The sequence below is a fragment of the Pseudoliparis swirei genome, chromosome 5 (assembly GCF_029220125.1).
Source record: "Pseudoliparis swirei isolate HS2019 ecotype Mariana Trench chromosome 5, NWPU_hadal_v1, whole genome shotgun sequence".
Taxonomy (NCBI): Eukaryota; Metazoa; Chordata; class Actinopteri; order Perciformes; family Liparidae; genus Pseudoliparis; species Pseudoliparis swirei.
Genome location: NC_079392.1, coordinates 20,672,736 through 20,744,824, shown reverse-complemented (window position 1 = coordinate 20,744,824; position 72,089 = coordinate 20,672,736). Strand labels below are relative to the sequence as shown.

The 72,089-nt window shown below is 41.6% G+C and overlaps 2 protein-coding genes across 5 annotated transcripts in view; both read left to right on the top strand.

Moving 5' to 3' along the window:
- The first annotated feature begins 27,282 nt into the window (after nt 1-27,282).
- cep350 (centrosomal protein 350) lies at nt 27,283-60,281 on the top strand. Of its 4 annotated transcripts, none has more exons than XM_056414369.1 (38): nt 27,283-27,598; nt 29,722-29,810; nt 29,968-30,011; nt 30,169-30,277; nt 30,363-30,528; nt 31,347-31,999; nt 32,174-32,287; nt 32,585-32,713; nt 34,113-34,232; nt 35,323-36,041; nt 36,167-36,285; nt 38,174-39,177; nt 39,324-39,483; nt 39,749-39,897; nt 40,106-40,286; nt 41,985-42,175; nt 42,832-42,995; nt 43,453-43,563; nt 43,706-43,846; nt 44,006-44,139; nt 44,235-44,342; nt 44,447-44,664; nt 44,878-45,092; nt 45,288-45,560; nt 45,652-45,801; nt 46,189-46,349; nt 47,938-48,060; nt 49,666-49,910; nt 50,003-50,193; nt 50,563-50,704; nt 51,247-51,407; nt 51,596-51,726; nt 51,803-51,876; nt 51,975-53,818; nt 54,227-54,754; nt 55,364-55,510; nt 55,824-55,946; nt 56,820-60,281. In XM_056414369.1, exons 2-38 carry the CDS (start codon nt 29,735-29,737, stop codon nt 56,988-56,990), a joined length of 9,489 nt encoding a protein of 3,162 aa, XP_056270344.1. In that variant the 5' UTR covers nt 27,283-27,598; nt 29,722-29,734; the 3' UTR covers nt 56,991-60,281. The 4 variants fall into 4 exon arrangements, with proteins under 4 accessions (XP_056270344.1, XP_056270345.1, XP_056270347.1 ...); XM_056414370.1 differs by having other exon boundaries at nt 27,284-27,598; nt 51,821-51,876; XM_056414372.1 differs by lacking the exon at nt 47,938-48,060 and having other exon boundaries at nt 27,284-27,598; nt 51,821-51,876.
- Nucleotides 60,282-61,640: 1,359 nt separating this feature from the next.
- The window catches only part of qsox1 (quiescin Q6 sulfhydryl oxidase 1), a 22,981-nt gene continuing 12,532 nt past the window's right edge, over nt 61,641-72,089 (top strand). The window contains exons 1-8 of the mRNA XM_056414374.1: nt 61,641-62,126; nt 62,973-63,073; nt 64,498-64,546; nt 64,697-64,799; nt 65,733-65,823; nt 66,025-66,170; nt 68,796-68,930; nt 69,005-69,134. Of these exons, the coding sequence (XP_056270349.1) occupies nt 61,835-62,126; nt 62,973-63,073; nt 64,498-64,546; nt 64,697-64,799; nt 65,733-65,823; nt 66,025-66,170; nt 68,796-68,930; nt 69,005-69,134 (1,047 nt within the window). The 5' untranslated portion in view covers nt 61,641-61,834. The remainder of the gene's footprint in view (nt 62,127-62,972; nt 63,074-64,497; nt 64,547-64,696; nt 64,800-65,732; nt 65,824-66,024; nt 66,171-68,795; nt 68,931-69,004; nt 69,135-72,089) is intronic.

The following is a 72,089-nucleotide window of genomic DNA, read 5'->3' as shown; positions in this document are numbered from 1 at the left end:
CACCAGTAAACTAATGTTAATGGAAACTGAAGTCAAAGGGAAGATGAACCACAGTAGACACTGATGGGTATTTAGTGATATGACGAAGGCAGTGATCAATGATGTGTGGCTTCTAACTCATTAGAGCTCCATTATGAGCTTTAAAAATAGAACACATAACAGACAGATTTATGACATCTCCTCATTATAGGTTATGAGAAAATACGTACAACTTGTTCTGTAACGGTCACCTCCAGTTATGAGGGAAAGAACTGCTGGGAGATCACGTTTCACGTGCTTTTTGCTATTTCAATATCAGCTGAGTGTGATAGACATGTGACTTCTGCCACTTAGTCTGTGCAGCAGTGATACCGTTATATTGTTTTCTGCAAAGAGAAGAGAGCGAAGCAGCCACGGCTCTCTTGGCTGAGAGGTGAGGGGTGAATTATGATAATTAGACGTTAGCAACAGGGATGATTAGGGTGGAGGGAACAGGGTTCTTACTGGATAAAAGACAGAAAGCGAGTTGGTGGAGTCTCTTTGTTGTCGTAGATGCTTTGAATTAAAAAAGGATACTTTTTTTTTAAGGATTAAAACTGAAGCCAAATGAAATGTGCAAAAAAAATGTGGGTCTGCAAGGCTCAGATCAACCAATTACTGCAGCTTTGATCAAACCAACGACAAGTTCAAATTGAGCAAGTCTTCATAGAAGTTATAATCGCTGACCAACACTGTACATTCATAAACACACCACATTTTCTTATAATGTGTGATAGACCATTTATTAAATAATATACTGTACTGCTAATCAGTGCTAAATAGGGGGGCTTGAAGTTAAGTGTGACCCAATTTAGATTTCCAGTTAAAAATAAGACTCCAGCAGCTACAAGTGATACTTACAAAGGACAAAGAACATTATTATTATTAACAAGGAACACATATTTCCGACCAAACAGAGGACTCTGAAAAACCGAAAAAGAACATCTTCCTCACGGAGGCAACAGAAAGTCTGACAGGATTTAGGAGCCCCAAAAACATTACTCTGTATTGTGCTGTCTATACTTATATACGAATAAAGGTGGAAACATTTTGACATTATCGATGTGTTGTTAATATTGGTAAATCTTCTCGCCAGAAGAGATGTCTAGCTTGCAAAAAATCTAGCCGAGGAACACAGGGTTACCACGGTTACTTGCTGTGGTGACAGCAGGTTGACGGTCCCTGCTTCGTTAATGGGATTTACACAGGACCGAGGTGAGAACGAAGATTTTAATTCAAAAATAGAACTAGTGAACAGAGAAACCTGGCATGCTCGTGTCTGGAACCCGGTCATTATCAGGCTCTTTGTCTAATCGTCCTGTAACTAAATTAGCTTCTTCACCCCGAGGAAAAGGATAGTCACACTTGTGAATTCACTTGACACTTCTTTGGTTGTCACATGTGAGCATTTGTTGCCAACATATTTCCATCCAACTCATCTTTGCTACAGTGTAGTGTTTACTGTCCACAAAAAAACATGAATAGATTCTCACAGACACAACCACAATGGCCAATTAATTGTTTGTGCACGTTTACTCAACAGGGCTTTACTGGACAAAGTTAGCCTTTTGGGGATTTTGCATTGGCTGGGTTTTGTTTCAGGTTAGTTTGTATGATAAGTCTGGATTTGTGCAACCGAGTGCATTATGGATTTGACACATCTATAAGGTATTGTGCAACTCAGTAATGCTATAAATATCAAAAACTTAGGTTCGTGACTGCCCAGCAAGAACAGTAGCACCACACTTACTGTGTAGTGGACGTAAACATGTTGGAGGTACCGAACATAAAAGAGACATCCAATGAAGGAATATCTGCTCTTACAAAAATCTTTGAACAAATTAAAAATAAACATTATTATCTTTACTTCTTGGGTGACACAATAATGCTCAGTCCAAATTTGAATGGAGCAAAGTCAAAATGAGAGAGAGAGAGAGAGGGAGAGAGAAAGTCTGTCTGAGTAAAAGTTGACAAAACATTTCCATCATTGTGGAGCTCATAGGAGGGACTGGCAACATTTTTAAGAGTTTCATTATTGTTTAAGTGCGCTTCTCTCCCAAGTGTTTTCTTACACTCTCCCTGTTTTAAATAAATGTATTCTAAAAAATAATTACAATTTCAGTCTACATTTCATTTAGTTAGGTGGTTGGAAAACTGTACCAATAATCAATCATCTGTACCAAAGGATTCTGGGTAATGTGGCTTTATTTAGGAATGGTCTTAAATTGGTTAAAAAATCATGTATTTTCAAAAAGGTAAAGGGATTTGTGTGACTTTTTTCCAGGAATGCGACAATATGTTCTATCTGTAACTGTCAGATTAGTCTCTATAGCAACAAGACATCCAAGAAGAGTCGATGTTGTCCAGTCCCCCACTGTTGAGATATGAGCAACAAAGTGAACACATGTGTCTTACCCAATTTTACTGCAACACCTACTCATCAATGCCATGTCATCTGACAAGTCATATATATATATACTTTATATCACATTCAACAGCACAACATATCAAGAGATGTTTTGGTCCCAAATACCTTTGTTGGGGTGTTTTCAGCGTGTCCAAAATTAAGTAAACTTTCATTTTGTTTCGTCTTAACTTTCACAGCCTGGAAGCTCAGCTTAAATATAGTCTCAGGTTCAACCTGTGTGTAATGCGTTATGTGCAATTCTCTGTGTTTCATGGATTTAAGACAGAGTGCGTAAATAACTGTACAGGATAGCTCCAGTTGACTGCTCATTCTGTTGGAAGGACCAATCGCCGTATTAGTGACAAGCTCAATGTTTAAAAAATTCAACTTCAAGTTCCTGAGTAATGACCACAGAGCCCGGTCTGTCCTTGCTCTGTGATTGGTGTTTTAACAGATGTCAGATGTTGTGTTCATTTATAATGAACGACTGTAATGCTCTAGCTCTCTCAATCAGCGCAGGTCTCTGAAGAATATTGGTTGATTGCATTTGTTGGCAGAGACACAGAAAACAGAATGAGAAATGATTATCTGTTGCATTTGCTCTTTATTTGCATGATTAAATACATCCACTAATAAGCCCTGCAAATGCAATGCAAGGCACCCCTTTAGAGCCCAGTGCACTTCCAAGGCAGTGTGTGTGTGTGTGTGTGTGTGTGTGTGTGTGTATTTGTGTGTTAGTCCCTGGCTACACAAAACACCAGAAATGAGCTGCAAAATGTGTGAACACTTTGGCAAATACTGAGCCGTTGTCCGTTTTGCTATTATGCAAAGGCCACGTTCCAATTGACATAGTTCGCAGAAAAGTGGCACACTGACAAATAAAGTCAACATAATCAAAACATGTCAAACAAATAAATGGCAGCAATCTGTAAAGTCAGTAGTGTCGGGAGTGGGTGAGTGAAAATGTGCTGCTTGGGTATTGTCCTGTAAAAAGCAAGAGGAAGGAACCAAAGAGCCACAATGGCCTGATACAGCATGCATGTGGCAACACGAGCCCAGGTGTGTGTCCCATCACTGATTACTTCAAACAGGTCCGCAGCCCCGGAGACAGAAGGCACAAAGCAAACGGGCCCACACACAATTGATTACATTTTCAGAGATGCATCAGCACAAAAACAATCAGTGCAGCTGATGTGTGCTGCTGCTGAACGTATGACGATACAGATATACATACATATGAGTAAAACACAACCACAGTGCATGGTGAGTGTTCCAGTAGAAATGAGCTTGAAGAACAGTCGGACGCCCTCACGGTTTCAGCCACAACTGTTAAGAATTGAAGTTTTGAGAAATGTATTTAAACTCACTTTTACGACGACATTTGATTAAATGTGGGAAATTATGCACCTCCAACAACACCTTCCTAACTGTGTCAGTATGTCAGTATGTGTCACGTGCTGCGTTCTCATTTATGAACTTTTATTCACATCACGTGACCCTCAAATCGTAAAAAAAAGAAAGAAAAGAAAAGTAAACCATAACTTGCTCAAAATAGCCGCAGTGCTGGGTCAGTGTGCCATCGGCCAGACCGCAGAATCCAACATGACACAGAAACGCTCGGGGCAAACCGGAGGACAGACGGACGACAAGCCGGACCTATTGATGTGGCGAGATGAAGGGCCTGAAGGATATATTTAGATTCATTGAAATGATAATGGTTGGAACATGAGAGGACTTTTGTTTGTGCGTGTGCGGAAGTACATGTGTTTGTCTGCGTGTGTCTGGGTGTGTTGATGATGAGCTGCACAATAACCACAATTTGAATTTCTGGGCTTTATATTGATCATAGAAACAGGAATAATTACAATCGTTGTCTCCCCGCAATAACAATGTAATAAGCAGCACTGCTGCTTTCTGTCCTGCCTTGATCCGCGCCCAAAGGAAATGTGATGAAACATATTTACCCTGCGGCACGACTTATCTGCCTGTCTCTCTCACTCTCTTTCTGTCTCTCTCTCTCTCTCTCACCCTTCCTCTATCTATAGCCATCTCTCTCTCTCTCTCTCCCCTGCCTTCCACTGTTGTCTTCCTCCTACTTGTTTCCTAGCAACTGAACTGACATGCCCCTTATTCTCAGCCCTGTACATTTGTCGCCGTAACCCTAGATTTGATGGAATAAGCTATATAAATCATCGTTCCCCAAGGAGGGCTGAGTTATGATCGTTGTCTCCAGGCAAACAACTCTGGCACAAGCATGTTTTAAACTGGTTTGACATATTTTAAGTCTGGAGTGGTCAATGCAACAGTTGGGCAGTGAAAGGTGTGATGCAATCATCAACCAGATAACAAAACAAACATAAACGCTGACATTTATACGGCTGTCTGAGATGCTTTTTCAATTAAGGTGACTTAATTTAGAAAGACATTTTTGTGGGGATTTTACAACATTAGTTGCAGATAGTTGGTCTTTGACCTGTCCATGAACCGAATCTGCTGTGATGAACTTGATGGACTAACAGCACACTGACCATTACATGACTTTGAGGCCCAGGGAGGTTGAGACAGCACATTGTTAATGTAAAGATCAATGCCATAATCATAATTGTAAGGTAGAGAAACATCTGAAATGTTACAAACTCAATATATTATTGATAAATAATATTGTCTTGATTTTGGGACACAATTGTAATATTGTGATAACACTTTTGTTTATATTTGGATCAAATGTACCTTTTAGTACCAGTTTGTTAAGGCTATGTGATACAGAAAACTCTTACGAATGACATTAAACAGTTAATGTGGGAATCTATTGTGCAAAGACAATGGAATGTCATGGCAGGTTGAGAAACAATCTCCATCATAGTCCAGGATGCCATTTCCAGCTAATATTCAATATTTAATAAAAGGCCAATGACGGATTTGTTTATTAGTATGACACGTATGTGTCCTAACAACTGTCACATTATGCATCCTAAATGATGTATAATGCTGCATATTTTCTTGAATAAAGTAAAGGTTGGTGGGAAATACGATTGCTGAGCGATTATCTCCATCTAGTGACAAATAGAGATACTACAATTCCCCAATTTCCATTTGGATATTTGGAGTTCAAAGATGTACATGTGGTTTGACTGATTGAAAAGACATGGCGAGTCTGGCAATTAATTATATTTTATGATAACTTTGGGGTTACTCACCTTTCTAAATGTTCATATAAACTTCCAACAATAGGAGGATATTTATGTTTAATGGCTGCCTAAGTTGTGTTTCATTCACCTCATTCAGCCCCTCATCCCCCGTTTGCCGTCACTTCTCACTTCCCCAGTCCCATGATGCATTTCTCAGGAACTATCCAGACCTGCCTCTCTCCATCCATCCAACAAAAGCCGTCAGAACTTCCCGATTACCCTCCACAGTATTTATACTGAGCCCTGGTCATAATACTTTCGTACAACACAAGCATTTTCTCTGTGGATTCGATTTATTGTACATAACATATCTGAAAGTAGCTTAAAAGAAAGAAAACACGAGTTTGAAGAATAAACCCCATAAAATATGATTTTATTGTTCAATACAAATAATACATTGAGGTGATGTGGGGTATGTTTCTACACAGCATTCATGGTCAGCGGTTTGGAGACCTTCCTTCCTACAAACATTTCAGAAAAGAAAAAAAATCCTGATATACAGAAAGTAATCAGGGGGGTTAATCAACAAACGCCACACATAATGATTTATCAGTGATTGGTGCAGCAGCTATTTACTTTTTATTTTAATTAAACCATCCATCGGTCCATATGTCTATCTGGCTCATAATTATCATGTTAATACTCAAACTGGCAGCCAGGCGGATCAATATCATCACAGGCTGCTGTATATTTATCACAGAGTTGTGCAAGGGCCTGCCAGTCATCAGCAGACGGCCGGTCGGCTGGAGGATATACTTTACTTAGATTACTGCTCTCTCAACAGCTGCAGATTGGGTATGCTTGATTTTTTACTCTGCAGGACAGACTTTCCCCACATCATTACCTAATAGCATCTTAAGTGGCAGCTGCTCTGATCTGGAAAACATACAGTGACAAGCTCGACTGAAGCTGCAGTGAATCACTAAGACCGTGGATTAGGAATGGCCTCTGGTGGGCAAAACAACGCTCATCCAACACACACAGGATCAAATCAAACATTGTTTTAGGATGAATTAAATGGAGGAATGATTCATCAGTTCTTTGTGTGTTTGCAGTCTCGGCCCGTTTCTCTTAATTAACGTTTCAGCCTGTAGGGGGCGTTCACGTGTGCCAATTAAACCCCCAAAAAGCTTTACATATGTGAGTTGCCACTTTTTTTCTTGAGAAGATCTCTTTAAATTATTCCTCATCTCTTGTAAATCCTTCCAGTTGGATGTTGATGCCTCATTTCCCCATTTATTTGAAACAACATCATGAAGGAAACAGATGACTACTTCCCAGGCCAAAATACAGTCCGTTTGTCCTATGAATGCATGAATGAGCCCGTCTGTGCAGCAGGGAGTTCTCAGCAGCTCCACTAGAGGTCACAGACACAACCTTGAAGCAGCAGTTGTGGATATTGATGACAACTCAGTTTGCTTACCCAGCCTCCTTCACCCCATTTGTTATAACTACTCCCCCGTTGAAGAAACTGGTGTCCATATTGGACAACTCTCCACCACCTCACTCCCACCTCCACCTACCACAGAGTCCTTCTCTCACCTCACGCTCTCCTGCCGCAAGAGATATAGGAGGAGAACATTCCTGACGACGGCTATGAGGCAACAGTTCACCTCCTCTTGCCAGATCAACCCTAACCCTTCTATTTTGTTTTGTTTTTTTTTTTTTTTGTGTGCTGCTGACTATTGAAAATTATCCTTGGGGATTAATAAAGTATATATCTATCTATCTATCTATCTATCTTCTGGAGCAACATAAGTCATGCAGCTGCAACATTTGGGCTCCCTCTGGTTTTGGGGGGCTGGGGGGGTGGGGGATGTGATAAATATCTCGCACACACTTCGGGCGTGTCTTTGGCTTGTTTCCCTGCATAAGTCTCTAACAACGGCTAATGTGTCTATCTTGATGCTGGCCACATACTCCACAGCCCACTATTGAATTGTAATCTCATAATAGGGGCCAAAAAAGGCTATTAAATATCGCTACGGTCCCCCTCATAAGCCCATTTGGCTGGAGAGCATCAGTGACTGAAATCCTGTTGCACTACAAAGGTATTATTTGCTCCAATAAGATACCAGCATTGAACTACCAGAGCATAGCGCAATCATCTTTGATATTGAAATCTGATGCTTTGCATAAACGGATGGGAGTGGATTCAAGGTCTATGATGGGGTACACATTCATCCTCTTCAGCGTGTCAGGACTTTAATGTCGACAGAAGCACATGACAGCCTAATCAGTCTGAGCATACGCACACACACAAAAACACGCCACCTTTCCTTACATACACAGCAATGTAAGTAAAGTATTAAAGGTTTGTTCTCAAATGGTGAAATCGGCCTTAATACAGCTCAAATACATTACAAAAAAGCATTACGGAGTGATTATTACATTCAGTGGATATTTTCAATCTAAAACATGAAATACTTAATTCTAAAAACTTTGCCAATACTGTGGAATATGTGATTTGATTGTATTTCTGATTTACACCCTGCCATTTGTAACCTCACAATCAAAGACCAACACCCCTTCCTTCCTCCTGTTGGCTAATAGCCAGTCCCTATTTTAAAAGGGTGGTTAAAGATGTCACTAGCCCAACATCAATACATGAGGCTGTTTTATTTGTCTGTGTGCATGTGTACATGTTGGCAGTTCCCATTGCTTCCTGTTCTAAATGGTTTAATATCACAGGGCAGGTCAACACAAAGTGATGCTTTTCTGAGCAGAAGCCGTGCAGCAAACCAGCTGCTTAGAAACATTCATCTTTCCAGTGATTTATGCTTGCTGTAAGTAAATCAATGTGGATAATGATGTAACATGAATTCATTCTTATTTTCAGCTAAAATAAGATTTTTCTAAGTTTATAAATTATAGAATCAATCATTCTTAATCAAGTCTTCAGATAATTCTGAGTAACATGTATCTAGCTTTATGTTCCTCACGTATCCTATTTTCCAGAATTATAGTTAAGGCCGTTACACTTCTTAGAGCAAATGAGTTATCAGCACATCTATCGTCTGATTAATTATTAACCAGATAATAAATGCAAGAAAAGCCCGCAAACCATATGCAAGTGTGTGTGTGTGCCCATCTGAGTGTGAATGTACAATCGTAAATGAGAGAGCGGGCGGACGTTGCGTGGTGCTAAATGAGAGGACCGGAGCCCATATTTCATAGAGAAGTCCCACATGACTGGTGTTACAAAGCAGGGCAGGAGCCCAGAGATGCTGAGATAAAGATGATCTAGTTCAGTGTCAAATATACCATTTAATGGGAACAAATATTATAATAATATATATTAATGCAAAGAATAGAGAGATGTCGATAGCACATTTTTGTATTTTGAATTTGCTCGTTCACACTCTCGCTCACTGGAGACAGTTTCTAACAAAATAGCTAGCTATCTATTTAGATATTCCCTTTTATTTGCCTCAAGTAAACCTAAATGTAAGCAGGTAACAATCGTTAACAACTACCGATAGCCACATTCTGTAACTACCTGGACTTACAAGTTGACTCCGTACATTATTTACTTTGAGCTAAACTCATTGGCTGTAATCCTGTCTGTCGTTGGGAGAGACGTTACTTGCAGCATCCCCAAGGTCCTAGACCCCGGTCATACATCGTTAAATATGATGATAGGCTATTGGATTGTAATTTGAAATTGTAGAAAACATACAAAGTAGAACACAAGAATATATGTAGCATGTTAGAGTTAAAAATAACGTGTTAATGTGAAAAACAATAGTTACATTTAATAAAATAAAAAAACCTAAAAGATGCCTAACGACGCCCCTGGCCTTTATTGATAGTGACAACAGAGACTGACAGGTACATAGGGGCCGTGAGAGGGAGGGGTGGCATGCAACAAAGGTCCCGAGCCAGAATCGAATTGGGGACATTGTGATAATACAATATGACAATAAAGTATATGGTCACAAAAACTACTTTTAAACACTAATTAATTTCATCAATCTTTACATTAAGAGTTAATCATCAAAACTAAAGATGACAATGACTGCCATAATTAGAGAAATAAAATGTAAATGCTATTAAATCGACAATCAAGCATAATGAAGTCACTAGCACACACAAAACTAATTCTGGAAATAAAATAAAAAAGCGTTTCATTCCACTTTCCTCTATCGGTCTCTCTTTGCTGCACTCCCCAACTCTTTCCCATCCCTCCAATGTCTTCATTCTACAGCCTGGAGCCAAATGTATCACACAGCATCCTCTACTGACACATCACACAGCTTGGTAACTCATGATCTCTCTCCATCACTGTGATGGGCATCAACCCTGTCAGTTTACAGGTTTTCCATCCAAATGCAGGAGGACAGGCAGAGGGAGAGCAAAGAGAGAAACAGGTGCGGGTGGAGGGAGAGTGTGAGACTGAATGCAAGCAGCAGTGTATCATTTTATCACTTAATGAGAAGCGCTCCACCGTAAACCCAGTACACAACAAATACATCCTTGTCGCAAAGCAAATATGCCAGCTTGAATGAGATTAAAACATTATTATAGTGTGCAAATATTACCCCTCTCTCCCCCATATTCTCCCTTAATAACATTGCCTTCTGCATTCAGCATCTTGTTTGACAGACACATGATTTTGTGGCAGTGCAAATGGCTTTTCAGCATGTCATCATTAATAATTCACTTAGGACAAACAGCTCTGACATTTACACTGCGCCGGGTGTCTGTCTGACACTAAGAAGGAGACAATAATGAAGGAGACGGAGACAGATACAAGGAGAGACAGAGATGAAATTAGAAAGGTTCAGGTAGCAGGCCTAATAAAGAGTCAAACCCTGAGTCGTAAAAAAACATTGATAGAAGAAGCAAAGCTGCCTAAGATGACCTTTTTAAAATTCCTCCATTGACCTCAAACTGATCTCACGCGAGTCACGGTAGCTCAAAGCTTCTTTTTTTGTTGCCCCGTCAGCAAATCTTGTACAATTTCCATGAATCAGCGAACAGGTTTTTCATGACATTTAGATTGCATGCCTGGCTCCCCAATCATGCCTCTGTTTGACACATCAATCACACACACCCGCAGGCTTTGAGAGAATACGTGAATGAGCCGATGGCAGGCTTGCCGGCTGAGTAAAGGACCAACTTTGTAAAACCTTGAGTTTTCTCTCCTGAATATCCGTCTGACACGCAGCTCAACAGGTTGACAGGAAACCAAAGCGTGAGGCCCTGCGAGGGCAGCAGAGAGCAGACTCTGTTTCAGAGCGTACGCTTTGTTTCCAGACAAACACTGAGAGAAGCAGGAGGATTCCAACCAGAGGGGGTGACACTGCTTTCCTGGCAAAGTGATTGCTTCTCCACTCTGTAGAGCAGCATCACAAAACACTGAGTTCTATCAACAATGGGTCGACGTCAAAGCAACAAATTGCACAGATATTTCTTTATGTTATTTTTTTAAAGAAAGAAAGAAAAGTTCTGTAAACTGTATTCTGAGGGCTATCAACATAGTTTGATCCTGTAAATCTGGCTGGAAACGTATAACATTAATGCATATTCCAGACATTCATCCAAATAAATTTTTAAGCTCAATATTAGAAAGTATCTACCCAGATTGACAACGAAATAACCCTGACTCCAGTGTTTTTATGAAAGGATGAATATTTTTAGAAAGACTAACATATGTCTGGAGCTAGGTGGTGTTTTGAGCTAAATGACAGATCTTAGCCTGCTAACATCTTCTAGTTAGCATTTAACAAAAAGTACAACTAAGGTTCCTTTAAATGTCATGAGCTATACAAGTATTTGGTCAAAACCAAATTATAATACCTGATGATGCCACTAGATGAAGATTGGATGGATCACCAAATGGATACAGCTTCAATAGAATCTATCAAATGGTTGGCAAGACATTTCATTCAAAAAGGAAATGTAAACCTCATGGTGGCGCTAATGGAACAGCAAGCTTCATCCTTTGAGGAACAATTTAATGTAAAATCGACGAACCTTGCTCTTCATGGAGGCATGCCGCTCGCAAAAAGCAAAGTCATTTGTTATGGCCCTGCCACACTCAGTATGCCTCACGCAGTCTTCAACTGAAACAAGAACCCCGAAACCATGTTCTCTGTACCGGTGGAAAAATAATGAGGCTTGTGCTTGGTGCCTAAAGCATGAAAACATTGACACTGCTGTAAATGGGCAATTTTCCAACTGCAGCTGTGAGCAATGTATTTGACAGATGGAGACTCTTTGTGGATGGCCATAGGCATAGCCAGTGTGCTCCAATCAGCTTGTGATCAGAAGAAATAAGGATCCCATATTGAGTCCAAGTCTGTAAACACAAATGTGCCGAGAATCGAACCTTGCACAGAAAACTACTGATAACACAACGCACATACAGACAGCACACACACACAGTGGCTACAGCAATGATCATGTGCTGGTCAATCTTTCATCTGTAACCAATGAGGCCTGCAGCGTTTGCAGAATACATTGCCTGTGAAGTATCACATTAATCGTTGATTTGACATCCCTCAATATGTCTTCACTGTGCAGTTTGTGTGTGTGTGTGTGTTTGTGTGTGCGTGTGGGGGGGGGGGGGGGGGGATTCTGTTCAGCATAGCAGTTAAGGAACTACAACACACAGACACAGCAGGCTAAGAGAATGAATCTGAAATCCCTGTGTCAGCACAGAGCAATCAGTTTTATGTGGCGTCATATTTTCTTTAAAAAACTAACTGCAGCGCTGGATGTGAAGCAGACAAATCTGACCGGAGATATGAAGCAGTGTATAACTGGTAGGAATCATTTGTTTTTTTTCCTGCTAGTCAAGTCAATTTGATTTATATATCACAATCTAAAATATTAAAAAAATATGCCTCAAGGGGCTTTAAATGGATTCAATAGATCTATCAAATACAAGACAGTTTCTTAAGAAAATGTCTCTTTGGATGTTCATCCTCAAGCTGGCTCCCTCTCACAAAGATAAATAAACTTACAATTAAATAGAAAAAATGCTATCTCATTTCTACCAAGAAGAACTTTTGAATATAAAATATAAATGTACTTTCTCAATGCTTTTAGTCAAACAGATGATTCCAGACGTTTACTCTTCAAAGAAAGTGCCTTCTATTCCTTTCAAAAAATGTTTTTAAAGATGCTTGTCATTTCTGTGCAATTGAATTGTCCACAGACTTTGGAGAGCCACGTCAAAACACTCAGCCACTTCAGTCTCATTCATCCTGCATGGAGTACAGTGAATGTGTGCCCGACAGGGCTGCAGAGAGTGTAAGTGCCCTCAGCCAGAGCAGTTATTCAGTTCAAAAGATGATGAGCACACACTACAGGTGTGACGTTGGACCCAGAACAATGACACACACACAGGTGCAGAGTAAGAGGCTGGACTTACTTCGGGAAAAAGTAAAACATAAAAACTCTGGCTCGAAATCAGCTACAAAAAAAACTAGGAATCACCATCGAACAAGGACTGGGAATGAGACATCAAAACAGAGACACTATGAAACAGAGATGAAGACAAACCGACAGCAGACAAGGGAAAGACTCGCACAATATATAGAGGGAAAAACAACACAGGTGTACGGCATGATACAATCAGGGAGACAGGCGTGGTTGAGGGCAGGTGCAGGGAATGAACAATCAAGGAAACATGAGTGACTGAGGGCAGGTGAAGGGAATGAACAATCAAGGAGACAGAGGAGTGTCTGAGAGCAGGTGAAGGGAATGAACAATCAAGGAGACAGGAGAGGCTGAGGGCAGGTGAAGGGAATGAACAATCAAGACAGACGAGACAGAGGAGAAACAGAGGAGACAGGAGAAATGGAACAGGGCGTTACACACACACACACACACTTGTGCTTAGACGAGATACACTTGTTGCTCTTTCAGAAGGCTGCTCTTATGTTGGTTGTGATTTTTTTGGGAAATTTGTACAAAATAGTCTGCAACACTTATAGGTAAAGTGACCTTTTTTCTCAGAAATACACACATAAGTCAACACAAAAACACACACAGCACCATGGTCAAAGAGAGACCAAAACCATTTCAGTGTCCTCCTCTATGTGTGACCAGCGACTGTTCCCGACGTCATTGAAATGCCCGATTGATTCAGTTTGATGACTATCATTAGAGCCACGCTAAGGCCAAATCTAACTACTGTTAATTCACCAAGCACTTCCGAAAGGATGTTTTTATCCAGACCGCCATGTGTCAAATGCTACAAATGCACATACACACAGACTCACACAACAAAATACAGACACAAACATACAAAGCCCTTTCAGCCCCTGCCAGGAAGAGAACAAAATACCAGAATCTGAGGCTTAATTACTTCATTTAAAAAGCAGCATCTGCTGTTTCAACATGTCTTTCAAGCGGATCTATGCAACAAGCAAATGTTTTCAGAATATCCTCATTGGAGGCACACAACAAAATAAGACTAGAGACAAAGTCAGTGGCTCATAGAGGCTGCACTGCTCATTAACATCCAGGATTGAAAGAGTTGAGAAAGAAACAAGACACTGATGGTTTTCTAATTCGTTATTTCGTTATTCATTATCATTTTAACATAGCAAAAAGGAGGTCTAAAAATGTGCAGTCTGACAAAGTGACACTATAGACAAGGTCATGGAAATGGGTTCTTCCTCTGGGGAGTATGAGTACATTCTGCAAAGTTTAACAGACAACAGAGTATATATATATGTGTGTGTGTGTGTGTGTGTGTGTGTGTGTGTGTGTGTGTGTGTGTGTCTGCAGTATGGAATTAGAAATGTTTATTTTTAAAAGGAGAAGGGTCACAGGGTCATAAAAGTTCATCCTCTGAGAAACATAAATAATTTCATGGAATGCTAGCCAGAGGTTTTTTTCATTGCATTCTGGGAAATTTGTCCCAATGATGAGTCTTGGGAAAACGTCCCGGAATCAATAAGACAATAACAATTTTCTTCAGGGAGTCATGAATGTCCACAGCAATCTTCAGATATTTTGTCATGACTAAAAGAGTGGATTGGGGGAACATTCTAACGTGGTGGTGCTATACGACAATGTAAAGGGAATTTGATATATTCTTAGTTGTATTATCTTTGACACTATGTGAGGGGCTATGTAAATCATCTTCTGTCCTCTAAAGGTTATTAAGTGTATTGCTTACCATCCCCTGTACCTTTTGTCAAAGAAAGAATCACTTGTGGAGACTAATTGATAACAAAGGACAGGATGAAGACTGATAGGTGTTATAATTCCCAGGATCTTTTTCTTTTATACTCATCAAGAGTCCTGATCATTTGATTAATCATCAAAGGACCTGAAGACAAAAGCCTCCTTCGGGATCCTCCTTCTTGTTTCCCTTAAATACATGATGTTCCATTGACTCTTCAGTTCCCCCTCGGCAGACTCCTGAGGGACTCCGTGTAACGGTGACTCTTCTTGCAAGAATAAATGATTTCATAGACAAGTTCCGGTTCATCGATATTCACCGTTTCAGTTTAAAAAGACTCAACCTTGGACAAATGTTGCCGTCACGAAGTATAGTTCATTGGGGAGGACCAACATACATCCATGACTGTATCGCACTCAACCAGCACTTTTAGATATCTTGCTAAAGGCTAAAGTGAAACAAGGAGAAAACTAACATAATGCTCCAGCTTGCTTTGAACACCACTTAATTTCCTTTGAATAACGCAAGCAGGTGCGCACTTTGGCTCAGGTGCAACATCTCATCTTCCATCCTCCTGTCAGGTGAATGTGGGTTTGTTGCTAAGTGGCCCTGAGAGGTGGTTGTTCATGGTCGTTACATATCCTGACTCACTCTGGTCATTGTACTCTCAGTTGATAAAGTGTAGATCTGTCATGTAATATTGTAATAATGATATCAGGCAGGGGAGAGAAGAGTTATATGGTCCATGACTGAGCATCTCAACCCGCCTGCTGATCCAGTAATCAACCACATCAATACCACTGTCACATGTGCTTGAATATCAAATGCGAATGAAAGCAGAAGGGGTTCTTATTCTGCAAAGTATGCCTCTTATTACACATTTCTCCTCCCTCCTCATCTCTTCCTCTGCATTCATTGTATGTCCTCATCCGTCTCCTCTCTACCCCCTGTCTATCCTCCCACTTTGTCTCTGCTGTCATGCTCCTCGAGCCTCTGTCTCTTTGGCCATATACATAACTCAGTATGGGATGTGGCATCCTGTACCTGTGGTGAGGCAGGAGGGTGGAGGGGGAGGAGGGGGGGACAGAAGGGGCCAACACCACGAGAGGTGAAGGCCCAGCTTCAACAGGGTAACAGAGGGGGGGCGTCACTGCTATAATCAGCTAGAAAATCCACAGCGCCGCAGGGCAGGAAACTAGTAAAAACACACACAGCCAGCAGCCAGTTAGCTTAGCTTGACCAACATAGAAGCCAGACACACAGCTGACAAAATCTACCTATCATCGCCCCTAAAACTAAGAAATTGAAACATAAAACGGAATGTTACATTCTTTATTTGGCCCTTTATTGCTTGGCTGGGAACAGCAACAAGTCACTGTCATGTTGTCGTCAAGACAAGACAGTGTTTCCCTGTGTTTCCTCTGTTTCCCTGTCCTTCTGTCTCCTGTGTGTTTACCCTGTCTGTCTAGGGCTCACCAAGAAGGTGTGGCTGTCTCCTCCCTCCCCTGGGCGGTGATTGCCAGAGCAGCTGTGACTGATCATCAATTAGGACGCTGGCTACTTAAACTGCCCTCATACCCCTTTATGTTGTTGGATCGTTTGTTTCTCTCCTGTTGCCAGACTGTGGTTCTGCTCAGTGAACAATTAAAAGAAACCTTTTTATTTTGAAAGAAAGACTCCTTGTGCTGCTTTTGGGTTCCTGCCTTGCTCACGCACAACAGTCACAGACCAAAAGTAGATCCCCAATAAAGAAGCAAAGTGTTATACCTAAAGGTATTAAATGAACTAGATGTGTTTATTAGTGGTGTTCAAATACTGGTGAATTTTGGTACTTTTTGATGGAGCCAGCCCAGCTGTTTCCAGTCGTTATGCTAAGCTAACTGACTGAGTGAAAACATGAGAACGATCTCTCCTACCTGTCAAATGTCCAACTGTTCTTTTACACCTGCACTCATACTCTCTAAACAGTGCTGTGACATACACAAATCCATGCAATGAATATTTATAATATTTGTTATTTGACTTTACAACTGTAACTCCTGTCCAGACCTCACCACTCTTGCATCTTTCTTTTCTAATTGTACACTAAATACACAAATCCAAAGGTAGGAGTGAATATGAAAAAGGGTTTGACTTTTCTCTTCCCGAGCCTAATTATTGTGATTCCAGATGTTGTCCATATCATCCAGCCCTACCTGACCCAAGGCTGAATACTATATCATTTGACTTCACAAAAAAGTATTCTCCACACTGTGTCCGCAACAGAGATGAACCGTATATCCATTTCACGTGCATTACCATAGGTTATCTATTCTGGCAACATGCTGATAATTGAATGTTGTCACACAATGATGTTAATATAATGAAATTGTACAATTAAAAACCAAAGCATCTCGAGTGCAGATTTGACCATATTGAAAAATGGTCAAAGCATTATTGAAAATAGCTGTGTTGCTGTGGTCTGTTGCTACATTACAATATTTAGGATAAAGCTCAGGATAATTTAGCAGGTAAAAGAAAGAAAGACAGAGCCAGGGTTCAGCATCATACTCACTCCCACTCCTTCCGTCGTGCCTGTGGTGTGCTGTGAATCTTATGCGCCTGGTGGGCTTTGACAATGTCCTTCTGCTCTATCAGACCGCCCCGGCGTCGCTTCATCACATTGGGACTGACCGCTGAATCTCCATCCACCCCTAACATTCCTGCTCCAACGTCCAAAGTCGAGGCCACGTCAAGACAGAGGCCGAGCCGGTTCGGATGTAGAAGGGCAGCGTGGCTGGACATGTGTGGGAGGTGGAGGGTGTCATAGCTGGTTGAGAGACTTTGGGGCTCCAGGAAGGAGTGGGACTCAGGCAACAGACTCGACCCTGCGGCCAGTCCTGTGCGATGCTCCTGCCAGTTCTCACAGTCCGTTGGAGACGAGTGAATGATCTGGGGCCCCATGCCCAGACCACCTTCTGAACACTCCTCCCCTGATGGGGCTCTCGGTAACCCCAAAGCATTGTGGTTCCCTGCCAGAGACTGAGGGCTGACCGAACAGGAGCCCAGTTCCAACATGGTGAGAAGGCTTCCCGGGATCTCAGCATAGTGCTGCAGGGAGGAAAGGGATGAGAGGAGAAATGGAATACAAGAATATTAATGTTCACAATTTAATTGACATCAAAGATTCACAAAATAGTTTGTTTGTATCTTCTATTAGACATGAAACAGTAGACAAGAAACTGACAAGCTGAAGTCATGACATGTATAAATGACATGTAATAATAATGTAATAATAAAAAAGTCAGGGACCATGTCAAAAGCAAATGTGAAATGGCCAAAAGACTTTTTTCAATAGCTTTTTGGTTTCCTGATCAACTTCACTATCATCTGGACCTTTTCCACTTGTATGCACAACCACATGCAAAATGGCCCATTGCAATTTTGGCTTGTGGTGATAGATTAAAGCTACATCAGTCAAAAGCCTGAAGATACTCAGCTTCCAGGTGAATATACATTTGTTCAGCTCGGCAGTTTGCCAATGGTCCAATAGCTCTCACTTCCTTCAAGCATATTAGTCCTCTGAGTATAAAAAACAATTAGATAACTGTAATGCAATCCGTAAAACAAATGTTCATATAATATTACTAGTGCGATGCTCAATAGCGCAATTACAAGGAGCTATTATTTTTCAACCCATCTTCTAATTAATTCTGGTTTCAGGTACATGCTCAGCAAGACACACATTCAATACATCTTGTTGGCTGACATGCTGCAAAAGCCTCTGTCTTGCTGCTGCTCCTACTCTAGCTTTATGGAGTCCTCACCAATTCAGTTACCCGAATGCTAGATTTCTGGTTTTACGGTCCCTTGGAGAGAAATGGATCTAAACAACTTGTGCAGTGACCATTTTAAGTCATTAAAAAGAGTATGCTGCGGAGTTGTACGGAGCAAGTGGGATGAAAGGATGAAAGCTGTTTAACTGTCATGAGCATCTACTTAAAATCCATCAGACTGCTTCAGCATGTTGAGAGCAATTCATTGGATGCTGTCAATAAGTGTACACAATGCTATGAATGGGGCACTGATGAACAGAGGCCCTCTTGAGCTGATGTTGGCTTCAATTGTGCAAGAAAGCTTCACCTCCTTGAATTCTGCAGGTCTCCGCTTACACCTCCACAAACTGAAAAAATCTCCTGCTTGATTTGTTAATATCTGTTACTGAAGAGGATGAAGCCCCATGACAACTCGAAGCTTTAAGATGACAAGCAGTAGAACAGAGGTTAATAGGAGATATTTCTTTGAACTGTGTTTATGAGAGCACAAATGAACCAGCAACAATTGAATTTATTATTCATGAGGCAGAAAGTGACGTGAATTTTAGGAGGGCGGGGGGACTCATGAAATAAATGAAAAATGTGGTTAAGAATCTGCAAATGAATCATCAAACATTAATTCTTTCCTGAAGCAAGGGAGGCTGGCTCAGCTCTTTCGAGCTAACGAATGTAATACAAAAATATGCCAACTGGTGGTGACTATACGAAATAAACATAAGCATCTTTTAACCCTCCTTATCTTTACAGATAACGTTAACCCCGTTGTAAGCTAGCAGCTCAGCACCAAGCTGCAGACAACGTTGAGCATTTAGCAGCTAAAGAGACACTTTTCTGCAGGAAAATATCGTACTTTAACTATTTTCTGAGCGTATACATTTTAAACAAGGAGATAGTCAGACAGTGGTTGTTACGACTGTAACAAGAAATCTGTGGAGAACAGAGAGAATGGGACCAGAGGTAAAGTGTCTTTAATTGTAGCCGCTTGATGATAACGAGCTGACAGAAAACTGCTGTCAAATCCGGCCTTTCTTCTTCTCTCCCCAGCTTTACTGAGAGCTGCAAAAGTATGTCCATGAGACTCTGTCAGAGAAGGCCAGTGAAATATATAGATATGAATATATAGGAAAAGAGAAAATATTGTGATGTTGATTATTTTATTTTTTGCAATGCAAAAAACAAAAAAAAATGCATTCATGATTCATTATTCAATCAAAATATTGATTGCAATGCTTTTTTTCTGATTTATATATGATTATATATTACAGCTTAAGAAAAAAAAATATCCTATCTCTAAATATATTAGAATATCGAAAAAGTATACTAGTAGGGTATTAAACAAATCACTGAATTTGTCTAATTAACTCGAAACACCTGCAAGGGTTTCCCTGAGCTTGACAAACACTCAGCTGTTATAAATCTTTTTTTTTATTAAATTTCTGAAAAAATATTTTTTTTTTTTTTTTTTTTTTTAAGCTGTAATCAGCAATAGCAATAAGTAAAAAATTAAAATTTTGCAATATTTCAGTTATTTTTAAAAGAATCCAGAATGCATGATTTTTTTTTTTAATTGCATTACAGAAAATAAAGAACTTCATCACAATATTCTAATTTTCTGAGACAGTCCTGTATGCCCTTCAGATGGCTCCCGTCGGAGGGAACTTTGAGTGAAAAATGGCAAGAGACTTTTCATTGATCCGGGGCTCACTAAATCCAGTTTGCAAATTATGTTTTCAAACTGGCTGCCACTGAACAAGAATGCCAAGACAATTTAGCTATACGGAGGTGTTTAAGTATGAAATAGTCAGATCTGGGTAAAACACTCTCAGAAAAGCACCAGTCACAAGATATTACAACAGAGGAAAAATAAATTGAATCAGACAGGTGCCATGCCCATGATCAATACTAATACAATAGGCTGATAATAACACAAAACCTTTTTTTAGACAAATATGGTTAGTAAAGGGTTGAATAACAAAAGGCCCCTTTTAGAAGATGAAAGCTGCTAAAATGGACACAGACATAGATGTTAGCATGAAAGTCTATACGACAAGAAACATTCATTGAAAATTGCCACACGCACAAGGCTGCTCTTAAAGTCAGTACAGATCTTATCAGCAATTGGGTCCTCTATGGTGCATTAAAGTAAAGGTCATTTAGACTGTGTTTATGTATACATACCATACAGTGTATTCAATACTGACGCGCACTTAAGTGACTTGTTTATGGTCATCTACCATCTGCCAGTGAGATAAAAAAAAAAGAAGACAGATACAAAACAATCCCTATGCGATACAATTTGTCTTCACAGTCTATATTCAGTCTTTTCATTTAACTGTCCGCAAGCCAATAGGCTTATTTACAAATCGTCTCACTATTCCATTAATATTGGCATGGGAAAAAAAGACAAGTGCAAATAATGTTTTGTGACCAGAAATGAGGAGGAGGAAGAAGAAGACATCTTTGTTTTGTCCTCACTTATGCAACAATCGTCCTAACCATTAGTTCAGCCAGACCATCAAAAACAGGCCTTCAACCACACTTCAATGCAACGACTACGGCATCAACACTCAGCTGCTTCCCCTGCACTCCACTGCGGTCGCCCGACACAATTATCAGCACCAAACTGCCAAGAAGGTTGACTGTGGTTTGAAATAATCATCCTAAATAACTTTTAAGAGGTTGGTTGATGATGAGCCTTAGTCACTGAGCTTTTCATACTGCCATTATCCGAAGTCTAATGTTTTACTCACAGCTATACGTGGTGACTTTCCAGTTACTTAGGCCAGCTTCAAGTAGACAAAAGAATGTGAGTTTTTACGGAAACTGAACCACAACATCAGAGGGGCTAAATGTTTTTTTACGCTCTTTGTTTGACAGCCAGGTGTCTACACGGTTACAAATGAGGAGTGAAGGAAAAGGCTCTGGCAGGCGAGGAACCTTCTCACACCTGTCCCCGACGGCACACACGACCGCCTGATTACACATCGTATTTCCACCACATCCTCCCCTCAACCTGGATGTCAACATGGTAAGTGGCCAAACATGTGTCAGGGAGTTTTATGTCACCAGGACCTACTCTAATGGGCATTTGAAGGGAATCTGGCATAAATTTGAGCCAGCCGAAAATAACCATCATGTTTCTAACGAGGTGCAGGAGGTTCAGCCGCAACATTAAGACATCTTGGAGACAGCTTAATGGTCCAAAAGAGGAATTGAGAAATGACATTTCATGCCAGACATCTGATCATTTGAGTTACACAAATTTGCCCGTGCAATGGTTTTTTTCTAGTAACCAATATGATATCACAAATGTAATTCTTCATACAGAAAAAATAGAAGAATATGGCGATAAAATGATGGATTAAAACAGATTAAGGGTTAAATATGAATCTGTTTGTATGCTGGTGTGATGCATAGTGTTTGAATTTGAATAAACTGTTAGACCAACATACACTTTTTTATCCAGCACAATGCAGTAGGAACAGAGGAAAAATATTTTACTCCCACATACGACATACGTCAAAATGAAGTTTCGGTCAAATGCTATGGGGTAATCTTACAGCTTTGTTTGCCTTGTACAAACAGAAGAACAAAGACCGAATAAACTGAGCAGACGGCTAATCCAAGAGTAAGGAACACTGACACATAAAAGAGCATTAGTGAAGAAGCCTATGCACATGCAGTGTATATGAATCCCTTCAATTAAAAGTCTTATATCCTTTAACTCAGCCAACCACTGATTTAGAGCTTGTGGCTCTCTCATAATAAAGCCCCTTTGGACTACTGTTCTGTATTATAAAGAGTCCATAAGTCAGTGCCAACATCTACGTATTCAATTTCCAACTTTCTATTCCACCCTCTGGTGCATTTCAGGGAGCAAACAGAAGCAGAAAACATGCTAATGTCAAAGTCAAAGTATTGGATACATTTCTGACCTCATGAGTCAACCATTTTACACATCAAAGTCTTGGGGGTTACAATTGAATGTGTGAAATAGTATTGTATTACGAGAGAGTCTGAAACATGATCTCCGGTGATGTCACTTGAGTCAGTGTGAGTCGGAGTCGACAATTACAATTTGGGGATGAAACGAAGTGTGCCTGAATCTTCGAGCCAAACTGTCAATGGTCTAGGGGCATTGTGGGTAATAGCGGCCCGAGGAATCAAAAAAGACAATTATCTCTTGCTCTGCTGCTTCAATTTTGATCCTTTAAAAAAAAAAAATGTATTGTGAGTCTGACAATGTGACTGGAGCACAAAGTCGATGGAGTAGACTACTCTTTTTAAGGAGACACCAAAGTTCGAAGAGTTTCTCCTGAGAGGGTATAAATATATGTCCCAAATGTAATGGTGTTTCCATCCAATAGTTGTCGAGACATTTAACTCAATGCCACAACTATAAACCTCATGGTGGCACTGGAGGATGAGTCAGGGGATCACTAAAGTCGTTATGATACATTGTTTAAGAACCATGAATACACAGTTGTTGGATGGCAATCCATTTAATATTTTAGTTGCAAGATTTCTAAAGTTTTCATTCATATATCTTTATTAAATAATCCCACTCCATAACGTGGTGTTCTATGCCATTCAATTCATGCATCTATTTACTCTAATTGTATTTTTGATGACCCTTTCAATATTATTCTCCATTTCTGCAACAACAACAACCCAATTTTGCTGTTGGATTTCTTAAAGTTTAATATTATCATAATGTCAGTGTTGCACCATTAACAATGGATGAACAATCAATTTGTTGGATTAGTTGGAAGCCTGAGTGAGATTTGCAGGGTATCTCAACTTCTGGATCAGTGTTCGGTCTTGTTTCTAACATGTTGCTTTGTATAGACATGTACACATGTATACAAACAACAAATAATATTTTTTAATATTAGCATGTTATTTGGAGTTAAATAGAGCAGAGTTTGAGACGTTTGTCAGCCACTGAGAGAGTTACGCACGGACAAGCTTTGTGCTCATTTTCCTCCATAGTTTACCGGACTAACAACATGACAGACGCCTCTCAAAGGAATCCTACCGCTGTGATGACCTTCCACGAAAGACCATTACACAACATCACTGACACATTAGATGAGTAATGATCTACACAACTAATAGGACCACTACACTGTTGTAGTCCAATCATTGGAAGGGAAAGTAGACTCATGGGAAGGAAACTTATAGGGGGGAAAATGATGCATGTGTCTAACTTGGCAGTTGTTATATCCAAATAAAAAAGACATGTTTAACTGCACATTTTATTGATTTGTGTTGTGTTTGTGTTGTTCAGTTCGAAAGACAGCCCCACTTCGGTGCAAGGTAAACTGAATAATACATTGATATAAATATCGAACAATTAACTCGAATGGGATACTATCACAAACGTAATTGAATTCTGTGGAAAGAAGTTGTCAAAGCATACAACCGTAATAAATAAATAAATATAAAAGAAGGCTTTTGGGGCATTATGTCTGAACAATAACATGACAGCAATCCATCCCATATAGACCATGATATGAGGTAGAATGTCTTGCCCATGGATATTATTGCTACATAACATTGTTTTCCAAAGGGATTATATGCAGCAAGGCTAGTGCCATTTAGATCTTCGCCAATTTCATTCACAAGGCTGTGGGGGAAATGACATTGTGTTGGAAACATGGATACTATTATATACAAAACATATCCATGAAAGACAATTAATTGTACCTGCTCTGATATAAAAGAGATGTATGTACGTATACATATATATATATATATCTATATATATATATATATATATATTAATCTTGGTCATTGCACATATAACTGTGGAAAACAGATGCAAATAACAATCTTTGGCTTTCATTACTCAGATTTAGTGACAGTCTTAACAGGAAGCCACTGTATACTGAAACTACATAACAACATGCACTGGCAGTATTCTGGACAGTGTGCTGTCAGTGCTTTGCGTATTCACCAAGAGTTTAACAGAGGGGCTGCATGTGGCAACTAAACATGAATTAAGTGCAATTAATCATCTTTGTAAATGATGAATCACAATTATTCAGCAGTGTGAATATGCATTGTAGGTGGTACAAGGAACATACAGCTTGTTTCAGTTCAAGAGGTACCGTCAGGTTCCATTTGATTGCTGAACAGAGGCACTAATTTATACACCATGAAAACCAATTTGCAATTTGAGAGACAGGAGTGGTGTTATTTAAGCAGGACAATCTGAGCACTTGACAAGAAAAAGATTAAGAGCGGGATATTGTTGGAGGTTGTATGACTGCAATTGTCAAGCTCCACTTTGGGAAAAGGAAAGATTTGAAGTGACGAAGTCGACTGGCAACAGTGTTTGCCTCCAGCAGCCTGTCATCCAAACAGTGATTATTCAAACTGCCTCTTCCTTTAGTGTCAACCTTCCATGACTTGAGAGAACAGGCTGTTATTGTACTTCTGATGGACTTCTTTATCTTTATTAACGATACATACCATTTGATAAAGTCCTAGGTAATAGTAATACAAGGGCAGAGACAAACAGACAAGATGACAGATGGATTTCATAGGCAGATAGTGGCAGTTTACCTAAAATCTCATCAACGACTTGTCAGGCACACACTTCCTTTGAATTAATTGGAGCAAATAGTCTTGATTTTCTCATCTTTAATTAATTCCTCCTTCCTTGAGGTAACGATTTCTGCCTTCCCAACATCTGAGATTGAACAGGGAAGAGATTTCTTCTGCAGCATTTCGAACGTTTTGTCAAGGCCCACCCAGTAATTTGCAGAGTCTTATTCAAATCTGCCTCAACGTGGTCCTTCAACTGTCACCTGCTCTGCCACTCTGAGCAACACACTGATTATGAAGATGTTATCTTCTTGTATTAGCAGGATTTAAATGACTCAGGCTCCTGTTGCACTGGTAAATGTGAAGAGAGCTTAGTGCTCTGTCACTGTCTTTGCACATTGATGATTTTGGTCATGTTGTGTAGGCGTATACGCATATGGTGTTAAGGGTTGAACACTTAGCCAAAAAAATACTTAAAAGAAAGAAAGTATACCTGCCCTGCACAGTTTCTTAAACACAAAGGATTCTCAAACACATTTAATCTAATAAATAAATAAATAAAAATCACTGTTAAAATGTTGTTGATGATGTTTTCGGTAAACACCTAGAAAACTGCAGACTATTGTGTTTAGTCAGCTTTACAGTCATTTGCATATCTATTTCAATGAACAGTATTATAAATAAAGATTGAAGGAATTCCTCTTTATGGATTGATTTCTGCACCCCGTTTCCCAAGGTGGTATACAAACATAATGTAAAAAGAAAAATCTTAAGTTGTTGTTGTTGATGCATAGTCAGAAGCGCAATACCGTTTTTTAAACAATACCTGTTAAGATATAGTACGCAGAATTTCTTACCTAAAAAGAGAGAACTCCTTTCCATGTCGTTCATCTTTCCATAGGAAATAAAAATGTGCCACCAGATACTGTACGACAACGTCCACCGTACTGCCCCCCTGCCAGTACTGAGAGAGAGAGAGAGAGAGAGAGAGAGAGAGAGAGAGAGAGAGAGAGAGAGAGAGAGAGAGAGAGAGAGAGAGAGAGAGAGAGAGAGAGAGAGAGAGAGAGAGAGAGAGAGAGAGAGAGAGAGAGAGAGAGACCGTGGCCAGGTTATTAGCCAAAGGGAAGCGGGGGGGATTGGAGCAGTCCGTTACAGCACCTCTTATTGAAAAGCCCCCAAAACAAAATTAAACAGCTGTTGTATGACTATGAAATGTTATGTACACATATAGTTCCACATGCATGCAACTTAGTGTGTTATCATAAACAGCAAAGTATACGGGTAACCTACTTGTTGCCTTCTGCGTGCTAAAGCAATTGCTGCCAACTGGGGAATCTGCACATTATGGCTCCATGGTTATGATGGGCTTCACTGCAGTTTATATATTTATGACTCGCCTGTTAAACAGTGCAGGCACAAATCACATCATCAAACTATTTCGACCATTTTTTACAACATGTACTCCATTTGTTGCCATACTGGCCAGTAAAAGAGAACCCGAGCCCTAATGAAAATAAGTCCAATGAAAAAAAATTAAGCAATAATCTTGTGATGAAATATCACTCAAATGAACTGGACTCGGATTTAGTTACTGGGATATGGTAATTCTTGTTTTGTGAATGAGTCAGGTACAAGGCGACTCGATGCGGTAGTGTGCCTCTGCATGTGATGCACACTCAGGCCGCTCGGTGGCACTCGATGCATATACGTTGTACATTGATTTCGTTCTATTATGATGCACTATTATTATTTGTTCAACTATTTTCCCTTTTACCTTATTGTTTAGTTGTTGTGCCTGGTCATTTTACACCGTTCTATTATCCCTTGGCTTCATTAGTTTTCTCCATAACATTTTAATTAGATAAATAGATAAAGTTATTGAGAAAAAAAACAGCCTGTCTTTCTTTACATCTTCACAGCTAGATATGGACAATGTAGTTTTTTCTTATTTTTATCACGTATTTATTTATGGTGATTTTTCTGATTTTGGTCCGCTTTTGTGCGTACGTGTATGTGTGTGATTCTGTATGTGCGTGCGCGCACGCGCACTAGGTGGGGCTTTCTGAGCGTTTTGACATGGTCCAAATCTCGCGATATTTCGGTCACGGTTACCTACCCGTCTTGGATACCCCAGTTTTCACTGTTGAGAAACATCAACATAGTAACCCGGGAAAGCTAACCTCAGAGGCGGGTAGCGACATTTATTTCTAGAAATCTCACAGCAGACCTGGATATTTGGTTGCTCTGACAAACACCGAGGCATCAAATATGGGTACATGTCGGTAGAAAAAGTTGCTAGCTTAGTTGGCACAACTACTAGCTAACATTCGTTTGCTAACGTTAGCCGGCTAACGTTAGCAAACAGACAGCTGGACGAAACTGAGGAAGAAGTCTGGAGACGTAAGGATTTCCTCGTCACTGGGATGTCAGCATGAATGCGGACATCTAGACATCTTGGATTGTTTCCCTAAAGGTATGTGTTACGTCTCTCAAAAGAGGTGGTCAGCTAAATTAATTCATGACTTTCTCGTGATCTCGCATTAACGTCAACTCTTTCTTGAGTTCGCGGCTCCGACTATTCTCTGGACCGAGACGTTTAGGAATAAGTCATCTCGAAGTCAGAATCCTCGAATGAGTTGCAAATACAATTTCTGGACAGTCAATGTGTGTGCTGGATAACAAACAAAATGGTTGTTGTGAAGTTCACGTTGTTTTCATAATAATTACGTGTTTTTTTTAGAAAACAGTAATACCCTGACTGTTAGTTCACCATGGAAAGTAGATTAATGAAGGATCGTGTTTGAGTCTACTGGTGGGTAATTCCTGGATAGGGTGGTTCAATCGTAGCTTTGATATAGATGGCGTGGGGAGCTAGATGGCCATTACTTTCTGTTTAATGTAGTATTGATAAAGGTTATAATATGCAACATAACAGCGCTGTTGTCAACAGCAACATCGTTATTGTACAGGTCCTGATGTATTACCGGTGTGAACCCACTTATATCAGGTTCTCGATGTTTTAACCTCCACAATATTGTAGAAAATATGAAGTTACTAAATGGAAGGTAAAGTTCTCAGCGACCGATCCGCGGACCAAAAGGCGATGCCAGGTGAATACGAATAGTCACCCCAATGACAGCAATGGTGTGATTGCGGTTAAAGTCTATAAAAACCACGTAAAGTCAAAAATGGCACATCAACTCTTCCGCGCCTCGCTAGTCTTTTGCACAGTGAGGACATTAGTGGTCGGAAGCTATATTGTAACAGTGAATGTCCCTACATGTGTGTTTTAATAGCGTAGCGTCCACTCGGAGCCGATACTGCGGAGCAACACTTGAGTCGGTAAGCGAAGAAGAACATGGGGCTATCTTTGACTTCACACGGTTGTCTTCGCTTTAGTGGAAATCACATGCACTCCAGCTGGGGAATTGTTATGTTCCTTATTTAAAGTGCACCTGACATCGTCTGTTCTTATACTGAGAGGTTGCAGATGGGTTCAACTCCCCTTTCGACGACTTGTATATGTCAAAGTACGTTCGTAAACTGTATGAGCAAAGTCGTTAACTTATGTAAAAGGGTCGTCGTAAGTGTCTCGCACAAGTGTTAACTTTAATTCCAAGTCGTTATCCGAGCTTCTAGAGAAGTGTTTCCTGTAAAGCTGGCGTGTGCACTTTTGAGTCACAACCTTTGCCAAAAGTAGGCGAGAGGATGACCTGGAAACGTTAGTTCTATTTCTGAATTTGCTACCGTTTACATATTAAGGGAATATAGTTCAAGCTGTCTGTGGAACATAACATACACAATTACACCTTTTATCACCATCACTGTTAAAAATACAAATCTTTTAGTGTAGATACATCATTCAAGATCTCTTTCTGTTAGCTCCGTCGTGATCACAGGGCTGTGTCACGTGGTTCTTATGAATACAAGGCATGACTTCTGATGAACTCCTTCTGACTCAAATACTGTGCAAAACACCTATGCGCCAAGGAACTAGGCCAGATTTTCTTACTAATCCATGGTACATTCAACTGATTAAATAGGCAAAGTCGTCAGCAAATTGACAGACTGTTGTCTAATGAAGAGTATAATTGTGTTATTGACTTTATGAGAGTACATCGGAGCAGACGCCTGTATTCCAGTTTAACAGGTGTTTTTAAGTAAACATCTTATGGCTGACGTGACACACTTTAGTTACGCTTACCTTCCTACATGGAAATCCTTAGAGGAATGTGCGGTTGTAGAACCGGTTTTAAGACTGCCATTAATCTGCTGACATAATAGTGAAATACTTTGCACTAGGAACTAATTAGGCTCAACACATGTTACTTTGTTCATATGCTTGGCATTGCTTTCAACTAGAATGTGTCTCCAATGCTTATTTTTGTCTAATTTTCTTGTTTGAAAGTGCTTGATGTATTTTGTTTCTACATACTACACGTTGTGTTGGTTTCAGCTCACATTTTTGTTTTATCTGCCTGATTGCCAGCTTTGTTTTCAGGTATACTGTATGCAGTATAAAAGTTGACTTCTGGCACATTTACTTAGCTCAGTATTAGTTTTCATGATTTGCTTCTTGTCTGATCTTTGCTTCAGCTGAGTGAGAGAGATGAGGAGCAGCAGGAGGATTGAGGTGTCTCTGAAAAGCTCTGCTCAGCAGCTTACAGATCACAATAATTGCACAGGTTTGTAAAAGGCTGAAGTTAAGTTGTATTGTTGTTAGTGTTCTCACAAGCACTTTATTTAAAATGCAATATTGAATGTGTCACATGAGTTGTTTACATAGCATGGGGTTCTCTATCACCTATAAACATTGATTTTCATTCTCTTCCTCTTTGTCAGAGCTGACAACTGCATGGACAAGTTTGTCCCAGTCCAAAGCTGCTGTAAGTACACCTGGAACAGTTTTCTGCTGAATTACTTTGTCAGCTCCTCCAAATGTATTTTACATTTCATAAAAGTTATGAAATATATTCTGCAACAGCTAATGATGGTGAAGATAATTCCCTTTCATCATCACTGACACGTGTTCTCCCTTTGTAGTTGCGGCATATCGAAAACCGTCTCGAGGCAGCTCCAGGGACGGGGGTTCTCCTGGACTCGGTCATGGACCCTCCCAAGAAGAAATCCACCAGGACCGTTCGCTGCAGGGGTGAGTTATGTAAAAATGTCACGATAACGAGTTAAATTCTACGCTCGGACAGTAACTATTTTAACATTGCTGTTCTCTATCACAGATGGTCAACAAGCTGATGACCACGGAGGGTCTTCAAAGCGTAGGGGACGATGTCAGCAGAGTCCAGAAAAGAGCAGCTCACGCAGCCCCCTGAGAAATGCCACACAGGACAGCAATGTCCGCAGGAACAACAGCGTGGAGTTCAGGGAACCGCTCGCCTCCTACAGGTACAAACACTGCATCAAAATGCATGTATGAAACATCCTTACCCTCTGCTCTCGAGGTCATTTGCTGTGTTTAGAAAATAAGCTATTCTGTCATACTCTGAACTGGATATATGTGCTTGTTGCTTTCGAGCACCAATCACATTGGTAATTATTTGTAATATAGTTTTTAAAAAACACACAATTTAAACTAAAGCATGAAGCTTTTATTGCATCTTAATTCTAGAAACATGTTCATCACTGTTACTACTTTACATGGTATTTAGATAATCACAATCTAGTCAAATGATATAGGGTGTCTCTAGAGTGACAACAAAATAAGATGGTGTTCATTCGTCAACTGAGCTGTGATGTTTTCATGATTGTGTCACTACATGGTTTCAATTTGTTGCATCAGAAGAGCTTTTTCACCGACATAGTAGTCAGTCCTCCAACGGTCTTTGCTCTTCAAGACTTCCATTCAGACACCATATGTTGTTGACATCTCCTCTCAATAGCTCGTAGTTGAATGTCTCACAGGTACTTCAGTAGCTCAAGGCTCTGCTTTTTACAGTTATACTGCAAAATTGTATGTTTTGTCTCTTATATTTTCACATAATTACTAGATTCCGAATGTGAATATCTTTCCAAGAGTTTGTAGAGACCAAAAGTGGTGGAAGTACCATAATTTAAAAATATAATCTTTTCATTCTGGTTATACATTTTAAATGGTTTCCATCCTTGACCACCCTTACATGAGCTCTTCTGTATACTCAGTGAGTGGTAAATTAAAGTAAATCTTGATTCCCTTCCTGATCCCATGTAATCTGATTTGTGTCCAGAGAGGCCACCCCTCCACCACATCCCCCCTCTCAGCTGGAGGCCTACAGCCTGCAGTCAGTGCCAGGGTCTTCGCACCCATCCTCTCCGCCCTCCTCAGATCCCCTGCTTAGCCAGCTGGTCTACCAGAGAGACACCAGGGACCAACAGACCGACAGGGACCTTGACAGCACACAATCCTCGGCTCTGGAAAACACAGCGGTCCGCTACCTCAATGACCAGCCGGCCCTGGACACCGTGAGGACTATTGGAAACCAGTCCCATCGCAGAGTACCTGCATGGGAGGGTATTGAGGAGGAAAGCACTGCAAAAGCACAACTTGGTATGGATAGCCAAGAGTTAAGCCCATGTCTAGCTCCAGCCCCCGGCTCCACACACAGAAGGGAGAGCACTCCCTCCATCAGCCCTGGTTCAGCTTCCCAGCGGCTGGAGAACCTAAAGCGACATCAGCCTGACGATAAGCTGGAGAAGCTCAAAGAGCGTATTCGAAGGCAGAGGCAACATCTGGAGGAGTCTGCAGAGAGAGAGAAGCTGCTGAGTTATCTGGATCAGCCCGTAATGGCAGTTGTGGGGAGTAACAATGCTGGTACTAGCAACAGACCCACAGCCAAAATACGGAAAGTAACAGCTGCGCCGCCTGCACCAATATACAAAGGTACGATCAGTGTAGAATATATCCCAAACTTAGATTTTCTCATTTTTTTGACATTTTTTTACCAAAAAAAGACAATGATATATAAATAGTGTAATGTTTTATGAAAACAAATTCTAGCTTTACAGTAGGAAACGGAATGCTACAACTTACGTCTTCAATCCTTTATACGCCCAGGTTTCAACAGTACTGAGACAAAGATCCGGACTGCTGATGGCAGAGTTTGGAAGGAGGAGGAGTTCCATAACCTCAGCAGAGAAATATACAGAGACTTGTCACGACAGTTTGCTGGTAAGCATAGGACACAAACACGTTCTTGTTTCTAGCAAGCTAATGATTGCACATGAATGTATGGTATAAAAGTGTATTGATCTCTCAGAAGCACAACAAAAAAGTATGGTTTCAGCTGTTTTCCATAGAAGAGTGTTGCATGAATAAACATGATTGTTCTTGTAGTCTTTGGTTTATCACATCAGAGATTTTTGACCTGGGGCATAGGGCTTGGTTTTCAGCCAACTGACAACTTTTTAGCTGAGAAATTGTTTGTCAGTTTGATGCTTATGCTCTGCTTTTGACTTCTGTGCACAGAGAGCACCAGATCCAGACATCAGCAGCAGAGGGAACAGAGAGCAGACAGGTCCAAAGAGAGGAGGCCCCCCAAACCAGTCAGGAAGGTGCACAGAGCTGCCCCTTCATCTGACCTTAATGCAAAACCAGGTATAATAATCCTTATTTATGTCTGGGAGCCACCCCACCCTCTGATTTATTCATAAGTAGTGAAAGCTAAATATGTGGACCAAACTGGCAGAATTGTATTAATGGTACATCCGGGCCAAAACCAAGAGCCTCAAACGTTGAACTGTCGGTGTGCTTTGGCTTTTCTCAATGGTCTGTGCCACAGTGAGAGTGATAGTTTTATCAAGTGCTTACTTTGTTTATATTAACTAAGCTATCAAATAATCATGTACAACAATAATTCATTCTTTAATTTGAATCTGATTGCTGTGATCATGTTGTCAGACAAGACTGCAGAAGCCTGTGTTCTAACTACAGTATTCTTTGTGTGTGTGTGTGTGTGTGTGTGTGTTGTCATGCATGACGCAGAGATATTGCTGGCTTCTAAAACAGTGTTAAGTCTATAATCCCTGAAGAAATGTTCAGTATGTGTGACATGCAGTTTGTGTAGTATACATACACCCACACAGAAGAATCATAGCCAAATACTGCTGTATACTGGGCGTAGCAGACCTCAGATAGCTGAGAAAACGTCCCTCTCTCCATTCACAAAGATATATATTGTTTTGTATATACACGCAAAAGGTAATCTGGATATACTGAAAGCTGACTGTAAAATATACCTCTACTATTCTCTAGCTCTCTCACTTTTTACCGGGTGTCTACATGTTTATTCCAACTTTTGTGTTGTCTCTAAAGTCTGGCTGTTCTCTCTTTCGTGCTGGAAAAACGCTATAAATAGCCCTCTGAAATCTGTGGCCAGGTTCAGTTGCTCATCCATCCAGCACAAACAGCTGCTTGGTTAGTGGATATACAACTTCATTACCAGGAACTGCACTTCACTAGAATACAGCCATAGCGAAAAGAGCTCGAGAGATTAGCCCATGCCCATATTGCTGTTTTTGAAATGTCATTTTTTATAATGCTCTGAGCAACACACATGCTATTCTATACACTCTCATTGTACTGGGCTGTTGGCAGAACTCTGAGCAGAGATTGGTATGGATAAATGTGAAATGAAAACATTCATCTTCCAGATGGTTACTATGAGCAAAGAGGAACATGTACTTGAGGGAGGGCAAAGAACAAGTTATTTTGTTTCATCACCACTCTCATGCAAAAAACTTCATGTTGTTTAACTTGTTTCTAATAAGGTTAATTGACCGTTCCTTACTAAAGCAATGCACCTTCGCTACTCCATGTTTTTTTGGGTCTCTTTGTTCTCTTATCTCTGTGTATTTATTTTCTGGTGACCTGCTCCAGTGCTGGCATGTCTACATATGTGCTAACACAATGTTCCTTGAGGTCAACATGAACGATATTGAATTCCAATGCTATCTCCTGGCAGTATTGTAGGTGATATTGTTCTATGTCATTGTAGTGATTAGCCCTGCATCATGGCGGGAGGGCCAAAAGCTGGTAAAGATGGTGCTGGGTCCAGTTCCCAGGCTGCCCAGGGAGGAGGACAGATCCCAGCCAGCTGACAGACTGAGCAGAACAGGTGGGACATGGAGACTTGCACTCTACCCTTCTATACATGCCGCTACACCCCTATCTTATATTTTTATGTAAGGCAAATAATTCAAAATCAGTCAACCCAGCATCTCCGCTGTAACCATTTTTCTTATGGTCTTGCTCGGCTTGACGTACTGTCATTAACCATCGTGTCAAAATGTAGAAAAGAAATATATAGAAATGGTGATTAGCTTTCTTCTGGAGTTTAAAGAGCCGCTCAAAGCTTGTCAGCTTGATGTTAAAAATGCCGTCTGCAATATTTAAGTTGAGAGGCATGTAGGAGAAGACTTCAATCCCCCGAGTGTACATTTAGTTTTACTTGAATATGTTCCATCTCTTCCTTCTGTCGTCATCTTGTGTCTTCATTTGACTTTTCTCTGTTTCCTCATGTTGTTATCAAAATTCCACCTCCAAAATTAAATAAACGTCTGTACTGGTTGCTATTACCTGGAATACATATCTGGGGCCTTTTATAGATTATTTGGAATGTCTGGGACTGCCAAGGAATATGAATAAATAAAGAGTCTTTGTCTGCTACTGGTCTCAGACTCTCATAGTCACCGACTACCTGCATCAATACAGTACCATTGACGGGAAATAATATAGTGGCTGGCTGTTCTGGTCTGATTTCCAGATACAACAGAGCAGGGACCGACTCACAGCCTGCTGCCGGGATTAGATACTTAAAATCTAGATGGAAATTTTCAAATTGGCCCAGATTAGAGTTGCCGCGGCAAGCCTGCCCCACATGCCTCATCTAGTACGTGTCTAGCTTTGAAATGTTTTGAGCAATCTCTTATTGGAACATCTGCCGTGTTGTAAGCTGAAATAACCGGTTTACTGAATGTATTAATCATCAATAAACAGGAACGCAGTGAAAGAATTGTATAGCCTACTACTAGTGTGAGAAAGAAGAGTTTAAAGTCCGATCACACCTAACCCCTTGTTAGGTTTGAACGCAAATTTTAAATGTTCAATGTTCCATCAACATAGCTTCCACTTCACAGGCTTAGTTAGCATTAAACTATTCAGAAAGTGTGTGTTTTAAGTAAATGTTTTTTCCCTACGTCACCCAGCTTCCCGTCACCGCTCCAGTTCAGACCCACGCTCAGATTCAAACCCACGGCTTCGCCCGAACAGCACAGAAAGGCCTCGACGTGGAGTTCAATCCAAAAGCCACTCCGCAAACACACCTACACCCCCATCTGCAGATCGGGAGAAGGCTCCAGTGGGAGCGGGCACGGACCTGTTGTCAGCAGACATCCAGGGGATACTTGACGACCTTCAGCTGGAGTGTAAAGCAGCTGAGCGGGAGGAGAGGTCCCGGCAAAGGTCCCGAGGAGGACGCAGCGGTACGAGAGGGAGAGGCGGATCGGGGTCACGAACAAGGGCTCCGGTCTCTGTTTGGGGAACTACGGTGGCAACAGGTAGCTCCTCAAGAGGCTGCCGCAGCGCCAGCCTTGCTGCACACCCATCTGCTGACACTGGGCAGAAAAAACGACACTATGACGCAGACACGGTTCGCCAATACATTTCCAGGCAACAAGAGAATAGAAAGAGGCAGCGGGCAGAAGAGAAGAAGGCACTGAAAGAAGAGGCTGAGAGCAGAAACCAGAGATTGAAGGACCTCTACAGGAAGCAAAGAGAAGCGGCTAAAACAGTGGCGCTTCCTAGCGAGGCCCCTGGTCATGTGGCCCCGGCGCAAAAGCGACTACAGGAGACCTACACCAAACTGCTTCTGGAGGGTGCTCAGCTGGAGGAGGAGGCTACACTTGCTGCTCCTTCTAGTCGAATGGTATTGTACATACACATGATACATGTTTAAAATATATATAGATAGATAGAATGAGTAACTAAGTGAGATAAATCGATGAAAATATGTAAGATAAAAAAGATGATTTGACATGTGTTCTGCCACAGAGACCGATGTACCAGCCCTCAGGAGAGTCGGACAAAGAGAACAAAAGACTAGAGGCACCACCGAGTCCCTCGAGCAGTGACAGGTCTTTGAATGACCAGCCACCTCCACCATTATCCAGGTACACACATGCACACACATAAATCTGCCTGCTCAGCTCGGTCACTCTCCAGAGTAACAAACACTACAATTTGTTGACTATGATGAACAACAAACAATCCAGTACAACAACAGTACACACATTCTGGTATCTACTGAATAGAATGGACCTCTTAACTTTAGATAAATGTAAATTACCGGCATACATCTGTATCTTAAGGCCACAGAGGAAGTTCCTCTGGACAGCGACGTGCATAAACCTGCATGTGAAGAACAATCCATCTGTTGCTACCAATATGAGGATGCTGTCTAAAGATGTGCTTTCTACCAAAGGCCTGGTTACACTTCTAACTGACTTTATTATATACAAATTAACCTTCAATTAGTGCATCTTTTTAGTTATATTTCAACTTGAGATTTTCATATTGATATTTAAGTGTTATGGAATACCATCAACAGCCAATTTTTTATTATATTTTGAATTGAAGGGTTAAACAAGATAATGTCAACATAATTATGAAGTGTATTTACATCGAATCTTCGAATGCAAAATTGCCTAAAAGCAATGTGAATAACGTAGGTTGGGATAATAGCAGACTAATTGCACATGACTCCTGTGACGGGTCGAAACCACTTGGAAATTGTTTTGTACCTGAGCTCAAATTCAAAGTAGGAGATAATAAATGTGGTGGTGAATCTCTTAAAAGACACTTTAGGTTGAATCTCATGCAAGTGGCTATTGCATGAGGCCCAATTGTGGGCGACACATTCTAGGGAATCATCTGACTCCCAAACAGAGAAACTGTTTGTTCCCAGACGCTTTGCTTTTTACAGTCGGTGCTCCTATTTCAGATGTATTAAAAGAACTTCTTAGATAATAATCGACTAGATATTAAGATGATTGAGGGTATTAGATTACCTTTTGAAATGGATCAAAAAATAATCTTTCCCTGTGTATATTTAGTGATTTATAGTTATTGTCATTTAAAGTGTTCATCTAGTTACAACGCGTGCTCTATCCTATTCATTATTCTCTGTACCATTTAACATTTGCGTATCTGGATGTTGAAAACATTTCTTTACTTTGCAAAAATATTTTTGCTGTAGTACATAAAGGTGTTTTTACAATGGAGAGCAGACATGCATGTTAATTAAAAGTTGCTTTGTCCGGCTGGGTGCTTAGTCCATTTATAAAAACAATATTTAAATAATCATGTTCCACAACATGTGTGTAACAGATGGAATAGTCTTCTTAAATCAAGATTTGTGGGCATTTAGCACTTCAAAAAACAAATTTTCATTGCGAGTTTGTCTTCTGCTAGAAGGGAGACACGTACTTTTATTAACAGCACCATAAATTGCATTCATACAATAACACATCATCATATTTTCAATTAATTTTAGTGTGATAAAATCCAAGAATATGATGACAAACAAATTGGACGCTTCATTCCAAAACCTCTTTCAATGTAAAAAAACAAAAGACAATCGTTACAGCCCTGTCCATAACAGTGACCTCTCTCATAGAGCGCAGGGCAAATTCTTGCTGAGCAAGCACACTGAGAACAGAGATGTGTCAGATCCGTTTGTATTGAAGGATTTTAAACCCTCTTGTTGCTCATGCTGGTAAATGGGGCTCGGCGGGTGAATATGCCTCTTTACCAGAAACGTCTTTTAATGCACTGTTGGGTGTAGATATTCAGAGATCATTATTACTGATTATTAAAACGACTAAAGTTAGTTAAAATGGCTTTGATATCGGCATAGGAAAAAAAACAATCTTTGATATAGGAGCCAAACAACACGAGCCTAATATACTTGCTTCTGTTTAATTTAATCACTGATTTAGAGCACGCTTTATTTCTCACTCTCTTTAACTTCTCCATCTGTTGTTACTCTCCCCTTTGCAGGAATGATCTTCAGCCTGACCGTCTGAGCCCAGCTGTTCAACCTACGACTGGTCCCAGCGGCAGTGGGCTAGCACCTTTCGGTGATCATCTCCTCTCTCAGCTTCTCAGGCTGGAGACTGCAATAGCAGCTAGTGACCTCAGGCACACTGAGCGGCCAGCCGCAGCGCCTTCCAACAGGTCGCAGTGCAAGATGTCCCGCATTGAGGCCCTCAAGGCCACAGCCGCATCCCTCTCCAACCGTATAGAAAGTGAGGCACGGAAGCTTGCCGGGGAGGGGATCAACTATGGCATTGAAACTTCAATGGACGTGGATATTATTAGACCCTCTCAATCTAATCGTGATGATGCCTGCCGGGCTGAAACAGCTGCCCCAGAAAATGATGACGTAGCCTTGAGGATCCAGAGGATTTTAACTAGCACGGGTCATAGTTCATACAATGGCACCGCTCTTCCAGGAACAGGCAATCTGCACGCCCTCAGGGGACTGAAAGAAAAGAAAGACACACACACCAATTTGACTAAAAAGCAAACAACTTCTGCTGATGTAAGAGGGCAAATACTCAACAGTTACACACCTGACAGGAAGAGGCTAGCCAATGGGCTGGACAAGGTAGAGAGAGCGGAACAAAGGATAGGGTGTGGATTGATGGATAACGAGGATAAGAATCGGACAGATCTCCATGACTCGAGCGCTGGTTCCATCAGCGAGGGTCCTATTCTGAGTGAAGGGAGTTTTTCTGAGGACGAGGCGAGCCCTCCTCACCTCTCCAACAGTCGTGTACCTAGATTGGCAGACCGCCTGAGAGCGGTGGACTACTGCGTGGGTCAAAGACGGGATTACCAGCGATTGTCAGAGTTCCAGAGAGAGGCAGCGAAGTACTCGGCCCTCAGCTCTCCCTTTGCACAGCATGACGGTAGCAAAGCAGCCTGGGAGGAGCTGAACAAAGGAAGCCCTCTCAGTGTAATCAACATTTTCACCAAGAATCTCCATGGCTACGTTCCAGGTTAGTTCATAGAACGTTGTTGTTACTGAGTATCTATCTAAACTGAAAGATATGTAATGAAGAGCTACACAAAATCTTCACCATAGTAGAACTGACATACTGACGGTCGAATGCAAAATCATAAATATTTCTCCTGTCTGTTCTAGCTCAACCTTGTCCTGCAGTGAGCGAGAGGAACTCTCCCTCTGCCCAGTTGTTACACTCTGGAAATGGTCCCGTCGACGCAGCCATCTATGAAGATGATTTTGTGTCCTCACATAGCAGCGGAGCCAGTGGTCAGTTAAAGAGAGGCTCCAATTCCCACAGGTAAGCAAGAAAAAAGAAGAAATAGAGAGTATGGTAGTTTTCAAAGTGACCACTCGGTGGCAGTCATGTCACACAAATAGAAAACTCGTGCAGTCCTTTTAGACAGCAATTCCTCAGAGATGTGTCCTTTTAGGTTTCTTAGAAGGAGGAGTAACCAGTGCAAGTACTCTCAAACAGATTCACTTTGCCGTGTATCCCATCTTCACTGGATTTAAAAAAAAAAGTTGATCCTATGTCTTTCTCCCCTCATGTTCACTGTGAACAGCCATTTTGAGGAGCTGATGAGGAGGTCCCCTTTTGACAAAAGTATAGGAGGCATCAACTCCCACCATTCATCTATTCACTCACCACTTCCATCCTCTGGTTCAACATCTGGCTCCTCACCCTTCTCCAGGCACTCTGCCCGAAAAAGAGGTGAGAATGGATAGTTTTGCATGATTTCTTGAACAACTCCTATTTTTTTCTTTTTATAAAATGGAAATACAGAAAATGGTCTATATGGTGAAATGCTGTTCTGACGGTCATCCAGGATTCATAGAACCATAGTGACATACGTAACTTGCGTTTCTTATAGTTAACACATCCCACTGCTGCAAAATGTATACATTTGAATCCTCTGCAGGCACAGCATCAGACCAGAGTGATGCCACTCTGGTAGAAGAGCCGAGGAGTTCCTGCTCTCCTCCCTCAGATGCCTTATCTTCTGACTCCAGGAAGAGGGCCTCAGACCAAAGCTCTGCCCACAGCCAGAGTGTCCACTCTGATGACACTATAGGGGAAACTTCAGGGCTTTCTCAACAAAGGTAACATCTTCATCAGACGACATTATGTTTGTCGCTTCACGTTTAGTCCAACGCTGTAAAACGGTCCACCTTCAAGGGTTCAGTGTCAGCGTTTTTTCTGTGAAAGCATCTCTTAAGATATCAATTTGAAGAGTCCATGAAGTGGTATCAGTGTTTGAATTGCCCACAAGTCCAGTGGTCTCTGGAATTTCCTCCCCTACTGGTTTTCTGTAACCTTCAGTGCGATCTGTGTGAAGATTGGTGGTGCTATTGGATACATTGGGATACTCTTGTGCTGTCCTGATTTTGGGAGGTTAAAGATGTTTCTTTTAGGGTCACAGAATGATTGTATTTCTTTGTTTCTTGGAACTTTTGTTTCACTGGATTCAAATTAATATTGAAGTCAGCCCGTTAAGCCACGTTGTATTTCCATGCTAAACTGAAATGTAATTTAAACACTCAGTCATCTCAATTGTTGCAGTTCCAACCAGTGTCAGTTCTAGGGTTTGCAGCATGATGGCCTCTTTCATTATCATTTGGTTAACCCAGTTCTAGGGTTTCTTTCCTTCTATTTTTATTTTACGTTTGGGTCTTGATAGTCAGAAGTCTCCGGCAGCCAGGCCCAAAAAAGGCTTCTCCGTCTGGCTCTCCATAACCTGGTTCTCCTCTGGAAGCCGGCTCTCCCATGACTAATTACTTAACGACACTTCGAGAGCCCTACTTGAGGCTGCCAGTCCAAACAGTCTTGTGTCTTGCTGTCCTGTTGAAGGCCTGAGGGTCTAAGCAGCCTTTTAGTGCCCAGCAACCAGGGGAGGCTGCAGTTCAACCCAAGACAGAAAACAGTGGCTATTTTGCTCTGGGGGCCTGCAGGGTACCTGGTCGGGTCAGCCAGCTTCACCACAGCTTGCGTCTGCTGCCAGAGGAAAGGAGAGTGCTTTTTTTCTTCTTAATTTAATCTCAGTGCCCAGTAGTGACATTTGAGCCCTCTAGTGGTATTCCAAAACCCAGGTGGCAGACACGATGCACGATAAAGGCAACACATTCAGGCTGGATTGTGTCCTTCACAGCACCATTTACAAAGAAGATTGTTGGTTAACTTTGGTGGCGACTTAGTGTTCATTACTGTGTTTTTGTTTATGTAGTAACAACACAAGTATGACCATTGTTCTCGGTGAGCTTTGTAGATTTTTGGCATATTGCATTCCTATCTGTTTCAGTTATGACAGCCAACTGTTTTACGATTAAGATCAACATTGTTGTATTATAATATATGAATTGAAATTGATTGTTATCCTTGGAGGGAAAAATTGGTGCCACAGCCTGCTGTCCTTCATGGGGAAGTCGAGTGTATCCTGATCTCTGCAGACAGCGTCCTTGAGGCCTCTGATCATCTTCGAGCAGCACAATATAGCCATTCATAGTCTGGGCCTCTCACAGCAGGGGTGTGCTGCCTCAGTCAGTTCTAGGGTTTAGAGCATGAGGGCCTCTTTCTTTATCATTTGGTTAACCCACTGTGTAAATGTTGTAGCTTCCCCTTTTCAAATGCTATCTTGGAATTGGTTTGTTTGAGAAAACAATTAAAAACATCGTATTAAAGTAATATTTAAGTCTACAAACATCCACTTTAGAAGACAAGTGGTCTGGTTTCAGAATAATAAATGATCTACTACTTACTTGATCTTTAAAAAAAACTATTTTTCTTCTATTTTCTATTTTTAGTCTGGGTCTTGACAGTAAGAAGTCTCCGGCAGCGAGGCCCAAAAAGGCTTCTCCGTCTGGCTCTCCATACCGTGGTTCTCCTCTGGAAGCAGGCTCTCCCAGTGAGCCTGGGAGAAATGTCTCTCTGGGGGCAAATAATCCAAACCCAGGCACCGCAGCTCGCAGTGGTCGAGCAGAGACCACGACCACAGGTAGATACAACTCATATTAACACGGTAAACAACGGACGTTATGTGAAGCACAACTTCCAGACTGGATGTTCCTCTAGCTGAAGTCACAACTGTCGAGATGAGGACAGAAAGGGTCCGACCCACTCCACCAACATACCCCATCATTCCCTCCAGGAAATACACGGCACCGTCGTTCTTGGGTTACTGATGGATTTAGTGGATTCGCGCGCACTTCAGTCAACCACCGTCACAATCCACCGTCGAACTGTATAAATACATTTAACAAAGGTTGGCGTTCACATTACATAAAAACTGTTTGCACATAAATTTGCACGACAAAAACATGAACATAAAACATAAGGAATGTACCTCACTGGCTGCACACAACCAAGAGGGAATGGGTCCACTTACAAATACTAATCTTGCACTCACTTAGACTTCTTACAAATACATATACCTTTTGTCGCTTTGAGAGATGGTCAAATTCAAATCGCCCAGCAACAACATAGAGAGAAAAAGTAGTTCCCATCAAATGTAAATAAAACAAAACCAATATTCAACAAAATGAGTTGTACAAATAATAATATGCAACTAAACTTATTATAAATTACATAAATAATATTGATGGCAGTTAAATACCCTTTTATTAACCTCTCGCCGCTCTGCTTTTCTCTCAGGTGAACAACAGTATTCACCTGCTGTCTTGCAGCAGCGTATGGCGGTCGAGCTCCAGTACCTGGAGTCCGTTGAGGAGTCAGTCCGACAGCTGGGAGACGTGGAGAGGGTGATGAGTGTGTCCATGGCTCAGCAGGAGAGCGTGTCATTGGCCCAGATGCTCAAGGTGAAGAAAGATGCTCAGAGTAATAAGACTGCGGATAAGGACTATGAAGAAGTTCTGCTTTGTCTTAAGTCGTGTCTAAAGTGTTAAGACATCAACAGTTCTGTTGATGTTAAACAATTAAGAGAAGATTACACTCAGCTTCAGTAATTCTGATGAGTGATGATTTCATAATTTTTATTAAGCTTAATATGTTGACGATTGTAAGACCTCATCCACTCTAAGCTTTGACCTAAGTTATAACATCTGCTGTACGTTAAGTAATGTACAATACAAAGGGAAATTACTTGGTTAAATAATTCTTAATTATCAAGGACTTAAATTATTTGTTGTTGCATAAAATTTACATGATAAAGACAAAGTCTTTTTTTGGCCTCCATTCATTCGAGTGACTTACTACCTCACTAATGTCTGTATTGATGAACTGTATTGACCTGCTCTCTGAACTTTGACCCTGCAGGCCAGGCAGCAGTGCCATGCGCGTGACCTCTATGAGCTGAAGATCAAGGCTGAAAGGGAAGCCCTGGAGACGCAGCTACAGCTGGAGGAAAACAGGCAGAGAGTGTCCAGGGTACAACACACAGACACACACACACAAACAATATGTGCATTTGTAAATGATAGCTTTAAGGTTTGCTTCCTCATTTTTTAAATTCTACGGTACGTGTGCTTTCCTTTTTCTGTGTGTGATGTCCATGCTTGTCTTTGTCCAGGCTCATATAGAACTGCAGGAAAACTTGGCGGCAAATCAAAAAGAGACCTTGGAGGGCCTCCAGGAGGCAACTACCAAGCTGATGACTCAACAGGCTGAGGCAGCACGGTACACAGCTGACACTGCCCGACACATCAAAGAGGTTAGCGACCCCTGCCTGGAAAACCGCCTGCGTCTTCATTTTGTAACAAAAGTTGATTGCATGTATTGTTATTTCTTTACTGAAACTCAATCAGAGGAGGGAAGGGTAAGACTCATCAAATGTATCATTTTATGTGTATATTGTTTTCTTGTCTATCAGATGACCGAATTGGCGCGGTCGCAGATAACCGGAGCTTTGGTTGTCCCCCCTGATGTTTCGGATTCCTCCATGGAGCGTGAAGAACCGCAGAGCTCCTATTCAAAGCAGCGAAAGGACAAAAATGACTCTGACAGGTGAACCAAAAAAATCCTATATTGCATACCGCCTTCCATTTTTAATTTAGTATCTGTTCTAAATGTTTAGGTCTCTTCTGCATGCTCTCTTACAGCTTCCCGAGTGAGGTGTCGAGCAGGCAGACCAGGCCAGAAGAACCGTTGTCTTCGCTGAACAGCGCCAGTCACTCTGATTCGCTGTCCTTCAGAAGACCAAACCTCAGGTACAGCGTAGGCCTCGTTTGTAGCGCTAACATCTCAGAATTCCATTAGATTTGGGGAAGAAAAACCTACCGACACTAAATCTGTCCTTTTTCTTCTTTCCCAGTGGAGCAGACTCTAGCAGTCAACATAGCCCGCCGCAGGCCTCACCAGAGCACAGAGAACGGACGAAAAAAGAAGCAGTAGAGGGGAAACGGAAGAAAGGAGGAGCTGAAGTAAGGGCAGAGAGGGAAGCCGGCAGCAGCTCCATAGAGGAGGAAGTTCTAACAGCAGCAAATGACTCCCTCTGCAGTGACAGCATCCCCTCTGCAGTGGATGAGAAAGGTATTAGATGGCAAACACGGCTATTTATTTAAAAGCACACACACACCAGTTTTTCCCTTGTATTAATTTACCTGTCAGGGGCTGCTGTTATATAAATGTCCCCTCAACTGTTCTAGAAAATGTGAAAACCTATTTAAATCTGTATTGAAACCCAAACTGTGCGTACTCAAGGCACCTAAACATTGTTAGCTTATCTTAATTGTTGCCCTCCAGGATACAGTACGTCAGTGGCAACGGAGTACTCCCTCAAATTCGATGAGTCCATGACGGAGGATGAGATAGAAGAGCGTTCCTTCCGCTCTCTGCTGCCATCTGAGGCGCACCGCCGTGGGACTATGGAGAAGAAGTCCCGCCACCATGAGGAATCAGAAGATGATGGAGCCAATCACAACACGACATTGGTTTCAGGGGCACACAATATCTCAAAGGTGAGGAAGCAGTGTAGTCTGCAAACATTTGCCGATATACATCCTCTTTTTCCTGCATGTGCCTCGTTAAGCATGTCGTTTGTGTCTTTATTTCTCTTGGTTTCTTTTGCCCCCCTTTTTTTAGTCTCTTTTTTTATTTTTACTTTCAAACCATGCTAACCTTTATCTTCTATCTTTGTTCTCCCACACGTTCAGGATGCAAACATGGCCTTTTCTGGCGGACAGGACAGCTTTTCCCAGTTCACCATGGACATGGTGCGTCAGTACATGAAGGACGAGGAGGTGAGACTGCAGCACCAGAGCTCTCTGCTGCATCTTCGCCAGAAAGCTGTCAAAGAGAAGACCAGAACTGAGCTGGCCTGGCTGGAGCACCAGAAAAAGAGGCTGAGGGACAAGGGCGAGGATGACAAAATGCCCCCCATCAGGAAGAAACAGAGGGGCCTCCTGATGAAACTACAGCAGGAACAGGTACAAGGGGCCGGACAGTTGAGCTTTGGGGCACAATGTCATCTTCAACTTTACCAACTAAATTTTTCTTCCACTGTACTGCTGTTCCCAGGCTGAGATCAAGCGACTTCAGGAGGCCAACAAAGCAGCCAGGAAGGAGAGGCAGCTGTTGCTGAAGCAGCAGGAGGAGATTGAGCGGATGAGAAACTCTACACTCCGACTGAAAGAGCGTCTCAAATATGCTGGGGATGAAGCGCCATCTGTGAGTGGTGCAACAGTCACTAATCACCAGGCTTGGGTATAGTTTGGAAAATTACAATTCCAGCAGCAATACCAGTACCCTTAAAGCTATACAGATACTACTGGAGAGCTTCATTTGATACCCATCTTGTGAATGGAAGCTGTGTGTGTCCCACTGGTGAGCTACTCGCTGCCGCATTGCACAGCGCTCATACATCGGTTACTGCCGATACAGCCATCCCCCAACCCACAGGGGCGGGACCGCATTGTCACGTTGGCATAGCTGTTAATGAAATATCATGACGGAAAGGCTACTTCTAACTGTAGAACATGCTGCCATGTTCATCTACAGTTTTTATTTAGTATTATTCACTTGGCCTCTCTTCATGTCCATTCATCCATCCCCCAGGAGACTCCCGTTTCGGACGCATCCGTTTCCCAGGCAGCCTCCCCCAACATGAGCCACCCTGATGACGTCCGCTGCTCCTCTCCCTCGCTCTCCATCTCTGGAAGTGAGACCAGCAGCATCATGCAGAAGCTCAAGAAGATGCGCTCTCACAAGGATGAGAAGTAAAGAATTTCATTTTGCACATATAAATTGGGTTCTCTCTCTCTGCTTACTGACAAAGTGTATTATCAGGAGTCATCATCCCTTATCAGTGATGTCCTCCTGCCTTTCCCCTTGAGGTTTGCCTTTTTAGTACTCGTAAAATATGTTCTAAAAACGAGAGGAATGCTTATCAATTCTTTTAACCTTTTTTTGGTTTTTTTTTTTTTGCATAACACACCATTCACACACTCCCTGAAGTAGGGCTCTTATTAAAATTGGTAAAGCTTAGTTAGATGTGTTTTACAGTTGACCATGATAAGTCAGACATGTTTTTCTTTACTTGAAATCGTAACTTCACTAATGGAAGCTAATCATTGTATGCCATCTTTCTTCTGCTGTCTAAAAGGCTGTTGATTTATGAATGTGAAGTTAAGCATGCTCCATATTGTTCTCCCTTTAAAATAGACAAGAATCCACACTCTTAGCTACAATGCCTCCCTGAACTTTAGATTTATGCAGCCTAACAGTAGTTTTTAGGAGGGTCTACGTACAAGTTATCTGTTGCCGCCTTAAACAAATGTTTTAAAGCAAGAACATCCAACAATATTTGTAAATATTTGTAACACTATGTAATAAGGCATCTTTCAATTGTAGAGGAATGGTTTTTTTCCCAGAAAGGGCAAACATCGGTATCTCTCGTGTTGACGAGTAATTGCATGTGTTTGGTGTTCCTGTTCGTCCTCCAGGGTTTTAGAGTCCGGTGATCGTAGAGCCTCTCATGACCGGGTAGCTCCAACAAGTGGGTTAATTGTTCTGGGGTTTAGGATTTAGAACTTTGCTTTTCATCACAGGCGTTCAATGGTAGCTTTCAACATTTGTTGGTCTATATTTGTTTTAATTTATAAAAGCAACATCATTTTGATACATTATGAAGTTCAACAATCACCACAATTAAGTTTAGTTCAATGCAAATCTAACAAATAAAAAACACAAGTGTTCAGATATTTGTCTGACCATTTTGGGGTCTGCTGTAGCTCAAACGGAGAGTGGTCGTCCTGTAACCACAAGGTACCCGGTTCTCCCCATAGTTGCATGTTGAAGTGTCCTTGAGCAAGACACTGAACTCCCAGTTGCTCCCCAGGCGCTTCACTGCAGCACACTGGTCCCTAATAACTCAGGACGGGTCAAACGCAGAGAATAAAAGTGTACTTTTCTTTCTTTTCATGCATTTACTGGCTTGCATGTTTGCCATTTTAACAGACAACAACTTATTTATTTACTTCTCTTAGTTATTCTCTATTCCCACTGTCCTGTTGTTTTAAAGTCAAAGCTGATGTTCGCTATATATTCATCTTGATGTAACACACTAACGTATTTCAATTCATTAGAATTTAAGAATCAGGGTTACTGATAACTCTATCAGTTCACCCCCCAACAAAAAAACACATTTGCTCATATCACTCTTCTCTCTCTTTCTCTCTACGTGTCGTTTCCCTCACTTCTGTTGTTTATGTTTCTCCTCCCGTTACTTTGTGTGTCGTTTGTTTCCATACCCGTGTTTGTGTGACTCTTTTGACTTGGTCTGTTGCTCGTGCTTGTGTGTTGTAGACACTGCTCTCCTGTCCACTACTTCCTTTCTGTGTTCACGGCCCACCACTGGGCCTCCCTCAGTGTCTGTCTCCCTAACCTCCACCCTAAATTCCAGCTTTTTATCTACAACCAGTTGGTCAGGTACTGTACAGTGCTCTCTACCTCTTCCCCAGAAACTCCACCTAGCCCTGCCCTGCCTCACCCCACCCCATGGAACATGCTTGTGTTCATCTTCTGGCACTGGAAACTTCGAGGGGTGGGACTGTGAATGATGACTGATTGATTGTGTCCAGGATGGAATGTGTGTGGGGGGGGAAGACTTTGAGTGAAAGCATGAAAAGTGCCCAAGGAAGGCTGCCTTGCTGAAAAAAGATAACCTTTTGACAAGTTCACTTTAAATATAATATCATTTATTGCCAGTTGTATGTTATGGCAATATATATATATATATATATATATATCTATGCACAACAATATTAGTTGGCGTGCACATTAAAGCATTCTATTATGGAGCGTTATTTTGACACCATAACAAAGTGGTTACATTGAGAATAATAGAGGTGAGATGAATGTTGTTCTGTGAAGGTTAAAGGTTATTTTAATTTTAATAGGGGCCTTCCTTGTTGGATGGGAATCTCAGACTCAACTCTGGGATTTCACTGATTTACCTTCCTTTCTTTTCTTGCCTCTTGGAATTAATGTTGCTGTGCATCTTTCCTCAATGTCCTGTATATTGTGGCTCCAGCCCAGTCGTTGAGACAACATGTTTTGAGATAAAACCAGATTATAATATGGAAGTAAAGGACTCTTGCAGAGATAGAGTGGTCTATCTCTTTAATGAACCCAGTAAATCTTAACTAGCCCTCTTTATTAGGTAACTGTTGCATAGGATTGGATAATAAGTACAGATGGCCATTGGCTGTAATAGAGTTTTGGAAGGCACTGAAAGACCTATTCTCCCCCCCCCCCCCCCCCCCCCAGTCTGGTTCTTCAGTATCTGGCCTATCATCAGTATACATTAGGTAGAGAAAGGCCTCTAAATTAGATCAAGGCTAAATAATACTGCACTGTAATGGCACCCATAGCTGTGGGGGAACACATTACACAACAGCTACACCTTTATTCGGATAGGCATCTGCAGATGCATGTGCTATATGTTTTAGAGACTTTGTATAATTAGAATTTTAAAAATGGTGTTTTTATTTCTTGTTATCCTACTTGGTTTACTAAAGAGACATATTTATACAGATGTAACTTTCTACGTGTGTGTGAGTGACTGAACCCAATTAGCGTTGAACCCCTGGGTTTCAGTTTGATGCATGGATCTGACATCTTCACTGTTAATTTCCCTGCTCTTTTCTTCTGAGTGACATGTCATCACTTTATGCTTGTTTATGTGATGGGTGCTTATGGACTATTTGGATGATTATTCCAGGGAAAGGATATGTCAAGCATGTATTGGGTGTGTATGTGTGGGGTTGACAATGGTTTAAAGGGAGTTTGCAGTGATAACTGGATGTCATGGGGATTTGGGTCTGCTTGCTTCTCCAATGTGATGTTTCCATTCTTTATGATAAATGCCTTTGCCAAACTTCTCTTCTCTCCCTCTTCACTGCCACCTTACCTTATCCCCTCACCACCCGACTTCTTCCCGTCTCCTTTCTCATTTTTCCTTTTCTCTCTATCCTCCTCCACTGCATCCTCTTCCCCCCATTCTTTCCCCCCATCCTTCCTACCCCTCCTCAGGTTCCTGACAAAGCGGGAGCAGCAGCTAATGCAGCGGCGTCACCATGCCGAGGAGCTGCTGCAGTGGAAACAGCGTCTGGACCAGGAGGAGGCAGAGGTCCATAGGATGGAAAAGGAGGCCCTGGCTGTATGGGACAGGCAAACACCTCGGGACATGTCAGAGAGCCATGAAAAGGAGATCTCCGAAATTAGCCCCACCCCCAGTCACCATCGCAGCTCAGAGCATAAAACTGACTCCAAGAAAGGTGAAGCAACATAAACGTAGGTGGTTTTACCAGGTTTAGAGTCAAAATGAGGTCAATATTAATTTGTTTATCTGTTCTACATGTTTTTTTAGAGATTGTGAGTGAAGGCGACGGTTCCTCAGTGACACCTGAGTCCAGTATACACACAGATGGACATGTGTCCCAGCAACCAGGAAGCCCATCTTCAGTACCACCTGTGTCAACCTCTGAAACCTCAGCGAGGAGCAGCCATGCACATTACACCCAGGACTTCACTTCAGCTTCCCGGTCACCTAGCAGACAAGTACGCATAAGTGTAGTTTTTCTTTCCTTTTTGTATTTCAGTGTTTCGTACTATTCGCTTTGATGGTAGCTGAGATGTTCTTTTGTGTAAATATAGCTACTCTACAACTGATCTTGTGTCTGATAGATTGAAGTTTGCTATTGTGAACAGGTGTCAGTCAACTTCATCCAAATAATTGTGTGTAGATGCTGTTGTCATGGAATAATTTAAAATATACATAAAGCTCCATAGTGTGTGAGGGACATGTAAGGGGGAAACTACAGATTTGTTGGTTTATTGTGCATGTAAAATAAGATCCAGGCATGCCTCTATTCGTCCATCTGACTGTTGTAAAGTAATATTCCTTTCACTTCCGCTCCTCCTCTCCAGTCTCCACTCAAAGGCAGCCACAGCCCTGCTGCCTCTCCTTCAGATGGCAGCAGCAAAACCAAGATGCAGCTTTTCTCCTCGTCCCGGACCACCAACCAGGCCCGAGCTCAGCCAACTGAATCCCCCATGCTGATGCAGACTGGTGAGTTTCCCAATAATTCAACACACATACCCTGAATGTGTAATGTTGTTGGGGGTGTATGATAGTTCCTGGTAGTTCTCAAACAAGATAGAAGGGTTAAAGAAGCGAGAGTGGATATATTGCTGGCGCTCTGTAGTCAGGCATAATGTGATGCTGCCAGGAATACATTATGCAAGCACTTCCCTGATACATAACCTGCTTAGCTGTGTGATAGGATGGGAGAACACTTTGCATTGGACTTAGTTACTGCACAAGCAAAGACGGTTCTGCTGGCCCCGCATTGTAGCTGGATGTGTTTTTATTCATTTTCAGGCCACCGTTTAAACCTCGGTCTAATCTTTGTAACACAGTTTGTTCATTGTGTACAAGCCAAAGCAACATGCACAAAAATGACACATTCTTGCTAAAGAAAATGTACACTAATCTAAAAAGAATTGGGTTTGCGTTCGAGTGGGCACAAAGTTGGATTACTCTCCGCTAATCAGAGATCAGGCACTGGTTTCACATTCTAACTGAGATTCATCATCAAAATTTCCCTTCAGAACCCATTTCAGACCAAAGTGACATCGAGAGCCGTATCAAGGCCCTGAAGGAAGAAGTCAGAAAACGAAAGTTAATGGCTTATCAGCTAAAGAAAGAGCAGAAGAAGAGGAACAAGGAGCGCCTGAAGGCACAGGAGGCCAGCCTACTGAAGCAGCTGGAGGTGAACGTGCATGAGTGTGTGTGTGTGTGTGTGTGTTGGCTTCTGGACGGTTGTATGTTTGAATGTTTAAGTGACTTCAAACATCCAAACAAACTTGGATGAGTACGTGATTGTGAATTCGTGTTTATCCATGTAATGTAAGCCGATTTCTTCATATCTTAACTGTTATTCTCCCGGTTTCCTTTCAGAGCTATGATAACTTAATTGAGAAAACAAAAGCAGAACTGAACAAGGAGCCAGACTCAACACCTGATACACAGTCCCAAATCAAAGATTCCACCTCAATCACTGAGCAGAGCAGCATTAAACCTGCTCACAGGTACCAAAACAGTTCTAAACATGGCACCATATCTTATACTATAGTATGAGTTTGAAAACATTGTCCTCAATTAAAGCGAATCCTTCTTTCTCAGGTCTGAAACCAGCAAAATCTCTCAAAAGACGCAAAGTGATGCTTCTTTGGATCATAGTGAGTGATATAATCATCATAATTACTATATAAAAGCGAATGTAAATGTTTTTATGCAGATGTTCCAATGATAATGTGACCTTTTCCCATTTTACCAGATGCCCTACCTCAAGTTGATCATAGTAGATCCACCTCAGTGCCTGAAGAAATGTATGATGAAGACCCACCAACAGTCACGCCAACCCCGATGGATGGCAGCCCAGAGTGTCCGCCCTTAAGACCGAGGAGCCGCCTGTCCACAGAGGAACTTTTAAGACCTTCCTCTAAGGAGGCCCAGACACAGATGATTGGGTCTGGGGATGAGAACATTGTGCCCTATCAAATAAGTGACATTCAGGATGAGCTGGCAGAAGTAAGCTCCACGTTGGAGGATCCACATTCTGAACATCTTCTCAAACTACAAAAGGAAGACAAGCTCGACTCCCAAGAGAAGCTCTCTGCAACTAAAGATGTTTCCTCTTACAAGGGCGAAGAACATCGACATTCTCCATCTGTTAGCATAGAACATGATCAAATAAGGGCACAGGAAACATCTGAGGCTGAAGAAGCTGTACAATCTGATACATCCTTCAACAAGTCGCAGTCGGCTGCATCCAGTGACCGGCCCTGCTCTCCCAACTCTGTTGCCTTCTCTTCAAAGAAGGAGGCACCCAAAAAGGATGCTGAGGTCTCTTCACCGATAGTAGATGGTTATCATGATGACTTTGAGTCTTCAGTGGATTCTTCACCCAGAGAGGTGCGTAGTAGGCCTGCCTCTCACATCTCAGTTTCCCCTACAGAGATCAAGGGCTCCCCTAGCAGAGCCACACCATATGGCAGCCACGATGAGGAGGTAGAGGAGGAAATAGCTGAAGAGCTGAGTCAGCATTCAGGGACTAGTGGAGCCACTCACCAATCTGTGAGACTTCTGGATCTGCATAACCACACCGAAGACTCCAAACATGACGGCAAGGATATTGTTAATTCTAGCCACTCGCCACCCATTTTGCCTGTTGCTGATGAAATGCCAAGTTTTCGCATCGCAGATCGAGTTCTTGTTGGAGGTGTACAGCCGGGGACTCTGAGATTCAAAGGTCCAACCAGCTTTGCTAATGGCTTCTGGGCTGGCGTGGAGTTGGATAAGTCTGAGGGGAGCAACAACGGCACTTATGATGGGGTGGTATACTTTGAATGTGTTGAGAGCCATGGCATCTTCGCTCCTCCAGACAAGATTACAAACCTGCCAGACAAGTTTGAGGTCTACACAGACGCCACGGAGGATGAGAACTCGTTCTTTGATGGTCTATCAGATAAAGATGGGGATGAACGTAAAACAGATGAGCACAAATCCACAAAACAAGGGAATCTGAACATTAAGGATGAACAAACATCTAACGAGATCTATGGGCCTGGAGATAAAAACATAACGGATGAGTCTGTTCACAAGACTGGGTCCCACCTCAATTCGCAGCATCACAAAGAATCCAAGCCTCCCATTTTTAATGGCAACACTCAGGACATCATGTTGGATTTTGAAGATGCACCAACCACCATCCTCATCTCTGACATGGACAAGATTGTCCTTGGGAAGCAGAGTCGGGCGGACATTACTACCCTTGTTGACAGCGAAGAAGTAGACTCAAAACACCGGTTTGGTCCTGCTGATCTTTCTACAGATATCGGGGATGATTCGAGAGAACAGAAAGACGGAGACTTACTGGACACATTTGCAGACGACCTCCTCAACAACTGTGTGAAAGACACGTTGGCGCAGTTTGTCCAAATTAAAAAGGCTAAAGAGCAGAAGATAGAAGCGGCCAACCAGATGAATAGAGACCTGTTTAGGGACAATGTTGAAGAAGAAGAAGATTTTTTCTCTTCAGTGCAACAAAAAGATGGTCTTCCCTTCTTCCTACCTAGAGAAGAACGAGAGCTGTCTTCTCCAGAGCTGTGTAACCAACCGGTGAGTTCAGTTTCCTGATTCCTGAGTGAGCTGTTACTAAACCTCGCAAAACGCCTATGAATACAATTGGACTGTGGAATGTCCATTGTGTGGAAACACCAGCAGTGATGTCATCGTGTTACTGACAACCAGTACTTATTGATTTTGGGAAGCTTGTTTTGTGTACAAAGTCCAACTTTATGTTGACAGACTTTATTGGATTTGGTGCTCTTTGCTGAAAACCTTTTGTGTTTGAAACATCAGTAGGAAAGAATATTCTTTTGGACTAGATGAAATGTGTGAAACAATCATTTATTATGGGACTCGTTCTGTTATGGTGCAGTAAGATGTTCACATTTATGGAAGGTTATTATCTGAAATTGTAAGCGAGCATGAAATTAACTTTTTCCTGTCTTTCTTTCACAACAGCAGAGTCCAGTGTTGGGGGCCAGCGGTCAGGAGGAGCTCGCCAAGCGACTAGCGGAGCTGGAACTGAGCCGTGAACTGCTCGATGAGCTGGGTGACGACCAGGACTGGTTTGATGAGGACTTTGGCCTCAGCTCGCGCAGAGAAAAGCAGAGACTCAAACAAAGGGAAGAGGAAGAGGAGGACGGGAGGCTGGGGAGGTCTGACCCATCAGTCGGAGCAGCCCTGGGGGGGCTGGTCTCATACCCAGGCGGGGAACAGCAGGTTAAGACTCCCCCTAGACCTGAGCTACCCCTCCCCCTGCCCCCTAAACTACCTGAGCAGCCTGCTATGGTTGTGCCCCACTCCGCCACAGAGGTGGAGAAGATGGTCCATGCTGCTGCTCAGGAGATCTGGGAGAACTGTGGCCTGGGGAAGGAGGGAGCCCTGACCCTGTCACAGCTGCCAAACCCCAAACCTTCACAAGAGTATCTGGGTAAAGAGGCCAGCAGCCAGGACCCGGAGGTCCTGTGTGTCCGCAGCTACAGAAAGGTGAAAAGGAGACTTGCAAAACTTACAAAAATATATAACAAAAACAACCATAAAGATAGCCCACTGGGAGAGAAAAATGGATGCAAGTGTATGACATAACAATCTGTAAACTAGGAGAGAAGTAAGACGAGCATCCTTGACTTCCTTTTCGTTCCCCCGACCCATAACGCTGGTGAAAATCAGCACACAACTGTCCTTCTGCTTCCGAAGCACTAAGCCGACAGCAGTGTAGCCTCGAAGACAGCACTTAGTGTGAGTGAGTTCACTTGAGGTTAAATGCCAGACGAGTTTCCATTATTCTGCAGAGTCCTCTCTGATTAGCATGTTGATGTTTTCAGGACTACAGAGCTATTTAAATCGCTTGCCGTTGTCTCACTAGATATCCCTCTGCTCCCAACAGAGAGTCTTGCCTCAGATAGTGTCTCAGTTGGTTAGACACTTTTTTTTTTTAATGCAAAGAGATGTTGAGCAGTAAATATTTCTGATATATTGACACGCTAGCTCACTCACTAGTATAAGATTACTTTATCTGAGAAACTACTTCAGCTCACGTTTCTTTAATATTTATTAAAATAAGTATTACAGCCATTGCTTTCTGTCACTCCCCAGGCTGTGTATGACCTGACGTGGGAGATGCTTCAGGAGATCTACACTGAGGACCCCAACGCTGATCAGCCTCAGTGGGTCAAACCACGTCGGGTTAAGTCCTCCTTCTTCCACAGAGTGAAGACACCAGGAGACCTCGCCAAAATCCAGGTACAGAAGGAGACGCTTCATTTATGTGTCTGAAATGTACAAACCTCAGATAATCACACTGCGTCAGCTTGTCAGTTTGCTATATTTTAACATTCTTATTGCCTTACTTAAAATACTTTTTTGTTTGCTTTTTTACCCTCCAAAGTGACTGGATTTGTCAATAAACTTCAAAATTTGGCTTTGATAATTCACCTAGGCTATCTATATGTTTTTATGCAGTGCAGTAAAGAAAGTCCTTACTTTTCACCAATTCATATGCAGTGTATTGCCTTTTACATACCTGATGACGTGGTGTTTTCAAAATGTTTCCCAGGAATTCATCTCAGCAGAAGTACTAAAACTGTACGGTCTGACGAAAGATCACAGCCAGAAGACTGACTGGCAGAAGATGCTCAAATTTGGCAAAAAGAAGCGAGACAGAGTCGATCACATTCTGGTAGGTCCCAAAGCTAAATGTTTGATTTATTTAGTTTAATGGCAGTAGTTTAAACTTCTTGTTTGTCCTGTGTGACATGATCTGTTTCTTCTTTAGGATATTATTATAATTTTATGTATTTGCTCTAGATGTTCATATTTGGAAGTTTTAAGATTGACACATTTACATTTTTATTACAGGTTTAACTTATGTTTAATCGAAGAAATAACTTTATCTTGCTAAATAAATTGTTTGCATTATATTTCCCCTCGACTAGCCCCCATATAGTGCCTCACGCAACAGATCCTATTATTTTATACCATTTCTCTGGACAAATCTTAACAGATTATTTCAATTTATTTCAGAATAACAGGATGTTAAGGAGTTGATAATAGATTAGTGTCCTCCATCTCTGAAATAGTCATTAACCCTTGTGTTGCCTTCGGGTCATTTTGACCCGAATCAATATTACACCCTCCCCCCGCCTATGGGTCATTTTGACCCGATTCAATGTTTCACCCTCCTGTTACCTTTATATTTACTAACATATTTTACCCTTTGGGTTCAATTTGACGCCAGCAATTAAAACCTCCAGAAAATTATTAGAATTAATATTGTTTTCCAAGTTTAAGTGTGAGGCACTTTATGTTTGTTTGTTGACTACCGAAAGAACACCGACATTAAACATTGAATGGGGTCAAATTAATCCGAAGGCGGGGGGAGGGTGTAATATTGATTCGGGTCAAAATGACCCGAAGGCAACACAAGGGTTAAGTGATATTTTCAATTTTTTATGTTGAGCTCATTTAACTTGAAATGTTACTCCATGAAATGTTTTCACACGAATCATTGCAATACAAACCCCTGATATCAGTCACTGTGTTTGTCTCCCAGGTTCAGGAACTCCACGAGGAGGAAGCCCAGTGGGTCAACTATGACGAGGACGAGCTGTTTGTCAAGATGCAGCTGGCGGACAGCATCTTCGACGCTCTGCTGACGGACACTGCTAACGTGCTCACGCTGATCTACGACAAGAGGGCCAGAACAGAAAACCCCCTCTCCTGACAGCTTTCCTGTTTAGATTTTAAACTACAACCTCTAGCTCAACCCCAGTCTTCCCCCACCCTAATAAAGTCCAGCCAACTTCCCGCCACTCTGTCTTCCACCAGCTGATGTGCCAACAGCAACCCCGAGATGCCTTCAGTCCCAGCATTACCTCTCAGCTAAACTCCTCCTACTTATTTCTGTGACATTAACTTGCTGAATTTAGCTTCAGCTAACTGTCGTGGGGATATGATTGGTTCTACACACAAAACGCCTCTTGAGCAATCCAGCCTTCTGAAACCTTATTAACACCACCTTGTCTCAGTTCTCACCTCCTGGACTGGTCCTTTTTGGAAATTCCAGTTGGAGAATGAGTAGATGTTTTGATGGGATAGTTTGCGCAATTTTTTTCTGCACTTAATGTCCATTATTGCTGCTAAATTGATCCTTCTATAGGGGACTGTAAATGAATATCCAACTGGAACACACGGTCGGTTCTAGGTTGTCATATTTTGTATTGAATCTTAAAGTAAATATATGTATGGATTCACAAATTGTAATAGAGTAATAGATACATAATATACAATGTAGTGCATAAATGACTTACTTGACAGTGACACATTATGGTGTTTGCTTTGTAATCCAGTTCATTGAAATTAAATGATGACTATGAGGTTAAACTTTTAGCTGTAATTTGAGGGTTTTTACATTCTCTGTGGGTGATAAGCCCTCCATTCAAGGCATTTGTAAGCCTGCCTTAAGTATAAAAATAAAATGTAAAAGTCCTACTGACATTGCAGCCATTCACTTTTTCAGGGGCTTCTGACTCAGTCAGTCAGTGTTCGGCTCTAAAGCCCCTCGGTTGCTTTGGCTGCATGTTTTGCATCCTCGTCCTGCTGCATTGACTTTAAATCAGAGGGCTTTGCATAGATTAAACAATGAGTCAGCACTTTAACTTTATAATCATTGTTAAATTTTACATCTGGTGGGCTGGAAGAGAGTTAGAAAAATAGAAATGGTCACAGATTAAATATTGTCCGACTGCTTTATAAGATCGTCACTGAGATCACATATTGTATGAAGCATTTTGCCTCCATAATTATATTATTTATTGCGTTAAAATGTTTGATTTTGAGGAGTACGAACATTTTGAAATGTAAATGATCTTGTCAACATATAAAGAAGAGATTTTAACATTTAATGAAATTGTAAAAAGCACAAAAAGGAAATGTGAATGTGAACACAGCAATATATTATGTAGGAGGTTTAAAGAATGCTCGTGAAATGAGAAAAGGAAGACGGGGAGAAAACCGGTTTTCCTTTTTCTACGTTGTAATGTTAATTATTCATTGAAACTGTTCTGTAGGACTTTTATTGTGGCCACAACTGTCTAGTTGTCGACATTTTGTACGTTCAGTTTGAAAATGTCTCATACAACCAGCAAGAAAAGGTTTCTCCAGTCATTTGTGTTTTTGTCCTCTTTTTCTGTGCTTTACCTGGAGCTTTTGTACCCCATTCAATATTGTTTTTGTGTATGCATTTGCGGACAAACCTGTCCATCAACGCTTTGTTCCAAAATCAAGTAATTGTTTCATCGATGCTGGTATTTTATAAATTAGTTTTTCTCTCTCACAAAACACAGAATGAATATATAGTCTGCACGTGGTACACAAAAGAAGAATCGCATCACAGGACGGAACTGAGATGCTGGATTTAAGCCTTACTTTTCCAACAGGCACTGTACTTTCTATGACCTGAGAAGACATGTGGTGTTCCTGTTCCTTCCATCAGTTGTAAATGTAGCCAGCTGAACTTTGTCTCAAAAAACATTGGGTTGTGTAGAAGCATGTTGAACGATTTGGCTTTACAGAAGTCGGCAAGTTCAAACCGGCCGTCAGAATGTCGTCGGGCAGCAGAGGGAGCCTCTCCGCATTCAGTTCAAGTGCCTCTTGAGTTGTAGATTCATAACAAACTTTGTGAACGTCTCAACACCCTTTGGACCTATTTTCTTTAAATGTCTCTTCCAACAACTTTCTCCTACCTTTTTTTTTCTCTAAATGATCCTTACATGGTTACTTTTCCCTCTCAACCAGTTTTTGTCAATTCTTCAGTTTCTGCCTTATCACTCTTTCTGTATTGAAGCATAGTTGAGAGTTTTTCAAACTTTCTCATTGTGTCTGTGCTCAGTCTGAAGAAATGTGTGTGCGAACAGAATCACTGACTCACTCTCTAAATGTCACCTGCTTCTTGTCCACGTCGCCCTTTCATCTGTGTATATTTACACAGTTGAGTCACGTTATAAAGTGTATCAGGAACTAGATTGTTGACACTCCAGACACACACACATACACACACACAGACACACACAGTCAGTTATCAAGCTGATGAAACTGAGCACGTACACCGTATCAAAGGGATTGTTTTAGTCCTCAGTCGGTGCTGCGTTGATCCAACAAACTCCAGACTCATTCTGATCGAGCATTTAATCTTCACTGACATTTTGAAGCTAAAGTGACCTTAAACTGAGTCTTTTTATCTTTCTTTTTTGAATCAATATTTAAAGAGTTGCTGTGGTGTATGCTCAAAAATGTAAATTATATAATGTAGAAAAAGACCAAAACATTGACACCAATTTATCCATGCTGTATGAATTGTATGTCGGGGCTGTAGGCATACGTAATTGTGACGGAGACATAATTAGTCCTTTTGAATCTCTTTGCAAGGCTTTATTGCAAAACCCTCTCGGGTTGTCCTCTTGAATTGATTGTATATAGGAGGCAGATGGAGCCCCTTCATAACTATGCAGCACTTGGTCTTATGCATCGCTTCATATGTGTGGACCAAACAGCTTCGACTTCTCCCGAGTCTGTAGATTACTGACAGTCAAGAAGCGTACAGCTCTCAAATGGAGATCTGCTCATCTGAGGTCTGTTTCCTTCACAGGGAGGTGGAGCAACTTTACCTTTTTAATAGCGATTAATATGAAGAACTGAATAAAACATACTAAAGGCACAAAAGATTGGATTATCAAATTAACCCAGTTAGAATAGATTTCTCACTTCATATTTTAATATGTTGATGAATATTTATAATAATGTGCTGTGAGTGTGTGCCAAGTGCACTTGAAGACTTGTACAATTATTTTATGGGTGTAAATATACTGTCTGTCCTATGTGACCCACTGTTACTGTAACCTGAACGATTGTTGTAAGATAAATACTATATATACTTTGCAAATATGTGCAAAATATATATTTGTTCACTAAATGAACTTTGAAATTGTAAATAAAGCTTCCATTGTTTCTAAAGGAATTCTGACTTGAAATGTGGTGGTTTTGGTTTGAAGTTACTTCCCTGTGTTGTTGCAGCACAACGGCGGGACAAGGAATCTCTTCCTGACATGTTTCTGCTGGCTTCCTCAGATCTGTAAATCTTTGACAATTTTAAAATGCAGGAGATTTGAAGCATGTTACTCCTGAACTAATGGATCAGAGCTGCACTGTTATGTCCACTGTATCATTTATGGGAATGTGGGAGTTACATGACATCAAGTTTGCATCCTATGATTACACATGTCATGATATGGGCGGCTGTAGCTCAGTGGGGTAAGAGGGCCGTCCCTCAACCGCAAGGTCGTGGGTTTGATCCCCGCTCTCCCCATTAGCTGCAAGTCGAAGTGTCCTTGAGCAAGGCACTGAACCCCCAGTTGCTTCCCGGGCGCTTCACCGCAGCCCACTGCTCCTTAATAACTAAGGATGGGTTAAATGCAGAGAACTAACTTCCCCTTGGGGATAAATAAAAGTGTATATTTATTTATTTATTTATGATATACCAGTGTTGTCGATAAATTGGATATTTAAAATGGATATATTTTTCATGTTAATAATTCACAATAATATTGGATATCCAGCGCCTCTTACATTATTTAATGTATGACTACATTATAGACTCCACCGCACTACACTTGTATTTTTAGCCTAAATTATCTGTTGAAAATGAGAAAAAAAACACAGTAAACAAAGTTGAAAAAGAATTTGACCAAAAGCAATGTTAGTATTTTCTTAAGATATTGTGCCAATGCCGTTATTGTAAATTATTTTGGACACAGTAGTGGGAATTTGATAAATGTGACATCCCAATTACATACATTTTACATATTACAAACAAATATACACAGAAGATGTCTGATTGATATATAGAGAACATTTTTATTTTTCCTCCTAAATAATATACTGTGTGAATGTAGCTGCAATTAATATGGTCACAAATAGTGATTCTGATGTTACTAAACCAAAAGCCTTTTTTGCACACACGCACACACACACACACCATGTATCAGCCTTTTCATAAGATTTCAGCCTCATTTTATGGCTTTCCTTGGTAGTCATGGAGATAACTCCATCCGCTGAGGAAAGTCGTGCGATACGTTTTTAAAACCCCAGACAAACAATAGTCCTTTAATTAAGGTATTTGTATATAATCATTTATTTATCTCAATGTGAATGTCAATAATACACATTTAATGAAAAAATATTAAAGTCTAAATAATATTTATAATACAAATATTATTAGTCATTAAAGGTTATTTCCTGTATGAAAGCCGTGAAGGGGCAACAACTACTCCTCGCTCGTCACTTGAACGTTTCATCTTCACGCCGGACGTTCACTCGTGAAACGAGAGACCGCGTTACTCCGTTACCTGCAGAGTGTTTGTAGAGGACTAGCGGCACCGCGGCGGGGGAGGACCCATGAAGCCCGCTGACCGCCGCGAGAAGTGAGGGAGGAAAGTTGTGTCAAGTTTTGTGACACGGAGGTGAAAACTTCGTGCGTCCATACCGACGGTTAGCAGCTCGGAGACGGGGAAGATGGCGCGGCGCTGCGGCGGTGCCACGACTCGGTTTCCTGAGGAAATACAGAAAAATGCCAGAAAGATAGCGACGACCGCAGTTTTGTTATGTTTGAGTCTCCTCTTCCCGTCTGCGGCGGAGGCTGGACTGTACAGCGCTTCTGACCAGGTCGTCTTGTTGACTCCGGGAAATGTGGAGTCGGTTTTAATCAACTCCACGGCGGCGATTTTTGCGGAGTTTTATGCTTCGTGGTGCGGACACTGTATCGCCTTTTCTCCCGTCTACAAAAGTCTGGCGAGAGACATTTCAGGTTAGTCCGGTTCCGCAGCAGCTGTAATTATGTTATAATCATGCTTCCCCTAATTCACTCTGCATTGTCTTTATGCACATGATACACCAGCAACTCGTCTCACAGTTAAACATTGGTTACATCTCCCTGTATCTTTTCCTCTTCATGTACATAGAAACAGTGAGCGCACCAAGCTGTTGCTTATATCTGTTAATTAGAGCATGTGATCGAATGAATGTCTTTTTATTCTGGCTGTCCATCACTTCCTCCATGCTGAGTTTGTTTCTGCAGCTCATGAGCCGAATAAATATCACAGAGCCATGGGAGGAACTATAATTAGGATGTTAGTTGAGGGCAACGTTTTTTAATGATTGCAGGAGGCCTGACAGTCGTGGTGTATTTCAGTCTTGTGAACACACACACACACACACACACACACACACACACACACACACACACACCGTCAATAATGGCAACTGGTGTCTTGGAAAGCTATCAAATGCTTTGAAATTATGGTTATCCATTTGATGTTTGAGGATAATAACAAGCGATATTAGGATTACTGGCACCATGGCAGCCCTCAATCTGTAGATGTCAGCTCTAATATATGGTGTCACTTTGTGTAATGCGTTTGTGTTGCCCTCTTTTTTGTGTGGAACAAATACATAGTAATGTGAAACAGTCTATTTCATATTTATTCATTTTTCTTGACAGTATGGACATTTTTGTGTTGATATACTGAAGCACATATTGGCACGCATGGCACAGGGACAACCCAGGACCCCATCCAGTGTCAGCAGGCTGGAGAGTGCAAATCAATGGTAAACTAAATATTTTCTGTGGCTTTATTTCATGCCTGTTGTTCAGAGTGGAAGCCAGCTGTGGACCTGGCAGCTATTGACTGTGCTGAAGATGAGAACAGAAAGGTCTGCACGGCCTTTGGCATCAGATCGTATCCAACTATCAAGGTATTATACAGAATATAAACTGTTTACACAGGCCCACATTCTGGGCTGTTTTCCGTCATTAAGACGACTGCTGCAGTCGGATCCACTTATTTAACAATTATAATCCATGTAGTCTCAAATATGTCACTCTGGCTCCGTCAGACGGAGCTGAAAAAAAGAAACAGAGCATCTTTGTTCTGTTTGTTTTCTCCATATTAATGAAATCAATAGGCAGCAAATTGAATAATCAATTCATTGTTTAAATGGAGAAAAAAACTTGACCGTTTTCAGCTTTTTCAAATGTTGCATTTATCATCTTGTCAACTTAAATAACCGGCAAACTAATAATGAGATCATTAAAAAAAACAAGTTGTAGCCCTAATTTAATGAGTTCCTGTTTGTTTTTCCCTAATGGAAAGCGAGAGAGGAGCAGCTGCAGTTGAAGCAACACTTTGAAAACTTATTCTATATCTAACTTCCTTTACTGCATGACCTAAATGAACGAATACAGCAGAAACAACAACTCCTTAATTCAGCCGGTCAGCTAGTTATATTTTGCAGTAGCAAACCAGAATATTCTTAAACGTACTCTTTCTAGTCCCTTCGCTTCCATTCAACTGCAGTACATGTTCTAAAGTGACCATAAAATCAGGAATGTTCACAGTTTTCCTCCAACATGCCTGAGAGCGGCCTTTATTCAACACTAAAATGCGATGTTTGATTTGAATTAGCATGGAGAGCATAATGTGCATAAAGCATGTGTGTAAACAAAAGATGTATTTGCATGAACTTTGCAAAGGTATTTGTTAAACCAGAGTCGATTCAAGAGTTGTTTACTTTTCACTTTTAAGTGTCCATACTCCATGCTTTAGTGTGTTTTAGTTAACTAGTGATTTCTTCTTAAAACAGATTTCAACGAAGCCATTATCATTAAACACAGCAGTGGAATTGTTTCCTGCATTTTTGTGTTGCTTAACTTGCTTGTTTAAAGAGAAATAATCTTTTTGGGCCATTCGACTTTGACTTCAAAATCTGTTATCTGTGAGTGTAAACACCGTCGAGTCCCAGAAGAGTTAACTTCTGCAGGAACACCGTGGAAACCCTCCAGCTTCACACATCTGCATTTGTATTTGTAGCATATCTGATTAGTCAGCAGTAGTGTGCGTTTCAGAATCGCTCCTCGCTGTCATCCAGCAAGAGCCAATGGCACAAAGAGCTCCCTCTGTTTGGACACACAATGGAGCTGAAACATCTGCGACTCATTTCAACCAGGAAGGATTTGGGTGTCAGGGCGGGCAGAGGGGGAAGCTGCCCCCACCGAACATTACACAACACGGCTTTGCTTCTCTCATGGCTGTGTGAGGGCCGTCTCGTCTGATCTCACCTCTCTCTTTCTCTTCTCTGACTTCCTACCTAACCTAAACCTGCTGTCTTCTCCCCTGCAGTTCTTCCATGCTTATTCCAAGCCTGAGTCGAAAGGACAGGCCTTTAAAGGTACGACGACACGCACACACGGGCAACACAGGCCAGTGGAAAATAAACAAGCTGCCGCTTGTAGTCGTTTGTATACATGCTCAGGTTGTCATTAGTGAGGGATAATCAGCAACGGCGTATCATGTTCTCTTGATGCCCTTTGACCTCCAGCTGCGACTCATGATGTGCGGGTCCTCCGTCAGAGGATCATCGACAAACTGGAAAGCCATGAGGAGCCGTGGCCCCCCGCCTGTCCCCCACTGGAGCCCACCAGGTAAACACACATCCCCAATTTTCATTCGTTAATCTATCTGTCAATCATTCGCTTACTAATATGTCCTGATGACATGCACTGTAAGGAAGGACTAAATGTAAACAAGTCCATATTCTATCTCACACCTACATATCTCACAGTTTAGAATTTTTTTATATCCTTTCTTGCAGTCTTATGATTGCTGTCTAGCTGTAGAATAATGTTTCCATCCCGTTGCATAACTGTATCCTATGTCATCATGAGCTGCTGCACAGTTTTTTTTATTAGTCACAGAATGAGGTCTCAAATGTTTCCACTAAGAAGCAAAGTCTTCATGAGCTCTTCTGTGCGAGGCCTCCCTGCTCTGCCCAAATACGGCTTTGCATGTATTGAGACACGAGCTTTGCACTCAGTTTATTACCATGGCAGTGCAGGAAAAGGAAGCAGGAAGTCAAGTGTATTTTTCTTTTTAGGTTGAAAGGGAAAGTAGCGTTGCTGGCCACAGGAGGTTTTTATTTTCCAAAGGAAATTAGTGGATTTGAATCTATGGGCTTTCTTGCTTCATTTCTCAACCAAAATTTTGGAGAAATGAAGAATGTAACATACTTGAAAACCAGATATAAATGAAGTTTTAAACTTTTAATGTTTATGATTCTGGGTTCGGATGCTGTTCAGATAAAAAATAGTCCTGTGCGGGGATAAAGGACATCACAGGCTATTTAAACCGTTGTAAAACTCCGACCCAAATTAATTAAAGTCTTCTCACTTTAATGTCAGACTTTTCCCTTTTTTTCTTTTAGGATAAAATATGTCCATAAAATCCAGGACTGACTTACTTTTTGATCTCTGCTGGATCAGTAGTTGATCCCTCAGACGTGTATGTGATGTTTGGCTTAGCATAACTCCTACCTGGGATTCCTGTTTTACGTGTTATCTGCTCATCTCTCTCACCAGCCAAACCGAGATCGACAGCTTCTTTGAGACCAACAACGTTCAATACCTGGCTCTGATCTTCGAGGAGACTAAATCCTACATCGGCCGAGAGGTAACGGCTCCCGTTTCCATCAACCTGAGCTGTGCGTTTCTTTCTCCTCTTGTATGTGATTTATTTCCGGGCAGCAAAGAGACGTGCATTAAGTTTCTCTCCAACTACGCATGTCTAACTTCAGCCAATAGGAGAACATTTATGGCATTTATCACATGGCATACACCAATTGTTAAACTCTCTGTGTTTTCTGTTCTTCAGGTAACACTCGACCTGTTACAGTTTGAGACTGTCGCAGTGCGGAGAGTCCTGAGCACTGAGAACGCTCTGGTCACCAAACTGGGAGTGACAGAGTTTCCATCCTGCTACCTTTACTCTCCTGAAGGCAATTTCACCAGACTTGAAGTGTGAGTACCCGTGCAGTCTTTAAATTCCATCAGTGTGTGTGTTCGTGGGTGAATGATGACATGTGGTGTTGAAGCGCTTCGAGTGCTCCGAAGACAAGAAAAGTGCTATATAAGTACAATAGCATTTACCATCCTTCTTTTAGTAGGTTTTTAAAATGAAAACCTACCCTATTTCCTACTTTTGTCCACATGTACATTTTGCCAGCAGATGTGCATCATGAGGTCAGTAGAGGTTACACACTTATGGATATGTTTTGGTTCATGAGATTTGGTGACCTCGTAATTTCAGTTCCTGTCTTCCACTTCCACCTGAGCAAAATGTCGAATTGGCCAGAATAAGTGAAAACCCTTTAAGGGTGTTCAGGACAGAACTTGAGTTCACAGTGTTTCTCGATGAGGGTTACAACTTACAGGAGAAATCCGTGGCGGTGCAGACTCACGGCCTGAAGGTTTTAATGTTCCTTTCCACAATAGCTGACTCGGGACAGCCTTAAACCGGACAAACCTACTTTGTAAACATGCAAATAGAAGAGGCCAAATTGTGGTTGTGTGTTACCATGGCTTAACAATAACAAGTGCACCCTCCTACAGGATCTAACGATGTGTTTTCTATCCACCACGATTTGTCAGTTCAATAGGCTGCATTTACAAATTAAGGCCAACGCTTTAACTGGTCGATTTTCAACAGTAACTTAGATCTAAATAATATAATATGATAATATTCCCCATCCTTATTAGGAGAATTCCCAGGAGAGATGTTGAACCTTTTTATTTTATTTTAATTTTAATTGAAGAGCTAAGTGGGTGGATGTGATATGTGAAAGGAACATGATCTGTTTTTGTAGATATCTAGTATGTTCTGTATATATTGATAGTGTGTGTGTATATATATGTTCTGTATATATTGATAATGTGTGTATATATATATATATATATATATATCTTGATAAACCATCTTATCTTAACAATAATTTCCATTTGGCTTGATCTGAAATACACCAACAACATGCTTATTTCCCCTTTTGTTCCTAACGTCACAATTTTTTCTTTCTGCCGTAAACCTCATCGTGTGCTCATTATCTGAACCCTATTCATGAGAATACTTTTAAACATCTGGCCTCTTAATGGGATCAGAGCATCAAAATCGCTCCCATTATTCACTATCATAAAGCAGCGCTGATCATTCCTCACCCTGCAAATTCATCTGCTGTTTCTGCCTCTTTGTTTGGCTGTTTCAATAACTTGGCATGCAAAGAGGACTCTTTTTAGTTGACAAATGCAAAAAGGAAATGATTTATTGCTGATTTATTTATTCACCCCCCATCTCTCCCCTTCCAACCCCGCTCTTTTCCATCACTGTACAGAGGGGAGGTTTTTTAATTTCTTGCATGAAAACAATGCCATTGCTTTTCTGGCTTCACCTGCCAAACAAGCCCCAGCCGCACACAGCGACAGATGGCCTCCCATCATCGCTGAATGTCTGATTGATCCTGGGAGAGCGGAGTGTGCCTGCGTGTGCCCGTGTGTGCCTGTGCCTGTGTGTGTGTGTGTGTGTGTGGGCCTTGTGTGTGGAGAGGGCGTCTAACATCCGTCATGCATGTGATGTGTGCTGGTCCCAGGTGAATGCATTCCCTCCCAGCTCACCCTGATACCTTCCTGCCCGCCGGCCCTGGGGACCGCTGGATGAATGGCTCTCCCTCCACATCTGTACACTCCCACCAGACACGCTGGTGTCATTGAGTCCTGGTCTGGTGTGAGTGAGCGTGGGCACAGAGTATCCATCCTCCTTATTACCATCCTGTTCCAGTTTTTACGATGCTCTCTCTCCCTCTCTCGCTCTCTGACCCTGACAAGGGGAGAAAGCAAATGAGAGTGAGAGGGAGGGAGAGAGACAACATTAATGGCTGCGGTTCCAGTTGCAGGGTTATCACAAGGCTAAATGATCAGCTCTCTCTCTCTCTCTCTCTCTCTCTCTCTCTCTCTCTCTCTCTCTCTCTCTCAGAGTTCCATGCTACTCTGGCACCATCTGTTCAGCATTTAAAATGCATTCCCGTAAGTGTGTAAAATATATGGCCACAAAAAAAAACAGGTCATAAACCATTTTTGTTTATAGCAGTTGTCTGCTGAAACGAGACTAAAATTAAAAAAAATTAAAACCTGAGCATTTTGACATGGCTGAGGTTTATGTAAACTACAAGGCCAAAAGTGTGTGGACAGCCAAACAATAAACCCACATGTGATGTCTTAACATTTCATTCCAAAATGAGGGGCATGAACAATCTGCCATAACAGATTCCACTCTTCCACGAAGGCCTTAGACAAGATGTTGTAACTCAGCTGCAGAGCTTCGCTCCCGTTCTGCCACACGACCACGAGTGTGATCGACAACCGATGTTGGGTGATACGGTCTGGCTTTCAGTCTGCGTTTAAGTTCATGCTTCAAAAGCGTTGGATGGGTCCCGTTCTTTCACAGCTAACCGGAAAAAACATTTATTTGTGGAGCTCTCTTTGTGCATGGGATGATTATCATGTCGAAGGCAAGAGTGGGGTGTCCACACACGTTTGTGCATTAAGTTTATGTTGAGTGACCTAAGGGTCAGTCTCACCTGTCCTTCTCTCCCGCAGCAACATTGAGGCTCGTACTTTCTACTCTTACGCCCTCCAGAGGCTGCCGGGAGTGACGCGGTCGGGGAAGCCTCCACCGGTCACCGCAGACGTCCTCGCCAACAACACTCAAGAGCCCTGGAAACCCTTCAACGGGTATGAACAATACATGCTGCTCTGTCTTTCTGTCTGCTCAAGCTTATTATTATTGACATGAGGTGTGTTTCCAGGTCCAAGGTGTACATGGCCGACCTGGAGTCGACGCTGCACTTCTCTCTGCGCGTGGAGCTGGCTGCTCACACTGTCATCAAAGGAGAAGCCCTGTCTTCTCTCAATGACTACATCTCTGTCCTGGCGAAGGTAGAGTTAATAGAGAGGGCCCTTTAAATATTAGAAATATTGTTTAACCATGTAATTAACACAAAGTTCAGATGAACTATCTGATTTTAAAAAAGAACACTTGCCGTACAAACATGCTGTATTTAAAACACTCTGTTGCATAATAAGCAACTCTTTCACTTTTTTCCACATTTTCTTATCGGTCCTTGTAACTTTTTACTACAAACTATGGATAACTATTTGTATTTATATTTTAAACAAACCAGGAAATTGTCTGGAAATTTGTCAGAAAACAAAAAAAGAGTTGCACAAATGTGTAGTTACAGCAGGTCACCACCAGATGGAGAGTGAGACAGCAGAATGGTTGATCACGTTGTAGATTTGAGTTGTTTTTGCACCATTTAGCATATGGCCCCCTTTTAAACAACATGTTTTTGTTTTTATTATTCCTTTAGAATCCATTTGATTATTTAGAGAATCTACTCAGTTTATTGTTTTGTTAGATGTACTTTTGCTTTTACAAACACACACACACACACACACACACACACACACACACATTATTGGAAGCAGAAGTAGATGCCATTGACTAGAACAGACACTCTCTTGGGTATAGTTGACCCTCTTCATGTTGGCTCCCAGGGGCATTGGAGCGTGGCTGCCACCCACTCGCTACCCACTCTTCTTCCTCTTCACGCAGTTTTCCTATACGTGGTTCCCCACAGGCATCTCTATAGATACATGTGAACGTGCCAGTCCTCTGTGGTTCACCAACACAACCATCTTCAATCCATCTTTATCCGTTAGCGATCTCCTTCAGCCTCGTTCCCTCTTTTCCTCGCTGAAAGTGTGCCAGCCAGAAAAAAACATGTTGTGATGATGAGGCCTGAACCTGAGAGCCCTGTCCCTCTTGCTACGCACCAGGCTGCGTCACTGCCCTAGTCTGCCACCAATCTCTGTGATTATATCTCCCTCTCTAGGGAGGAGTTGTATCGGCGTGGGTGTATCAGTGTATGAGGTCTGTGTGTGCGTGTGTGGTGGTTGTGGTGAAGGTGGTGGTGGGGGCAGAGCACTGAGGCCTCCCATTAGCTCCAGTTTGTTTAGTCAATAGCGGCCGGTCCCAGTGGTATTTTTACTCTCTCCCCCTACCATGATGGACCAGCCGCTCAGCAGGGCTTTGTGTTGCTGAGGAGGCCGTCACTGCTGACCGCGACTTGTGACAGTCCGTATTGTCGTTTGACTGAGTGATCTCGCTTCAAAGAGTCTGGATCCTTTGTCAGCCCGCTTGTTAGGAACACTTCATGTAAGACGAGCACGTACTTGGATTTGAAACCAGAATTAAAGAGAATTTGGTTTATTTTTTAAAAGCAAATATATTCTGGTGCATATGATGCCATTCATATGCAGAATATGAGAAAATTAAAAGTATTTTAAGCTCAGAAGAATCGTAAACCTTCTTTTCCTCTATTGTTGTTTTATTGTCTTTATTCAAATGACTGTTGGTTCATGGAGGAATTATCTCTCTTCTAGATTACTGATGCAATATCTAAATATCTACCACCTGAACTCTGCTTGAGTCATGTGATTAGATGAGAGTGAAAGTGACTCACCATGTCCTGACCGCGGCGTGAGTGTCATCTCTTCATGCTGGTGACACATTTCCTCAATCATCATGCACATTTTTATTTTTACCAAACTGAATAATTCCTGTAGAGCGTATTTGCATACATCATGGGTGATATTGTGTGCGCTTGCCATTATGAAGGTGTAGAAGGTCACAACTAATTAATATTTTCATTTCTAAGCAGCCACTTATTTTCTTGATTAATTGATCAATAATTCTCTTTATAAAATCATATAATTTAATCATTATTGTTTTGTACATCTTGAGGACACGCAATCTCTTTGTGTAAAGAGACATTTATTTATCTCCTTCATGTTTTCATTGTATTTACTTGACCTAAAAAAATATTACTGTTCTGTCCAAGAATTGTAATTCCACGAATTGTTTGTTTCTTTTCAATCCACGATAATCCCATCATTGCGTCTCCACCCAAACATGAAAACATGGAGGTTGTTTTCTGTTTGTTCTTTTTTTTTGACCCCGTCATAATATTACTGGATTTACTGTCTTGTCAGGCTGAAGCCGGATTTATGAAGCCTCTACATGTATTTTAGGATTACTAAAGTGGATCTTGGGAAGCATGGGAGCATTATCGCGAGGTTTTTAAGGATTACACCTCTATCCTGCTTTTCTTGAAAGAAGCCCTTCAGCCCAGAGGGGACACGGGGGCAGGGGAATAAAAGAAAGAATTAAGAGGGGGGATTTGGACTAAAGGGACACAGGCTTCGTGCTTTGCACGTCAGCGCTCAGGATAGTGTTCAAATATACCTATATTACTAAAGATGCTCCAAGCTTTTCTTAAAACCAGCTGTCTGTGTAATTATGGATCCTCTTACTTTAAAATAAGCAATTCCAAAAGAAGTTGATTCATTGAACTGTTTTTATTTTGTAGTTTCCCCAGTATAAATAGTGCATAACAAGTATATGTGTCTAAAGATGAGGCTGCTGTTTGCATGGCTGTGGCACGCGTCTGCAGCTCCCCAGGGTGACGTGAAGTTAGATTATGATCAAGGCGCCTCACCCCTGTCTTTTGCCCCGCGCCTGCTTGGTCTGCCCTGCTGCAGCCAACAGATGCCTCCCTCCTGGGACCCTCGCCACAAGGAGCTTGCGGTTTCTCAAGTGCTGCTGATACTAATCGGATCAGGATGACATATTGCCGGGGTGAAGGGGATTGTCATGGTCCAACTGGTATAGGGTCAGGAGGGATAGTGTGTGTAGAGATGATAAAATATTAGTTTTTACACTTGGCATTCCCAGTAATGAATTGGATCTTTTAAATGTATCTGTCGTCTCATGAATGTTATTGGATAAGTGTCGAGTTTCCAGAAGGTTTATTTAGTTGTGTAACTTCG

Bases quoted from the DNA above. Each gene is read 5' to 3' on its own strand.
- cep350 (XM_056414369.1), top strand. From the start codon at position 29,735: ATGAGGAGCAGCAGGAGGATTGAGGTGTCTCTGAAAAGCTCTGCTCAG. The intron at 39,484-39,748 runs GTAAGCAAGAAA...CACTGTGAACAG, and splicing joins AGAGGCTCCAATTCCCACAG to CCATTTTGAGGAGCTGATGA. The intron at 55,511-55,823 runs GTACAGAAGGAG...AATGTTTCCCAG, and splicing joins GAGACCTCGCCAAAATCCAG to GAATTCATCTCAGCAGAAGT.